The following is a 72,089-nucleotide window of genomic DNA, read 5'->3' as shown; positions in this document are numbered from 1 at the left end:
TGGATCCTTGAGGAATTGCCACACTGTCTTCCAGATGGTTAAACTAACTTACACTCCCAATAGTTTAAAAGCATTCCTATTTCTCCACATCCTCTCCAGCATTTGTTGTTTCCTGACTTTTTAATGATCACCATTCTAACTGGCATGAGATGGTATCTCATTGTGGTTTTGATTTACATTTCTCTAGTGATCAGTGATGATCAGCTTTTTTTCATATGTTTATTGGCCACATAAATGTCTTCTTCTGAAAAATGTCTGTTCATATCCTTTGCCCACTTTTTGATGGGATTATTTGTTTTTTTCTTGTAAATTTGTTTAATTTTCTTGTAGATTCTGGACATCAGCCTTTGGCAGATGGATAGGTTGCAAAAATTTTCTCCCATTCTGTAAGTTGCCTGTTCACTCTGATGATAGTTTCTTTTGCTGTGCAGAAGCTCTTTAGTTTAATTAGATCCCATTTGTCAATTTTGGCTTTTGTTACCATTGCTTTTGATGTTTTAGCTTTGCCCATGCCTAAGCTCTGAATGGTATTGCCTAGGTTTTCTTCTAGGGTTTTTATGGTTTTACATCTTATGTTTAAATCTTTAAACCATCTTGAGTTAATTTTTATATAAGGTGTAAGGAAGGGATCCAGTTTCAGTTTTCTGCATATGGCTAACCAGTTTTCACAACACCATTTATTAAACAGGGAATCCTTTCCCCATTGCTTGTTTTTGTCAGGTTTGTCAAAGATCAGATGGTTGTAGATGTGTGGTGTTATTTCTGAAGCCTCTGTTTGGTTCCATTGGTCTATATATCTGTTTTGGTACCAGTACCATGCTGTTTTGGTTACTGTAGCCTTGTATTATAGTTGGAAGTCAGGTAGCATGATGCCTCCAGCTTTGTTCTTTTTGCTTAGGATTGTCTTGGTTATACGGGCTGTTTTTTGGTTCCATATGAAATTTGAAGTAGTTTTTTCAAATTATGTGAAGAAAGTCAATGGTAGCTTGATGGGAATACCATTGAATCTATAAATTACTTTGGGCAGTGTGGCCATTTTCAAGATATTGATTCTTCCTATCCATGAGCATTGAATGTTCTTCCATTTGTTTGTGTCCTCTTTTATTTACTTGAACAGTGGTTTGTAGTTCTCAGTTGAAGAGGTCCTTCACATCCCTTCTAAGTTGTACTTGTAAGTATTTTGTTCTCTTTGTAGCAATTGTGAAGGGGATTTGCTCATGATTTGGCTCTCTGTTTGTCTATTGTTGGTGTATAGGAATGCTTGTAATTTTTGCACATTGATTTTGTATCCTGAGACTTTGCTGAAGTTGCTTATCAGCTTAAGGAGTTTTGGGGCTGAGACGATGGGGTTTTCTAAATATACAATCATGTCATCTGCAAACAGAGACAATTTGATTTCCTCTCTTCCTATTTGAGTACGTTTTATTTCTTTCTCTTGCCTGATTGCCCTGGCCAGAACTTCCAATACTATGTTGAATAGGAGTGATGAGAGAGGGCATTCTTGTCTTGTGCCAGTTTTCAAAGGGAATGCTTCCAGCTTTTGCCCATTCAGTATGATATTGGCTGTGAGCTTGTCATAAATAGCTCTTATTATTTTGAGATACGTCCCATCAATACCTAGTTTATTGAGTATTTTTAGCATGAAGGGGCATTGAATTTTATCAAAGGTGTTTTCTGCATCTATTGAGATAATCATGTGCCTTCTGTCATTGGTTCTATTTATGTGATGGATTATGTTTATTGATTTGCATATGTTGAAGCAGACTTGCATCCCAAGGATGAAGCCAACTTGATTGTGGTGGATAAGCTTTTTAATGTGCTGCTGGATTCAGTTTGCCAGTATTTTATTGAGTATTTTCACATCAATATTCATCAGGGATATTGGCCTGAAATTTCCTTTTTTGTTGTGTCTCTGCCAGGCGTTGGTATCAGGATGATGCTGACCTCATAAAATGAGTTAGGGAGTAGTCTCTTTTTTTTCTACTTTTTGGAATACTTTTAGAAGGAATGGTACCAGCTCCTCTTCGTACATCTGGTAGAATTTGGCTGTGATTCTGCCTGGTCCTGGACTGTTTTTGGTTTGTAGGCTATTAATTACTGCCTCAATTTCAGAACTTGTTATTCGTCTATTCAGGGATTCAAATTCTTCCTGGTTTAGTCTTGGGAGGTTGTATGTGTCCTGGAATTTTTCCATTTCGTCTAGATTTTCTAGTTTATTTGCATAGAGATGTTTATAATATTCTCTGATGGTAGTTTGTATTTCTGTGGGATCAGTAGTGATATCCCCTTTATCATTTTTTATTGTGCCTATTTGATTCTTCTTTCTTTTCTTCTTTATTAGTCTGGCTAGCAGTCTATCTATTTTGTTAATCTTTTTAAAAAACCAGCTCCTGAATTCATTTGATTTTTTTGAAGGGTTTTTTGTGTCTCTATCTCCTTCAGTTCTGTTCTGATCTTAGTTATTTCTTGTCTTTTGCTAGCTTTTGAATTTGTTTGCTCTTACTCCTCTAGTACTTTTAATTTTCATGTTAGGGTGTCGATTTTAGATCTTCCCCGCTTTCTCTTGTGGGCATTTAGTGCTATCAATTTCCCTCTAAACACTGCTTTAGCTGTGTCCCAGAGATTCTGTTATGTTGTGTCCTTGTTCTCATTGGTTTCAAAGAACTTATTTATTTCTCTCTTAATTTTGTTATTTACCCAGTAGTCATTCAGGAGTAGGTTGTTCAGTTTCCATGTAGTCGTGCAATTTTGAGTGAATTTCTTAATCCTGAGTTCTAATTTGATTGCACTGTGGTCTGAGAGACTGTTTGTTATGATTTCCATTCTTTTGCATTTACTGAGGAGTGTTTTACTTCCAATTATGTGGTTAGTTTTAGAATAAGTGTTATGTGGTGCTGAGAAGAATGTATATTCTGTTGATTTGAGGTGGGGAGTTCTGTAGATGTCTATTATGTCCACTTGGTCCAGAGCTGATTTGAAGTCCTGAATATATCCTTGTTAATATTCTGTCTCATTGATCTGTCTACTATTGACAGGGGTGTTAAAGTCTCCCACTATTATTGTGTAGGAGTCTAAGTCTATTTTTAGGCCTCCAAGAACTTGCTTTATGAATCTGGGTGCTCCTGTATTGGGTGCATATATATTTAGGATAGTTAGCTCTTCTTGTTGCATTGATCCCTTTACCATTATGCAATGTCCTTCTTTGTCTTTTTTTATCTTTGTTGGTTTAAAGTCTTTTTGTCAGGGACTAGGATTGCAACCCCTGCTTTATTTTGCTTTCCATTTGGTTGGTAAATCTACCTCCATCCCTTTATTTTGAGCCTATGTGTGTCTTTGCACATGAGATGGGTCTCCTGAATACAGCACACTGATGAGTTTTGACTCTTTTTCCAATTTGCCAGTCTGTGCCTTTTAATTGGGGCATTTAGCCATTTACATTTAAGGTTAATATTGTTATTTGTGAATTTGATCCTGTCATTATGTTGCTAGTTGGTTATTTTGCCCATTAGTTGATGCAGTTTCTTCATATTGTTGATGGTCTTTACATTTTGGTTTGTTTTTGCAATGGCTGGTACCAGTTTTTCCTTTCCATATTTAGTTCTTCCTTCAGGAGCTCTTGTAAGGCAGGCCTAGTGGTGACAAAATATTTCATCATTTGCTTGTCTGTAAAGGATTTTATTTCTCCTTCACTTATGAAGCTTAGTTTGGCTTGATATGAAATTCTGGGTTGAAAATTCTTTTCTTTAAGAATGTTGAATATTGGCCCCTACTCTCTTCTGGCTTATAGGGTTTCTGCAGAGAGATCCACTGTTAGTCTAACAATACTCTCCAGTATTGTTAGTCTGATGGGCTTCCTTTTATGGGTAACCCGACCTTTCTCTTGGCTGCCCTTAACATTTTTTCCTTTATTTCAACCTTGGTGAATCTGAAGATTATGTGTCTTGGGGTTGCTCTTCTTGTTTTATGAAGCTGGGTGCTCCTGTATTGTATTTTGTAGTGTTCTCTGTATTTCCTGAATTTGAATGTTGGCCTTTCTTGATAGGGTGTGGGAGTTCTCCTGGATAATATACTGACGTGTGTTTTCCAGCTTGGTTTCATTCTCCCCGTCACCTTCAGGTACACCAGTCAAACCTAGGTTTGGTCTTTTTACATAGTCCCATACTTCTTGGAGGATTTGTTCATTCCTTTTCATTCTTTTCTCTCTAATCTTGTCTTCACACTTTATTTCATTAAGTTGACCTTCAGTCTCTGATACCCTTTCTTCCACTTGATCGATTTGGCTATTGATACTCATGTATGCTTCATGAAGTTCTCGTGCTGTGTTTTTCAGCTCCATCAGGTCATTTGTGTTCTTCTCTAAACTGGTTATTTTCGTTAACAGTCTAACCTTTTTCAACGTTCTTAGCTTCCTTGCATTGGGTTAGAACATGCTCCTTTAGCTTGGAGGAGTTTGTTATTACCCACCTTCTGAAGCCTACTTCTGTCAATTCGTCAAACTCATTTTCCATCTAGTTTTGATCCCTTGCTGGTGAGGAGTTGTGATCTTTTGGAGGAGAAGAGGTGTTCTGGTTTTTGGAACATTCAGCCTTTTTGCACTGGTTTTTTGCTCATCTTTGTGGATTTATCTGCCTTTGGTTTTTGCTGTTGGTGACCTTCAGATGGAGTTTTTACATGGTTGTCCTTTTGTTAGTGTTGATGCTATTTCTTTCTTTTGTTAGTTTTCCTTCTAACATTCAGGCCCCTCTTGTGCATGTCTGCTGGGGTTTGCTGGGTTCACTCCAGATGCTGTTTGCCTAGGTATCACCAGCTGAGGCCGCAGAACAGCAAAGATTTCTGCCTGCTCCTTCCTCTGGAAGCTTCATCCTGGAGGGCACCTGCCAGATGCCAGCCAGATCTCTCCTGTATGAGGTGTCTGTCAACCCCTGTTGGGAGGTATTTCCCCATCAGGAGGCATGGGGGTCAGGGACGCACTTGAGGAGGCAGTCTGTCCCTTAGCAGAGCTCAAGTGCTATGCTGGGAGATCTGCTGCTCTCTTCAGAGCCAGCAGGCAAGAACATTTAAGTCTGCTGAGGCCGTGCCCACAGCTGCCCCTTCTCTCAGGTGCTCTCGGAGTTCTATCTATAAGCCCCTGACTGGGGCTGCTGCCTTTCTTTCAGAGATGCCCGGCCCAGAGAGGAGGAATCTCAAGAGGTAGCCTGGCTACAGCAGCTTTGAGGTGCTGCTGTGGGCTCTGCCCAGTCTGAACTTCCCATAGGCTTTGTTTACACTGTGAGGGGAAAAGCCTCCTACTCTAGCATCAGTAATGGCGAACACCCTTCCCCCCACCAAACTGAAGCATCCCAGGTCAACTTCAGACTGCTGTGCTGCCAGTGACAATTTCAAGCCAGTGGATCTTAGCTTGCTGGGCTCCACGGAGGTGGGATCTGCTGAACAAGACCACTTAGCTTCCTGGCTTCAGCCCCTTTTCCAGGGAAGTGAATGGATCTGTCTTGCTGGCATTCCAGGCACCACTGGTGTACGAAAAAAACGTCTTGCAGCTAGCTCATTGTCAGCCCAAATGGGCACCCAGTTTTGTGCTTGAAACCCAGGGCCTTTGTGGTGCAGGAACCAATGGAATCCCCTGGTCTGCAGGTTGCAAAGACTGTGGGAAAAGCGTAGTATCTGGGCCAGAATGCACCATCCCTCAAAGCAGGGTCCCCCATGGCTTCCCTTGGCTAGAGGAGGGAGCTCCCCAACCCCTTGCGCTTCTCGGGTGAGGTGACACCCACACCCCCTGCCCCCATGCCCCACTTCTGCTTGTCCTCCATGGGCTGCACCCACTGTCTAACCAGTCCCAATGAGATGAACCAGGTACCTCAACTGGAAATGCAGAAGTCACACGCCTTCTGCCTTGGTCTCACTAGGAGCTGCAGACTGCAGCTGTTCCTATTAGGCCATTTTGCCCAGGAAAAAAAAGCATTTACATCCATTTCAAATGTAATTTCTAAATTACTATTTTTAGTTGTATAATTTGTCAAAAATTGAGCAACTCAAAGATACCTTCTAGACATCTTTCTCTTTGGCAAGTAATTATTAGTAAGTAACACTACATTTGGTATTTTGTAGACATAAACTTTTATTGAATTATTAAAGCCTTATGAATTTATATTGTATAATTTTTAGTCATTATTTTAGATGTGCTTGTACTAATTTTTACTAAAAGTATTAAATAACATTAATTATCTATTTTCCCAATTTCCCACCATATCCTCACTCCTTACCAGGAAATGCTAAAAGTATATTTTGACAAGTATTTGTCCTTAAAATTGTATTCTTATTGGTGTGTTAAAGATCTTGTCTTGCTAAAGGATACTATTATAGATTACTGCTAGCTAATTTATTCATCTATAATATTTCATTGTATACAATGTCCTGATTAATGTCTTGTGGAACTATATTTTTTAAGCAATATATGGAAAATATTATTTGCATTGTTGTAACTCAAGACAATATAATTTGAAAAGCAAATTAATACGATGTTATCTGCTAGGTTTCTTTTAGCTGTAAGCTTTATAGTTCTATAACATAAACACTAAGGTGTTGGCAAAGGTTGATAAAAGTATGTAGGAAGTTTAGGAAAATTTTGTATTCATTTTTCAGTAAATCGGTTGGTGTATTTTTCAGTAATGCTAGAATATGTTAAGTTAAAATAAGACTTAACAATCATGGGAGCCACCCCCAGTCTTCTGCTGACCTCTGTAATCATGTCACATCTTTTCCCCTTGGGATTTCCATAATTATTTCCTAGAGAATTGAGGGTCCAATACCTTCAGCAAAAGTCGCCCACAGTGATCTCTCCCAAAGAAACTGCATTTTCCAGGGAAGAGCTGTCCTTATTGCATCACTTTTCTAGTATTCTCTCCAGGCATAATTAATTGGATGAACTATCAAAAATAGCATTCTGATAAATGAATTATTTTTAGGGTTGATAAAATTAGGAGTGAATTTTTTTCACAACCCAGAATATATAATAAATAAAATGATAATTTTTTTCTCAAGGTATTTACTATTTTTTTCTTATTTTTCTAACTCATTTACATTAATATAAGCAATCTATATATTTAATGATAAATATATATTGAAGTATATGTCTTCAGCATTGTTCAAGATATAAACTGCAGTTCTATTTCAAGTAGGCAATGACGAAGCTCATTTTTAAAACAATTGTCTCTTTCTTAGCCCATGGGATAATCTTTCTTAGCCCATGGGATAATTCTGAGATAATTCATTCTGCTGTTAAATGCTATCGAAGGACACTGGTCTCTATAATTTCTTGATGGCTTTTTCAATAACAAATTTAATGATTTTAAAATAATATCCCTTGAAAAATGTACTTTTTGCCTATTTTGGCATAAGATGCTTCTTATAATAGCATAAAAATGGACATGTGTTTTATAAGATAATATTTTAGAACAGATTTAGGTTTCAAATGTATTGCAGAATAAAGATAAATATTAACAATGTCTAAATGGATGATAGTTTCATTAATTAATAACATTTATATTGACTTTTTGTATTATAATGGTAAAGATTGCTAAGATGCCAAATATATCAGTTATGAATAACAAGAAAATATTTCGCCTCTCATTTATAATAAAATGTTTATCTGTTTTGAAATATATAAAACCATTATAAAGGCCAAGGTAAAATATCTTTCAAAAGTCACTTTTGGTTTTAAGAAAAGCAAGAAACAAATGAACAGAAAAATGGAAGTGATACATTACGAATGTGTTTTCAATTAGCTAAGAAAACAGATTACAATTTTTCCTTCTACCCTTCTACTTCCTATTGCTGAAGCTAAGTGATTTATTCTTAATATGATGAATTATTAAAGTTAAAAATAAATTGTATAGCTAGACATGGAACAACTGCTTGTGGAATTTGGTTTCTTCATTGGTTTTCTACATTATTTTTCAATTTTCTTCCTAATCCTCATATTGTCATCAACTTTCTAGTCACTGTTTTCTTTTGAATGTTTTACTGGTCCATAAAAATCAATCTTTATACCTGAGGTGTGGGTTCCTTTTTTTACCCTCTTCTCCAACATATATCAGTCTTCTCCACTCTCTATGTTACCTGTTTCTGTTAACAGGAACATTTATTTTTACCCTGTCACTACATTTGTGTATTTCAGAGTATAGCATAAGCTGCTATATAAGAAGTCCCTGACTTAGATGAGAAATGATTTTATTTCACTCTCATTTAGAAATCAGGAGGTGGGTGCTCCAGGATAGCAGGGAAGCTGTATTCCACATGATCATTCTTGCTAGAGAGAGAAGTTCTTCCTTTTCATGGTTGAGCATAGGTAACCATCACATTGGCTTTCTAAAAAGAAAAAGGGTGAAACTCTAGGCCAGAAAACTTTCTTTTAAGCAAGAGGCCAGAAAGAGCTGGACAATCACTTCCTCTCGTATTCTACTCTTTAGATCTTAGTCAAATGACCATACAATGCTGTGTACAAGAAAGGCCAGGAATTGGTCTTTGGCAGAGTGGCCATATGCTCAGGCAATTCACTATTATCATAAGTAAATGGAAAAAAACATTTTAAGGGCACGTTGCCAATCTGCTATATCAAATTAGCAAATTTTGAGTACCAAATGTTAATTCTTTTTTTATATAGCTATTAAATAATTTAAGTAACTTCTGTATAGGTTCTATTTGATATTTCTTATTCTTTCTAATTTTCTAGATTTTCTTAATGATCTTCAAGAATGTTGTAGACATTTCCTAACCTACTTGAATACTTAGAGCTGGTTAATTTTTCTACAGGATAACTTTGATATGTATTAACTATTTCAAGAATCATTACAAAATGCTCAGCAAGCCTTTATCTATTTTAAATGATCACATTTTTGGTGCCAATCCAATCCTTCTGCAATCCTGGTATCAGCCAAACTTCATACTTTTATCTTTTATTACTGCCAATCCATAACTTTCAACCCATACCTTATAGATTATCTTTATGACTTTAGTTCCATTGCTCTCTTTGCTTAGGATGTTTACTTTTATTTGTACTAATATGTTTTCAAAACCATAAAACACATGCTACTTTTTGTTTTTCACATTTCTATCCCCCCAAATAATAATTTATCTCTGCTTTCTAAAACTCCATAATATTTGTATACTATAGTTATTGCGCTGATTTGCCCCAACTTATAATAAAATCATTAAACAAAAATGTATCACCATACAGTAACTTCCATTTAAGAGATTAAAAAAATGTTTACGTATTTCTTTTTCTTTTTTTTTTTTTTTTTTTTTCAGCGAAGTCTCACTCTGTCGCCCAGGCTGGAGTGCAGTGGTGCAATCTTGGCTCACTGCAATCTTTGCCTCCCGAGTTTAAGTGATTCTGATTCTCTTGCCTCAGCCACTTGAGTAGCTGGAATTACAGGCACCTGCCACCATACCTGGCTAATCTTTGTATTTTCAGTAGAGACGGGGTTTCACCATGCTGGCCAGGCTGGTCTCGAACTCCTGACTTCAGGTGATCCACCCGCCCCGGCCTCCCAAAGTGCTGGGATTACAGGCCTGAGCCATGATGCCCAGCCATGTTTACATATTTCCTTTGGATAGGATAGAATAATTTGCTGCAATGTTCTTTTCATGAACAAATAGAAAAATTAGAAAAATAAATATAGACATCAAAGGAAAAAAAAAGAGAGGAATCACGTTTTTAGAGAGGTAGAACCATGGAATGCTTACCTGACAATTTGTAGCCACATTTTTTTTTCCTGAGAGTATTGGCTAATCTTGGTCACTTTCAAGAAGCTTGAAATATGGTTTTATGTGAGCAAATAGGAACTACTGTAGGAAAGCAAAATATTCGAGGCTTTTTGTTGATCTCATGGGCTAAAGCGAGAAGTAGCAAGTTTGAAACTTCAAATTCATAGTTATTTCCTCAACATATTTGCTCAATTCTGAAGCCATGTAGCTGGGAGATGTCAGATTTCACTTAAAACTTTTAAAAGGAGAGCAGAGTTTTCTAAAATTAGATTGAACTGAAGAGATAAAGATTTGCATCCAGAACTAGACAAAGAGCTGTGGCCTTGAAGGGCACACACACAATGCACCCAACCAACATCTTTGAAGGTCTAGGCACTTGGAAGAAGTCAACCTTGTGGGATGCTGATTTTCGTCAAAACCAGAATTCAGCATCTACTCAGCTAAATCCTGGAGGGATTTAGTTGAATTGAACCTATGTTGGTTATCATACAGAAGAAAAAGTGAGCTGTTTTTGAAGAATAATGATGTAGACTTCAGCCTCTGTAATAGATGTTATTTTGGTTTCAAACCCTCCTGAACAGGCTGATGTCCACATCTCTAACTGCTGATAGGGTTATTTGGTAATAGTTATTAAAAGAAAAACTTTAGACAAATTCAATTTAGATGACTTTATTTGAGCCAAGAATAATGTGTAAGTTGGGTAGCACCCTGAACCAGTAGAGATTCACAGAGGTCTACCCAGCAATGTAGACAGACAGTATTTGTAAACAGAAAGAAGTGACACACAGAAACCACTTGATTGGTTACAGTGTGGCAATTGCCTTATTTGGGCACGGTATGATAAGGCATTTGCCTTTTATGGACATGGTGTTATAAGTTGGTAACCTATGATTGGCTGAGACTTGGTTGCTCTGATTGGCTGAGACTCAGCTATCTATTACAACAATATAGTTTTAAGTTAGGTTGCATTATGTTTGCCTACTAAATTATATTGCAGTTTGCTACGTATGGAGTCAGTTTTAGGCACAATTTAATTAAATTTAACAATTGCCCTCTTTGGGTCAGTCTCTAATTGAGAGACTGACCTAAATCGTGGGCACGGATGCTGCTCTCTATTATCATCATAATGGATTTGTTTTGTCTCTGAATAAAATTCACAATTCTTGATAGCAGGTTAACTGAAATTTTTTTATGTCCTCTTCATGTTTTTGTTATTTTATCTGTAGTGAGAACAGATGACATATAATGATGGCTGCACAGGGACATTTAAGACTCTTGAGGGACAACAGTGTACCAGGAGGGCCATTATAATGGCTATTAGGAAGCCAATATCAACAGACTAAAATATACTCCTTAACAGGAGCCCCCATGAACTGAACTGATCAAAATCAACATACTAAAAATAAGCCAGAAGGGGAATCTACTTGTTTTTTTTTTTGTTTTTTTGGGTTTTTTTTGTTTTTTTTTTTTGAGAGGGAGTCTCGCTCTGTCACCCGGACTGGAGTGCAATGGCGTGATCTTGGCTCATTGCAACCTCAAGTAGCTTGTTTATTGATTTCTCACAACTAAGTTTTTACCGTATCAAACATATTCATCTAAGTAGATATCACACACACTCTCTCCTATTCAGCCAACAGATAGTCCAAAACAATCATGTTGTCTAAAACAACTTTTACAATAGAATTTAAAAATGCATGCTGGACTACTATAATCTTTGAAGTGGAATCAGTTATAGTAGCTATGTTTGATATGGATTTTTAATCATATTTTTATTTGCATTTATTCCAAGCTGAGAAAGGATAATTCTACTTAAACATGTCCATTTAGAGTGATTTATGCCTGCTGGCAAATCTTCTTTATTTTATAGTACCAATTAAGAAGCATAGACCAATTTTCATTTTCCAACTAGTTATGGAGTGACAATGATACCATTAGAATCCCTAATCCACACTTGCCTCTTATTTCCCATTTGTTGATATATGGAGTTGCTCACATGTGTTGTTGATATTTAAATCATACACACATAAAAATATATTCTAGATGGGATCAACAGAAAGTTCTCTGTGGGATGCTTTGGGGGTCAGCAATAGAAAAACACTAATAATATTTGTCTGTGATTCTCTTACTAAATCATTTCATGGTTAGAAAGAATTAAGGAATTAGGGTTATAAATTTGTCTCAAAATTATTAAATTATCTTACTGTTGGATTTCTTATTCAATTTTTTGGTATAATTTAACTGTAGAAGCTTTACTATAGGTTTTTGCTTGTTAAAGTTAAAGAAGAAATCTTAATATGTGACTCTAAATGCATAACCCTATAGAATATTGATTATGAAATTTTAACTTTTGCATTATCTTGCCATTTGTAAGCAGTAAACAAAACAAAACGAGAGAAAAGAGGAAAGGGAACAAATGTTTCATGGTGACAGAGAAAGAAAGCCTTTATTTAATATCTTGGGAAAACCTTCTACATCTAGGATGTCATCTTCCAAAGAAAAAACTTTTCCTTGTTAGCTTTACCTTGAAGTCTCCAATGGCTGTATAGTCCCAAGAGTCTGGAAGCATTCTTCTAAGTTGATAGATATGGATCTAAGACTTAAGGCCCTGAGGTTTTGTTCCAGAAAAAACTTGATATTGTCTCTCCAAGAGAGTTCAAGGGCAGTCTTTCTCTGGTGTCTTTTCATAAAAACTCAATGTCCAGGTTCTATAGAATAAGGTCTAGTTGTCATCAGTTGGTGGATCATGAAAGGACTTATTTTACCTAGTGAAAATACACTTTGTCATAATGCATCAGAAGCTTTGCAATATTGAGTCATGTCAGAGTTTACAGGAGCAGGAGAGCATATGTTTCTATTATTAGTGGCATAGGCCTTGCAGTAACTATTTTCACAGGGGTTTAATCTATGTTTTCCAGTGAAAGTGGATCTGATTGCCATCGATTGGTAATTTATTTGACCAAGGCAATCCAATTGATTTTCTTAGCTTTGCCTAATACCACCATGCTTGTAATACCTTATTTATCTGTTTTACAAATTTTCCAGTGAAATGAGTACTTCTATTGCTAGAGATTTCTTTAGAAACATCCATCTGTAAGTGTTCAAGTGATCCATCCAGTGCTGGAAATGTATCACCTGAGGTTTTTATTGTCTTGACAGTATTATGGAATTTATGAATCAAACATTGGCTATAAACCGCCTTAGGAATTTTAGAACAGTCATTTTACTACTTTATATTTATGATTTGTACAATTTTATCTAATCCATGATGAGTCATAGAGCACAGGGCTTTCAAAAATGAAAGCTTTAAGGACTTAGGAAGGACCAAGCAGCCATCTAGGCTTTCCTTGAGTCTATGCTTAACAAGGGATTTATATCTCTTAAATACCAATTTTGTTTCCCAAATTCAGGTGCATCACTTTTTATTAAATAGGTTATTATGGAAAAATTGACTTCAATTAATCCTGTGGAGTTCATTCAAATTGCAAATCTTAACAATTTCAGTATTGGCTGGCATAGCATGAAAATATGCCAAAGAATTTTCTTGGTATCTAGTCAATGTTTGTACTGTTGATGATGGGTTATCAGTTTTATAAAACCAGTTTCTTCACTAGAGTTCAGGGAATTTCTACTAGTCCAATTGTCTCATCAGATTTCTAGGAATTTCATACTATAGAAGACATATTGGTAAGACATCCATACAAAAATAACTCAATACATTTTTTTCTTTCTTTTTGAGACAGGGTCTCACTCTGTTGACCAGGTTACAGTGCAGTGGTGTGATCTCAGCTCACTGTAGCCTGGACCTCCTAGGCTCAAGTAATCCTTCCGCCTCAGTCTCCCAAGTAGGTGGGACTACAGGCATGCACCACCATGCCCAGTGAACTTTTATGTTGTTAGAGAGACTGAGTTTTGTCATGTTGCCCAGGCTGGTCTCGAATTCCTGAGTTCAAGCCATCTGCCTGCCTTGGCCTCCCAAAGTGTTGGGATTACAGACATGAACCACGGTGCTAGGCCATAAATCAAGGGATATTTAGCATTCCTTATTATTTAACAATGACTTTTAAGTAATTTAACAAAACAAATAAGCCTAATTAGTTTAATATCCCTCATTTTGTAAGAAAATATATCTGTTGGCTGGGTGCAGTGGCTCACATCTGTAACCCTAGCACTTTGGGAGGCTGAGGCAGGTGGAGTGCCTGAGCTCAGGAGTTTGAGACCAGCCTGGGCAACACGGTAAAACCCTGTCTCTACTAAAATACAAAAAAAAAAAAAAAAAAATTAGCCAGGTGTGGAGGTGTGCACCTGTAGTCCCAGCTACTTGGGAGGCTGAGGAAGGAGACTTGCTAGAACCTGGAAAGCAGAGGTTGCAGTGAGCCGAGATTGTGCCACTGCACTCCAGCCTGGGCGACAGAGCGAGACTCTGTCTCAAAAAAAAAAAAAAAAAATCTATGTATCTGTCTATGTATGTATGTATGTATGTATGTATGTATGTATGTATGTATGTTTGTATGTGTCTGTCTGTCTGTCTGTCTCTGTCTATCTATCTAGATATTCTTTGAGATGCTCCAAAGACTCATTTGTAAAATCCCAGTTAATTCAATGTAAAAATAAAAATAAAAATATAATTTTGATTTTGATTTGGGAAACATCAAAAAATATCAAGGGTTTAAAACATTTCATCAAAATAGTATCACAGGCCACTGTGAAGAATAGTCATTTATTTAACAAGACTGGCAATTTAAAGACTTCAAGGGAAAATACAGAAAGATACACAGAGGTAGAAAAACCTTAGACTTAAAATAGATATAACCCAGTTTTCTTAAGTGATGGAAAAACCCCTAAAAAAGACAACATAAAGCACAGGAAATTATGATGGTAAAACACAGAATCTTTTTTTCCTAGACCAGCTACAAAAGGTAAAGAAAACTCACAATTTTCTGTTAAGAATAGACCAGTAGCCCAAGAAAGTTGTGTTGTTTTAACATAGTGGGCCAAATTTTAGTTTTCTATCAGTGTTCCTTTTATATTAATGCTCAATTATTGGAAAAACTTTAAATAATTCTCTTCTAATCTTAGCCAGCTTCATCACACATAAAATTTATTTTACAAGATTTATACTCCACAAACCTTCTCCAATTTTCTTATCCATTCCATTTTTCATCCTACCATTTTATTTTTTATTTTGAAACAACCAATTATTCTACTTTAGTACAAGCATTACTCTTTTTTCTTAACAAAACATCTTCATACGTTATATATTTTTCTTTTTTTTAAAGTTTTTCTTTTTTTAAAAATTTTATTATTATTATACTTTAAGTTTTAGGGTACATGTGCACAATGTGCAGGTTAGTTACGTATGTATCCATGTGCCATGCTGGTGTGCTGCACCCACTAACTCGTCATCTACCATTAGGTATATCTCCCAATGCTATCCCTCACCCCTCCCCCCACCCCACAACAGTCCCCAGAGTGTGATGTTCCCCTTCCTGTGTCCATGTGTTCTCATTGTTCAATTCCCACCTATGAGTGAGAACATGCAGTGTTTGGTTTTTTGTCCTTGTGATAGTTTACTGAGAATGATGATTTCCAATTTCATCCATGTCCCTACAAAGGACACGAACTCATCATTTTTTATGGCTGCATAGTATTCCATGGTGTGTATGTGCCACATTTTCTTAATCCAGTCTATCATTGTTGGACATTTGGGTTGGTTCCAAGTCTTTGCTATTGTGAATAATGCCACAATAAACATACGTGTGCATGTGTCTTTATAGCAGCATGATTTATAGTCCTTTGGGTATATACCCAGTAATGGGATGGCTGGGTCAAATGGTATTTCTAGTTCTAGATCCCTGAGGAATCGCCACCCTGACTTCCACAATGGTTGAACTAGTTTACAGTCCCACCAACAGTGTAAAAGTGTTCCTATTTCTCCACATCCTCTCCAGCACCTGTTGTTTCCTGACTTTTTAATGATTGCCATTCTAACTGGTGTGAGATGGTATCTCATTGTGGTTTTGATTTGCATTTCTCTGATGGCCAGTGATGATCAGCATTTTTTCATGTGTCTGTTGGCTGTATAAATGTCTTCTTTTGAGAAGTGTCTGTTCATATCCTTTGCCCACTTTTTGATGGGGTTGTTTGTTTTTTTCTTGTAAATTTGTTTGAGTTCATTGTAGATTCCGGATATTAGCCCTTTGTCAGATGAGTAGGTTGCGAAAATTTTCTCCCATTTTGTAGGTTGCCTGTTCACTCTGATGGTAGTTTGTTTTGCTGTGCAGAAGCTCTTTAGTTTAATTAGATCCCATTTGTCAATTTTGTCGTTTGTTGCCATTGCTTTTGGTGTTTTAGACATGAAGTCCTTGCCCATGCCTATGTCCTGAATGGTAATGCCTAGGTTTTCTTCTAGCATTTTTATGGTTTTAGGTCTAACGTATAAGTATTTAATCCATCTTGAATTAATTTTTGTATAAGGTGTAAGGAAAGGATCCAGTTTCAGCTTTCTAGACATGGCTAGCCAGTTTTCCCAGCACCATTTATTAAATAGGGAATCCCTTCCCCATTGCTTGTTTTTCTCAGGTTTGTCAAAGATCAGATAGTTGTAGATATGTGGCATTATTTCTGAGGGCTCTGTTCTGTTCCATTGATCTATATCTCTGTTTTGGTACCAGTACCATGCTGTTTTGGTTACTGTAGCCTTGTAGTATCGTTTGAAGTCAGGTAGCGTGATGCCACCAGCTTTGTTCTTTTGGCTTAGGATTGACTTGGCGATGCAGGCTCTTTTTTGGTTCCATATGAACTTTAAAGTAGTTTTTTCCAATTCTATGAAGAAAGTCATTGGTAGCTTGATGGGGATGGCATTGAATCTGTAAATTACCTTGGGCAGTATGGCCATTTTCATGATATTGATTCTTCCTACCCATGAGCATGGAATGTTCTTCCATTTGTTTGTATCCTCTTTTATTTCATTGAGCAGTGGTTTGTAGTTCTCCTTGAAGAGGTCCTTCACGTCCCTTGTAAGTTGGATTCCTAGGTATTTTATTCTCTTTGAAGCAATTGTGAATGGGAGTTCACTCATGATTTGGCTCTCTGTTTGTCTGTTATTGGTGTATAAGAATGCTTGTGATTTTTGTACATTGATTTTGTATCCTGAGACTTTGCTGAAGTTGCTTATCAGCTTAAGGAGATTTTGGGCTGAGACAATGGGGTTTTCTAGATATACAATCATGTCATCTGCGAACAGGGGCAATTTGACTTCCTCTTTTCCTAATTGAATACCCTTTATTTCCTTCTTACCAAAAATATATCTTACCTTCCTTTTATAGTTTCATATGAAGCTTTTGCCTTACTATTTCTAATAATTTTAATTACATATATTAATCAGAAGTCTTAGATAGCTCATAGTGATCTTAATTTCCAGTGAACACTAGGAAGCAAGCAATTGTGAGTTGCACACTGGCAGTCTGTACTTTGGCAAATCTATGAATCATAATATCTAAAAGCATATCCTTTCTTTTAGTATAATTTGTCAGTGTGGCACAGAACATGTCTACCAACAATTTCATATATATTTAATCTGTCAATATTAAGAAACTTTAGAAAAGGAAAAAGTTTATCTCTATCAACTTAGGTTTTTGCTTTTGTTTTTGTTTGGGTGAGCTTGAGAATTAAATTGTTATTTGTACAGACTTCTCTCAGTCTCAAGAATGTTAAAACCTTCCGGGTTCAGAAGGACATCTTTTACATAAAAATTATATCTTACATATACTTAAATCACTTGTTTTTAACAATCATGTTTGGAATGCTTATGAAAATGGTATAGTAAACAAGTAGCAATCATGTTTAACTTTTTTGTTTAGTTGATGAATTTTGTGATATAGAAATAACATATTTTACCAGTAAACAAAGGTAGGAAAAGCCATGATTATGTATTATATTTAATGCTGACAACTCTGGAGATATGTCTGCTTTAATCAAACCATCAATATTCTTATTTATCAAACATTACCCAAATGGCATTAACTTGAAAAGCATTTAGGTTAGTTTTTCTTTTTCTGAAGGGATACTTAATTTATATAAGTGATTATTTTTCTCTAAGCCAATTAAATACAGCTGTTTACAATTTAATTTTGGCAATGTGGTAAGATAAGAGAGAAACCAAACATATAACATATATATATTACACACACAGATATACATAAACACATCCTATACACAAATTTGTCTTATTTCTTAAGGCAGAAACAGGTCTTACAGCTTTCATTCTAAAATTTTAGCCATGGGCCAGACACAACACTATCAAGTTCACAAATTTATTAAGGAAAATCTGGTCAAATTCTGTTTCCCCAAGGAAAAAAGATTACCTACTCAAATGGCCAAAACCTTTAACTAATTTTTGAGCGAGAAAGAGAGAGAAAAAAAAGAGAAGAAAAAAAATTATTTGCCAGTTTCTAAACAGTTGTTTTTCTTTTGCTCTCTCATCTTCTGATGTTGTCTCCCAGAAATTTGCATTTCCAAGGGGATGGTTCTTAGGTAAGACCAGGTAGAAAATTTATGTCTCATAGGCACAGAGCTGAGACTTCAGACCTAAATACCATTATTGGCTTAAACCAGTAAAGAAGGGTATTGATAAAGGCCCAGTTAAGGCAAGATCCTGAGGAAGAGTGCCTTTAACAAAGACAAGAGTTGCTATATATTTTTAAACAAATTCCTTTGCCATTGTAAATGTTTCTAGTAATTTGGGTGTAAAGGGGACACCCTTGACAAATGAAGATTTCCTTTATAGATGTAAATTTCTTTTACAAAAGGGTCTCAAAATAACCAGCTGAAAATAAATAGCTCTTATGACAGAAAGTCATATTTTGGAGACTAATTTGGTTAGACTGACAATTTCCTAACTCAGCTGTGTCTTTTAACTAGAATACTGAGCGAGTGGAACTACTGAATCCTAGGAAGAATATTTTCTATGCCTAGACCCAGCGTGGACACTGCTAATGTTGTCTTATTGTCAGAGACTGGTTTATCTTTTTTGTTTTCTTTTTTTCAAGATTGAATGACAGGCTAATTTGTCCCCCTCTCCCCCACCTCAAGGAGTTTGGGGGTATAGCAAATATAATTACAAGAAAGGTGAACAGAATTGGCAGAACATATAGTCAAAAGAGGTTTGAGCAGAAGGGTTTCTGCTGACTGAGTGGTGCTTATGAGAGAAGTAGGATGAAATAGAGAAAGTAGAGAGGATTCTTATAAATGTTTTCCAAAAAATACTCTCAATTGGAAAGATTCTGAAATGGAGACATTTTGGACTTTATTGAAAACCCTAACCAAAGAAATATTATTTTATCTCTCTGACAGACTGGTTGATTATTGTCCTGGGAGTTAAGTGGGACCTCTCTAGTCGGGGAAACATTCCAGGCCAAAGGGAGTGAGTCCGTTAGAACTGCTGGTGCAAAAGTGGATAATTTATTTTCCAATGATTGTACTGTTAGCAATAAAGGGAGATATATAGGAAAACAGAATTTTTAAATTTGAGATTCACTGTTTGGGTTTAAAATACATAGGAAGGAGTCTCCTTGATGCCTGTAGCTGTTGTAGCTATAAAGACCTGTGCCTATTTGCCTTTTGTAAAGAGTTTCCTCACTGTGGCCGCTGTAACTCTATTATCCTTGGTAACTCTAACTTACCTTTGGTAAAGTTCACCCATTTCCCCAGAAAACACAGTTTCTGGATCCACAGTTCTCATACATAAAATTGACTGGAGATCCAGATGAAAGCGTTCTAGTCTTCTTGGATTGAGGGACTAAGAATATACTCAGGATGCAGTTTGTTTACATGCTAAGTCATGTTGCAGTTTGCCATGTATAGAGGCTGCTTTAGACTAAATTTAATTAAACTTAATATAGTTAACAGAAATCCTACTTTTCCAAATGATTTTCCTTGACTCAACGATTCCTTTTCTGGAAAGTTATGCCTGTCACTCAATCTTGAAAAAAAGAAAAAAAAAAAGTCTCTGACAATAAGATCATCTGAGAAGTCAGATGATCAAATATGGCCAAGGCTAATGATTGTCTTAAAATACAAAAGGCAATCCTGTTGCTTTAGAGTTAGGGTTCAACACTTTGGTACAAGGCATACTTCTTAGACCTTCTGCTATGGATCAAGACAAGATTAGAATTAGTGGAGCCACATTTTCGCTCTGCGATTTCATTTCCTATCCCACTTCATAGCTATCTATATAAGATGTATTTTTTGATAAGCACTCTGTCTTGGAATTTATTTCTAGAACACCCATTCTAAGAGACTCCAAAACTATTTTTAAAGTGTGCTGGATTCATTTAAAAATTTCCAAGCATTCAAGACATAGTACAATATAAATCAAATCCAAGAGAAAAAAATGAAATAGATATAATCCAGATATTAAAGTTAATAGACAGAAACTTAAATTTATTTATTAAAAATGGAATAAATCTGGAATAAAATAAATGAATGAAATAATTTTCAAAACTATAATTTATTTTAAAAAACATTAAAGGTTAACTTCCAGAATCGTGACTAATAAAATAATTAAAGAGCAGATGATGAAGTTACTAAACTTAAAGATAGGTCAAAAGAAAATATGCAAAATCAATTGCTATGCTATGGGTTAAATTGTGATTCCCCAAAGATATGTGTTGAAGCCCTAACCCCCAGTACCTCAGAATGGGACCTTGTTTGGACACAAAATTATTGGCAGATATAATTGGTTAAGATGGGGTCATTCTGGAGTAGGGTGGGCTCTTAATTGAATGTAAGTGAATTTTTATATGAAGAGAAGAGAAACCCAGAGGAAAGGCAGCGACATGAAGACAGAAATATGAGGAGAATACCATGTGAAGATAGGAACTAAGATCGGAAGGATGCATCGACAAGCCAGTTGCCAGCTGGCACCAGAAGCTAAAAGAGATACATGGAACAAAGCTCTCAGAGAGAACCCATTCTTCTGACATCCTGATTTTGGACTTCTAGACTTTAGACTGTGAGATAATATCTTCCGTTTTATTAAGCCACCCAGTTTGTGGAAATGTGTTATAGCAACCCTCAGAAACTAAAAACATGGGGATTTCTTTAAAGGAAATTAAATAAAAGAGAATAAAAGACCTGGAATACTATAAAATAATCTCTCACACATGTAACTGGAATCTCAAGAGCAGAGGTTAAAGGATTTCACACAAATTGTATCTGAGGAGATAGTAGTTGAGAATTTTCAAAAATTGATGTTAGAAATTAACTAGCATCTCAAAGATTCAAATGTTCTGTAATTTCTAAGTGATATAAATTCAGAGAAAATAGTATAACAAAACTCCTGGAAATCAGAAACAAACAATAAATCTTAAATTCAAAGAGAATGAACAAAATATAAGTTAAAAGAAATGCTGAAACCAAAGGACAATCAGAAGACAACTTTAAAATTAGGAAAGTATGGCCAGGTGCGGTGGCTCACGCCTGTAATCCCAGCACTTTGGGAGGCTGAGGCAGGCAGATCACAAGATCAAGAGATCGAGACCGTCCTGACCAACATGGTGAAACCCTGTCTCTACTAAAAATACAAAAATTAGCTGGGCGTGGTGGTGTGTGCCTATAGTCCCAGCTACTCGGGAGGCTGAGGCAAGAGAATCGCTTGAACCCGGGAGAAAGGTTGCAGTGAGCCAAGATCACGACACTGCACTCTAGCCTGGTGACAGAGCAAGACTCTGTCTCAAAAAAAAAAAAAAAATTATGAAAGTACTAAATGCCAGTCCAGTATTGCATAGACAGTTAAAATAACCTTTTAAAATGGCAGAAAGGAAACATTTATTTCCATGTAAAAGGTAAAGGCCATGGCTAGTCAATGATCCTGTGGAAAAAACAACAATGAAAAGCTGGGAAAATCACACACAAAAATACCTTGTGAAGGTGTTAGAAAGTAATGAGGACTAAATAAATAAAAATTCCAGAGAGGACTAAACTCTTCAGAGGCATATTGGTGATTGACAGACATTTTTCCTGCAGGTATTTGCTCATTTCATATGGAGGCTAAGTTTTGAACAGTCAGAGGAAGTTTGTTCTCTGAAAAGGAAGGAGAAAACCTGCCAGCAGTCTTGTGAGGTTAGAATTACAAACTAGACAGTTAAAGAGCCTCAAACACACAGTCAAATTTCCCCAGTGGGACTTTGCTGAATTCTGGGGTTGCATAGGACACTGAACCATTAGGCCAAATACATCTCAGTTACAGTAACATTTTAAGTCTTCAGTGACTAGGGTATAAAAAGAATTGTGGCCTGACTCAAAGTCACCTCCAATGTTTGCCTTAAATCCTTAGCTACAACTTGAATTTACATCAGGCAGAAGTTGAAAAGCCCTAAAGTTCTGACATGTTTAGAGCTTGGGAGTCATCACCCCCATTTACAACAAGAAAAAAAAGCTGTACCAACTAAAAACCAACAACCTCTCACCCCAAAGGGGGAAAAACAAAAGGAGGAGACACATGAAGAGAGAATCTCAGTTTACTGAGAACAGAAGTTGCTGGTAGCAACAGTGCTTGCTGTTAGCAACACTTAAATGGTAACTAACTAATTACAGGAGTTTGAACATAGACTAATTTGAAAGATAAAATCTCTTAGAGTCTAGGTTTGGTGAGGAATGAGGAGATAATACACTTTTGTAAATTTTATCTTTAAGAGCCCTACTAGGTAATCAGGGTAAAGATCAGAGAATTATCTTGTGCTTCCATCAGGGGAAGGAAAGAAGTAGCCATTTTGAAGTATGCCCAGATCATTCAGAATTGTATTGAGCAAACTTTCTAAATTCACATTTTTTCTAACCATGTTTTTCTGCCTTCAACATTTTGGTGTCTTTAGTTTAAAATGTGACTCCTGTGAAGACCATACAGACTGGTATGTGTTTTTTAATCTACTCTGAAAGATGATATAAGGCAATACAAAGGACGTACTGAGGGATATTTTTATCTAAAATTAATGTAAGAAAGTTGGGACTTCAATTCAAAGTTATTGGTTTACCTTTATTTTAATGGTTCTGGACTCAGCCAAAAACTTATTTACAACATTTGGATTTATATGAAATTAAAAATATGTTGATAATAATTTCTGGATGTGATTTAGTAGTATTTTTTTTCATATATAAACTTATCATCAACTATTTTTTACATTTCCATATGCATTATTTAGCTTCTGTAAAGCCTTCTCAATCTTCTAAAGAAAACCCAGGCTATGATTCTGTCCGTGCCTCCATTTCACTCCCTATTGGGAGAAATATTTTGTGACTAAGCTCAATTATATGAAGGTATGCAATAAGTTATTGTTCTCTGCTATTCTCCATTATGAATGGTTGTTGCATAAGGAAAACATTTTTTACATATTATATAAAAATAACCATCTTACTATTAAATAAATCTCTGTCACATATTCTGTTACAAAAGCACTGCTATACATGCTGCTAAACCTTTTTATATTATCTTAAAATAATTTACATAAACCATCAATAGTGGATTAATTTGGTCAGAGAAAATGTATTGCTTACATTTACCTATTAATTTATTTTCATTTTAGACTAGTGCATATTCCCTTAATTTATTCTTAGATTAGTACATAATTTTTAAATATTTAATTCAATATGGTAGCATATTCTGACATTCTTTACATCTACATAGCTTGATTTGATTTAATTCTGTAAACTAGTTCATCAAATATTTATACTAATTTATAAGTATATTTATACTTATATGAAGTAATATATATTTTAAGTTAAAATGTATTTAAATTTAAATGTGATGTCTGAGAGACAGGTTTAACTTGTCATATAAATATGAAAAATATTATTTCTCTTTAGTAAAATACTAGGGTCTAACAGAAACAGCAGCCATTTATTTAGGGATACAACTTAAACTCTTTTACTTATTGATTCAATAAGAAATGCTTGTCTGTTAGTTTTTCTATTAAAGTATATTTTTATTTAACTTGTTAGGCTATATTATTGTTGAATTGAATCCAGAACACCGAGGACAAAATGTAATGTTCAACACATTTGGTATTTCTGGAAATTGGAGATAGCAGAAATATATCTTACAATGTGAAGACAAGGAGACTGATCAGCTTGAGGTCTTTCTCTTCCCAAACTGGATATGCTATTTTTAGTTAAGTTACTGAATTCCAAAGTAAAAATCTTCCTAACTTCTCAAGCAGTATAGATCTGCAAGTAGGTATGTCTTATTTAATTAAATTTAAACTGTGTTCTTTCAGTTGAGGATTCTCACAACAAACAGAGAATAGTTTTTCTGTATCAACATCACTAAACCTACAAAATGTGAAACAGTGATATGTAAGTGATATATATATATTTGCATTTCATCCAAAGACACTGAAAAGATAGAAACATGCTTATATTGCATACTAAGAAAAGTAGTTATATTAGAGAAAGAATTTTAAAGAACAAAATTACCATGGAAACATATATCAGTGATATTATCTTTTTGAGAAACTGCTTTTCCCCTTAACACTTCCTTTTTCATCTGTTGGAAACTTATCTCATCTCTGGAACCACCTGCCCCTTTTAGGATCAAGCTTGAAATATCTCACAGTAGTGTTTGTGTTGGAGAGCATGCAGATTTTAAAGAGGAAAAATTCCAAACCTAGAGAATGAGTCTATTCAAGATGCTCAGGCACAGCATGCCATCTGAGGATATATGAGAAGAGGAATATAGTTTCTCAAGAAAAGGCAGTCTCTGAAGTAGCAATGGATTGATCCAAAACTGAGTTCAGAGTAGAGTGTCAGAGGGAGAGGAGCAAGAAACATTCTGAAAATGAAAGGAGTTCAACATTCTGTTTGCTAATGAGGAGATCAGAGCCTGAAGTCAAGAGCATGGTCTTTGTAAACATCCTCTACTCTATCAGTGATTTAATTTTGCAAAAACAATGAATTTATTAGCTTAAATTTCCTCATCAATGAAAAGGAGCTATACATGCTGACTTTTTCTTGTATATTGACTTGTTAGTCACTATACAAATTGCAGGATTTCTGTTATTGTCCCTTTTAATATTTGCACAGTTTCATGTTTAGTCCCATGATAATTAGTGAGATTTTGAAAAAAGTTGTTGAGAAATGTAAAGTAAACCTAAAGTAATGGGATTACTTTTGTTTCTTAAAGTAATATACCAGATGATTTGTGTGTGTACATGTATGTGAATGTACATAGAATAATACAGAGAATGAGAGAGAGAGAGAATAAAATGGTTTATCAGCCGGTTGTCTACTTCAATCAATACAATACTTTTTATTGAAAATATTTCAGGAAACCTTCATGGAAATGTTCACAAATGTTTTGGTATGGGCTTTGGGTTGAAAATTAACCCCCAAAGAGATGTGCTCAAGTTTCAATTCTTGGAACCCATGTAAATGACCTCATTTGGAATGAAAATTTAAAAAATCTTTCTAGATGTAATTAAGTATCTTCAGATGAGACCATCCTGGATTTAGGATTTATTATCCTAAATCCTATGATAAATACCCTTGTAAGAAAAGACAGAGAGACATTTGAGACATAGACATAGAGAAAAGAAGTTCAGAGACTGAAATTAAGTTGCCACAAGTCAAGGAACGCCTAAAGCCACCAGAAGCTTTAGGAAGGCACCACCATGCCTGGCTAATTTTTGTATTTTTAGTAGAGCAGGTTTCGTCATGTTGACCAGGCTGGTCTCCAACTCCTGACCTCATGATCCACCCGCCTTGGCCTCTCAAAGGGCTGGGATTACAGGCATGAGCCACCACGCCCGGCCATATATGTTTATTTTTAAAGAATTCCCTATCCTCAAGGTTTGAATACCTACTAAGGCTATTCAAAACAAATGTGTAACAGATTTTTAAACCTAGGATAAAATAATCATGCCAAAGAAAACTCTGAACAACAAAAGCATTGTTAAAGCACATACAAATAAAGATAAATCATTAAAAGTATGTTTAACTAAAAAACTATCATATTTTTATATGTTAGATATTATTTCACAGTCATTTTATTTTGTTTGTAAATTTATTCATTCATAAGGACTTTATTGAAAGCTACATTGCCAACAAAATTGGGAATGAAATGGAAAACAGTAAATTTCTCTCCAGTTGTGACAGGGAGAATGGAAAAAAAAAATCATATGGGAGGATTGCATCATCATTTGAAGAAAGAAAAGCAGAGACAACCCAGATGGTGCCAGGAGAGACAAGATTCTTTGGCCAAATTGATAGCTGATTAGTAATGGGAAGTTAAAAATGTGTACCAGTGAATATGACACACAATTTATCATTTATCCAATGTTATTTTCATAAGTAAATTAAGAATAAATTATAAGTATCTGTTAATAGCAAAGACTAACCAGGCGCCTTTATAATTCCTAATGAAAATTTATTTCAAATATTAGCTTTCTATAATCAATGAATACCTGTTGAAAATTCCCCTTAACGTTTCAGTGCCCAAATACTCAGTCTTAAGCAATTGTATTTAGAATAGTGTTGCTTAAAGTATGCGGTGGAAAAACACAAACAAAACCAACAGATAAACAGGAATAAATGATTAAGATGCAGATTGCTCACCTCAATACAGGTCAGGTGAATCAAGAACTATTTAGGACCACTGCCACCTAAATAAGGTTTGTGATCTCACTGTGTTGCAGGCTATAAAGACTACATTTCCTGTACTTCTAGAAATGCAGGGACACAGGAAGAATTCAGAGGGAGGTGATATTAAACATGTTCATTTAATAATGAGTAGGAGTCCATGAGGTGAAAAATGCTCCATGCCGCTATCTTTCTGTAAAGAACAAGAATTCTTTACTGAATTATAGATTTTACAATACGATAATGATAATTTTGTATTGTGATACAAATGATTTATAGGAAGAAATATATAAACATGGGTGCTCCTATGAAATCACAGTAATGATAATTTTGTATTGTCAAATCTATAATTGCTTGGATCTAAGTTTATAGTACTAAGAAAAATAGACTAAATTCAGACTGTGAAAGTACTTATTAGCCATTTTAAGAATTCTGGAATTTACTCCTTAAAGAACACCAACATGGCACATGTATACATATGTAACAAACCTGCACGTTGTGCACATGCACCCTAGAACTTAAAATATAATAAAAAAAAGAAAATACATTCTGATCCATAACTGTTCTAGAAATACAAAATAAATATGAGTTCCTATTAAAAACAACAACAAAAATCATTTTTAATTGAGTTGGTTTTGGGCTATTAAGAGGGATCTGTTGGAGTTTTCTGCCTTCAATTTTAGGTTGTATTAACTTTATCTTTTGGAATTTTGATTGAGTTGAAATAAACAGGAGGGTAGTGATGGCATGATGCAGCCCATCATGGCCATTGCCATGATGCCAGCTGCAGTGGGGGAGGCATGGCTGAGGCTTTGCACTCCACAGAGCTGGCAGGGTCAGGAACAGGCAGGGGCACTACCCCATTTTGAGTTGGAGGGGTGGGAGCCCTGCCCTCCCGGGAGCAGCTGCAGCCACCCAGCCATGGCTGCAGACCTAGGAATCCCTGTATTCTTGGGGACCCTGGAAGTCCCCCTTATCCCACAGGCTCAGAAGTGCCTGCTCCTGCTGCCTGGATTCTCCTTGCTCATTGTGCCTGTTCCAATTTTGTAGCAAAGTTGAAGTCTAGCCCAGACACTGTCACAACCCAGCCAGGTGTGTACATAGATGGGGCAGTGCTGACATGCCAGGACACTGCTGCCTTAGCCTCCTCCAGACTTTGGGCACCAAGGAGCACAGAAGGAAGGCTGAGGATGGGCTGAGGGCAGCTCAGTGTGGGCCTGCAGGTGTCCCTCAGCATGAACAGCCTGGGCACCATGGATGGCAGGTTGATGATGGCAGGAGGCAGACAGGTTCCTGGGCAGAAAGGGGTGGGTCCCCATTGAAGCCCCACCTTCAAGCCAGGGATGACTTGAAGCCTGGGCCGGGGCTGCCAGTTCTACAGACCAGAGTGAGAACTTATGGTGCTTTTTCTTAGACCAACCCTGACCACCCATGGAACAATCAGCATGCATTTTTCTCCTCTCTGAAGCCCATAAAAACCCCAGACTCAGCCAGACTTGGACAGATAAGGGGAAGACCTGCCTGAGGATAGTAGCTACCCACTCCAGGTCACCTCTCCACTGAGGGTTGCCCAGACATCAGGGTTACCTGCCTGCAGAAGGGAGGTACCCAGTTTGGGTCTCCTGAGAGCTGCTCTGCCACTCAATGAAGTTCCTCTCCACCTTGCTCACTCTCCAGTTGTCTGCATACCTCACTCTTCCTCTGCATGAGACAAGAACACAGGACCTGCCGAAAGGTAGGAATAAAAGAGCTGTAACATAGAAACAGGGCTGAAACACCCCTGCTTGCCACATTGCAAGTGATGAGAAGTAGAGAAGATCTGCATCCCTTTGGGGAACCCAGACCTAGGGGATCCCTGAGCCAGGGCTATGACACCTTTTTTGGGGTTCAGCAGTTTCTGGCATCTCCAAGCTTCTGGGTGCCACTGTGTTCCCCTCTTCCAGACATGGGTGCCTACAGTGGAAGCCACGAGCACTACATTTGGTCCAGCAACAGCCTCACACAGAACTGGACCCTGTGCCGATGGCTGGAGCCTCTCGTCCCACAGCAGCAGCCAGTGTGCATGGCTGTGTGCTGTGGCTGGACCCTGTGCTCGCTCACCCACACACCCCTTGCCACTCTGCAACTGGCTTGCAGGTGGTAGATGTGTGATCTGTGCTGGTAGTGCAAGTAGAGCACAGTCTGCTGGGCTGAGTAGGCAGAACAAGCCCAGCAGGTGCAAGCAGTATTCAGGCAGAATGCACCACCAGCCACAGAGGTTTCTTACTGGCAAAGCAACACCCTAAGGATCCTGTGACAGTAGGTCCAAGAACAAAGCAAAGAAGGCTCCTTAAGATAATTCATATATTAAGAACATAGCTGTTCCTATGAAATTTACCCATCAATGGAAGAGTTAGAATTAAAATATGTGATAACAGGGAACATTAAACATCAAATAAACTTCAAATAGCCGATTTTGGACTTCAAAATTCTGAGGTGTTCTTTGCTCATGTTAGCGGTTTCTGATCTAGAAAAGAAATTTTGTCCAAGCATGGCTCTTACAGAGGAATGGTGATAGGAGCTTAAGTGTAGCTACTCTGAACCCTTTACTGTGAGGCAGCTGCTAGCTATGATGTGTATCTTCACTTTAATACTATTACTATATTGCATCTTTTTCCTATAATAAACTTCAGATTTTTAAGCATTGTCATGTTGTATCTAGTGAATCTTCTTTAACGATTGAAACTGTCTGACATCACTGAAGGCAAATATGAATTTTTTTAAAATGTTACCTTTCAAAATCACATTATTTCTATCTGTGTCAATTTTATTTTGGGCTTCAGACTATAAATTTATAATGTTACATTTACCGAAAGGACAAAAATGTGTTTTCTTTGAAAATTAATAAAAATTTTGTAATAAACTTCAAGTTGTGTATTTTTGTATATTTTGGTGAGAATTTACGTAATTTGGCAAGACTTTTATGTATTTTTGGCACATTTCTGTATTTTTGACATATTTACAAAGTTTTTTTATGAACATTATGTCTTAATAATAACAGCAACAAATGCTGAATCAATATCTATCATATTTTTACTAAAAAGTAGACTGAGTGATTCCATAGTACAAATTAAAAATCTACGGAGAAACTTTTGGGATCATATTAAAACCTAGATTAATATCATGTTGCTAATTGGAATACTGTTGTAAAGGACATCTCACATAATATATATTTGGTTTAAAAACACATCTTAGTCTGAACACCTTCAACATTTAATGAAAAATGTAAAACCATTGTTAAAAATAATAAAAGATAGCAAGCTGGACTGAGTTCAATTCATCTCTTTCTTTGATGGCTATAAATAAGGAAATTATTTGTTTTACCTTTATACTTAACAAATCCCATTAAGGAATGCATATTCCATTTTTATCTTTTAAATTCAGATGTTGTATATTGACACGTTTATATTAAGCATTTTGGACCTGTGTCTCTCCAGCTTTTTTCAAGTGAAAACAGTTTTAGCTCACTCTCAATATTTTTGATAACACAATGCCAAATATTTCATTAAAACATATGCTGGATGATATATATCATTCTGCAAAGTCATATTGAGTTACTTCTAATACTGCAAAAGTTTGTGTGTGGGGGTATATGTGTAGCCTATATGTTTGAGAGAGGAAAATAAAGACTGTTTTATTTTCTAATAATGTATTACATAGTACTTCATAGCTATTATAATTTAAAGGTGGAGTATAATGGTTGAGAAATTAAATAAGTCAAATTCTATTTGTCCTTCTCTTACTCCCTGTGTTTTAGAACAACTTAATTTTCCTAAAAATTCATTCAAATGAAATAAATGTAATTTTACTTACAAATAGTAAGTATCACTTATTTTTAACATTTTCTGAGTTACGTGTGATGCTTTGCAATGTGTGTACCTATACATATGTTTTCGCCTTTGGATAATTTAGTGATGAAATCAACAATAAAGTAAGATTTTTGTAATTAAGGATGCATATGTACTACAAAAATATCATATGACTTCTCTAGCAATAAAAAAGAAATGTCATACCAAATCAAAGAGCAGCATTATATAGAAACTGAAAATGAATTAAATATATGGATTCTTCTTTGCTGGAAGTAAATCAACAGGTGTTTTATCTTTATGTTTAGAAATAATCATAAAAATAAAAGTGTGTCAGCAGCTAAAGATGAATATGTGAATCTTATGAAAAGTAGCTGAATTTAATTTTAGGTAATTTATTTAGATTCATAAAATACAAAACCCTATTACACATAGTTTTCATATGTGTACTTCACTTGGCATTCTTACCGATATATGAGATGTGACCATTTTAGCAACATGGAGTTAGAAATGTGTGCCTCTTGACCTTGTAAATTACTAATTATCATTAAATTGGCCTTAATCAACTCGAGTGTAATCGAAGTAGCATGGTTCTCTGTGTAGGTGAACAGTTTATTGAGTGCTTATTTTGCTATATCAAGCTGAAAATGTTAAATGATAAGTACTTCCTAAATCAATATGGAGCATGTCTCATTTATCAATAGCGAGACTTTTCAAATTGCATTGTTGATTTTTTTTGTGAGAGTACTGCTAACCATTCATGGGCTAATGACCCACTAAAAAATCAAAAACATACGGATTTTGAGCACTTTGATAGACAGGTGCTGGTAAAGGTGAGTCTAATCTTTTCAAAGACTGATTGTATTTTAAAAACTGATTAAACATAAATTTTAGTGTGATTTAACATCTAATTTCAAATATACAATAGTCAGAATTTCATAATGAAGTCATTTTGTTAGTATTTCTACAATTTTAGTAAAAATTCAGTATTGGGGCCTCACCTATTAAATATTTCAGTATGCAGAATTTGCCGACATTTTTATTTTAATCTATATCAGTTTAATTGGGAATTGAAATAAATGTTTTTCATTTTATTATCTTCCATATGTTCAAAGATGCTTTTACCCACTGAAGTTTCATATACTATATAATCACCAATGAAGGTATAAAATATTATAATTATTTGAAATTAAATTGTTCTAAGTAAAAATATTCTTAGATTTTTAGAAGACTTACTGACATGTAATTCATAATCTACAATTCATATATTTAAAATGCACAGTTGAATATTTTTCTTTTATTGAAGTGTGAATTCATAGTTGTTCGATCACCACCAAAATCTGATTTTAGAACACACATTTCCTTCCCAGAAAAAGAGAAGCTGCATTCCCAATAGCAATCACATCCTTCTTCCCACCTAACCTACCAATATCCACCACCCCTCTTTTCAACTCTGGGAAAACAGTAATCTACTTGTGGGTTTGCCTCTGCTGGATGTATTTCATCTAAGGAAATCATAGAGTATATGGTCTTTTGTGACTGTCTTATTACATTTAGCATAATTGTTTCAAGGTGCATTCATGTTGTAGCATGTATTGCTACTTTATTCCTTTTTATTCAGGCGTCATTTTTATTATATGGACATACCACTTTTTAAATAAATTCATCAGAAATAAACAATTGGGTCATGTGAGGTTTTTGAACTAAAGGGAGAAATAGACAACTCCACAGTAATGGTAGGAGTCTTCCATGGCCCACTTGCACTTATGGCTAGAACAAACAGTCAGAATAACAATAAGTGAAGAGAGGACTTCATCACCACTATAGATCAATATAAATACAAATTAATATGAATAAGGAAGTTATGAATTTTTGTGTACATGTTTCTGCATGGTTGTATGCTTTTATTATCTTGTTTATTTACCTGGAGTAGAATTGCTGGTAACTCGAGGTCTAACATTTGGAGGAACTGCCAGACTGTTTGCCAAGGCAGTTGCACTATTTTATATTACCACCAGTTATGCATGAGGTTTCCATACTGGCCAAATTTTAACTTTTTTTCATAATAAAATTAGCTAAGCAATGCAAATGCTTGATCATTAAACTATCACAAATTTTCATGATAAATAAAACCATATAGTTTTCATAATGATTAAATATATTATTATAGGTTTGCACAGTTTATCTTATTGATAGATATGAAGTGTTTGAAGAAGACTAAGAATACATGCAAATAGCTGCATTCATTTTGTCCACAAATACTATGCAAGAAAGTAAACGTATACATATTTTGATTTTGAAAAAGTGACAAGTTACCCTAAATATGTACATATATTACAAAATAATGAGGCTTTTATTTCCTGTTGTGTCAGTGAAATCGTGATATCTCTTTATTCACATATAAATATTTTATAGCAGGTGCTATGACTTTTTATTTTAGGTCTCAATTTCTTTGCCAATTAAAATGAGCGAAAATAAATTTATGTAAGTTTTGTTAAATTCTAAGGATTATAGAATAACTGATAAAATTACATAAGACTTAGGGGCAATGTTGAAAGCAACAAAGTGCCATTAAATAAAAAACACAGAAATAACCAAACATAACTTTCAAAGTTTATTTCGTACTTTGATGTTTTCTTCAAAAATAATTTTATAACATTTTTTATTTCAATAAGCTATGTTGTTTTTTCTATTTTTTTAAGGTGTTAGTCTCAAAATTTACAAGAGTAGAATCTCATGCTCTGTGATATTATACTAGAGTATTTCATATATCACAGATCCTTGTTAAATATTGTTTGCCTGTCAATCTCTTTTAATGTGTAGAGAAGAATGGACGTTTTAGTTAAAATACAGAGTGAGGATTAAAGCAATATGTTACAGAAAATGTTTCAGTTCACCTGTGTATTCAACCATGAATCCATTATTTGTATTATATGTGGGACCATAATTACTAAAATAATAAATTACCTTATAATACTGTTTATATATAAATAGATACAACAAATCATTAAAAAATTTTATTTCTAAGGCTATTATCAACAATGATGTAATAATTTACTTCATTTTATATTAATATGCGTTGTGTGCTGCTTTTGATGCACATTTTTCTTTTAGCACTTGAATTTTGTATGTAAAGAGTAATTTAACCCTAATTTCACATAAATATTGATCATACTTTAATGTCACATTTTACATAGCTCCTGAAATGTGTGCACTGAATAATTTGGTAAGTAAATGTATATATACACATACAAACATGTAGACATTATATTCAGCATCAAAATTTCTAGTGTTTTAATGATTGGTATAATACTATTTGAAATGTTATAAACTATCATTCACAATACCACAATGGGAGTAATGTTTTTTCAAATATATATGTAAACATTCATGATATTTAGAAGTGTTAAGTTTAATTATTATATTATAATTTGAACTATTTTTATATTTTCTTAGGTCAAAATTTTACAAACAAGAGAGACTCAGCCTAAATTTCTAATTGAATGTCTTTCAAAGATTATCTAGAGCCTTATGGAAGATGTTTTTGACTATTGAGTGCCACTATGGATATAAAAGACCAATAAGGTGTTAGATTTATGACAGCCATGAATGCTACAGGAGACAAATAAAGTTAACCCAATAAGCTTTAAACTTTAATCTCTTTTATGATGAAGAAGAGGAAGAGGAAGAAGAAGAAGAAAAAAAGGAGAAGAAGAAGGAGAAGAAGAAGGAGGAGGAGGAGGAGAAGGAGAAGGAGGGAAGTAGGAGGAGGAGGAAGGGGAAGGGGAAGGAGAAGGACAAGGGGGAGGAGAAGGAGAAGGAGGAGGAGGAGAAGGAGGAGGAGGAGAAGGAGAGGAGGAGGAGGAGGAAGAAGAAGAAGAAGGAAAAGGAGAAGGATGACTATGTTAGTCTATTCTCACACTGTCACACTGCTCTAAAGATATTACCCAAGACTGGGCAATTTATAAAAGAAAGAAGTTTAGTTGACTTACAGTCCCACATGGTTTGGGAGGCCCCAGAAAATTTACAAACGTGGCACATCTTACATGGCAGCAGGAGAGAGTGAGAGTGTAATGGGAACAGCCTCTTATAAACACATCAGATTTCATGAGTACTCACTCACTATCATAAGAACAGCATAGGAGAAACCACTCCCATGGTCCAAGTACTTTCCACCAGGTCCCTCCCTCAGCAACTGAGGATTACAATTCAGATTACAATTACAGATGAGATTTGGGTGGGAACACAGAGCCAAGCCATATCATTCTGCCTCTGGCCTCTCCCAAATCTCATGTCCTCACATTTCAAAACACAATTAAGCCTTCCCAACAGTACCCCAAAGTGTCTTAATTCATTTCAGCATTAACTCAAAAGTCCAGGTCTAAGGTCTCATCTGACACAAATCTCTTCCACCTATGAGCCTGTAAAATAAAAATAAAAAAAAAAACAAGTCAGTTACATCCAAGATATGATGGGGATACAGGCCTTGGATAAATGCTTCCATTCCAAATGGGATACAGTGGTCAAAACAAAGGGCTACAGGCTCCATGCAGCCTGAAAGCCGGAAGGGCAGTCATTACATTGTAAAGCTCAAAAATAATCTCTTTTGACTTCATGTCTCACATCCAGGGTGTGCTGATGGAAATGATGGGCTTCCACAGCCTTCCGCAGCTCCGCCCCTGTGGCTTGCAGGGTTCAGCCCCTGCAGCTGCTTTCATGGGCTGACATTGACTGCCTGCAGCTTTTCCAGGCACATGGTGAAAGCTGTCAGTGAATCTACCATTCTGGGGTCTGGAGGACAGTGGCCCTCTTCTCACAGCTGCACTAGGAAATGCCCCAGTGGGGACTCTGTGTGGGGGCTCTAACCCCACATTTCCCTTCCACACTGCCTTAGCAGAGGTTCTCAATTAGGGCTCAACCCCTGAAGCAAACCCTTACCTGAACATCCAGGCGTTTCCATACATCCTCTGAAATCTAGGCAAAGGATCCCTAACCTCAATTCTTGACTTCTGTGCATCCACAGGCTCAACACCACATGAAAGCCACCAAGGCTTGGTTCTTGCAACCTCTGAAGCAATGGCCTGAGATGTACCTTGGCCTCTTTTAGCCATGGCTGGAGCTGGAGTGGCTGGAATGCAGGGCACCACGTCCTGAGGCTGCGCACAGCAGCGGGGATCTGGGCTTGGCCCATGACACCATTTTTTCCCTTCTAGGCCTCCAGGTCTGTGATAGGAGGGACTGCCATGAAGATCTCTGGCATGCCCTGGAGACATTTTCTCCATTGTCTTGGTGATTAACATTCAACTCCTAGTTACTTATGCAAATTTAGTCAGCTGGCTTGAATTTCTCCCCAGAAAATGGGTTTTTCTTTTCTACCACATCATCAGCCTCTGCAAATTTTTCAAACTTTTATGCTCTGCCACCTCTTGTATGCTGCTTAGAAATTTCTTCCACCAGATATCCTAAATTATCTCTCTCAAGTTCAGAGTTCCACAGATCTCCAGGGTAAGAGCAAAATGCCACCAATCTTTTTGCTAAAGCATAGCAATAAAGACCTCCAGGTCTCAGTAAGTTTCTTGTCACCATCTGAGACCACCTCAGCCTGGACTTCATTGTCCACCTCATTATCAGCATTTTGGTTAAAGCCATTCAACAGTCTCTAGGAAGTTCAAAACTTTCCCACTTCTTTCTGTCTTCTTCTGAGCCCTCCAAACTATTCCAACCTCTGCCCGTTACCCATTTCCAAAGTTGCTTCCACATTTTCAAGTATCTTTATAGCAGTACTCCACTCTACCAGTACAAATTTACTGTATGTGTTCTTACCCACACTGCTATAAAGATACTACCCGAGACTGGGTAATTTATAAGAAGAAAAAGGTTTAATTGGCTCACAGTTCTGCATGACTGGAAAGGGTTTAGGAAACTCAGAATCATGGCAGAAGGTGAAGGGCACACAAGACACATTTTACATGGCAACAGGAAAGAGTGAGAGTAGAGAGGGATGAGCCCCTTATAAAACCATTGATTTCATGAGAACTTACTTACTATCATGAGAACAGAATGGGGGAACCATCCCCATGATCCAGACACCTCCCAGCAGGTCCCTTCCTCAACACCTGGGGATTACAATGCAGATTACAATTCGAAATGAGATTTGGGTGGGGACACAGAGCCAAACCATATCAAAGACTACTACAGAATTTCTTATTTTGAAAATTATAAAATATATGGAATTTGAAAGGTACCCTCTGATTTTAACCTATCTAAAATTCTAGTGATAAAAGTTAATAGCCCATAAATATGTGAGTTAAAATAGCATTCCAGAATGTTTATGCATATGTGAAATCTAACTTATGTCGATATAATATCCAAATAATAGATGTGCTTTGCTATAAAATGTGTACTGATGCTGTATATTTAAATGATTAGTAATATTTAACATTATCTGAAAGTTCTCCTAGTCACTCTTTAATAAATGCATTCACTCTGTGTATAGATGGCATACACATCTACTTGTAGCACTTAGAAGACTGTTCATTTTTAATAAATTATTACCTAGTATGCTATTATTTATATATATTTATTTATAGCTTATTATTATATTTCTACTAAGAGTTTTTTTTTTTTAATAAATCAGAGTTTGTTAGCTAGACCTCCATTTTTACCTCCAGGTTTTGTCATTGTCTTTCTAATAGCATGTGAAATCCAGGAAAGTGAACATAAACTTCTCACTTCAACAGGTGATTAAAGCAGAAGGGCCAACAGAAATAGCCCATTTCTCCAACTCTTCAGATACACTAATATCTCCTAACTTGCTCAGCACAACATGCACACATTTTATGAATGAAACAAAGTGTTCTCAAAGGGTGGATAGAAACAACAACTTCCTACTGGTCTCTGGTAAGTTTGGTAAAAGAATTCCACTCTTCTTTGTTTTCTGGCCAGTGGTGTGTCAGCCAGTTTGGCAGTTGTCCATAATAAAAAATATAAGATTTATGATGCCATTTGGCAGCCATTTCCTGGGGTCAGTGGAAAATGCAGAAAATTTATGTTAGGTGTACATGAAATGCATGTGTTCCAGTATTTATATAGACAGCAGTCTGAATGCCTCTGCTACATTGATTTATGACATGGTTTGACTGTATCCCTGCCGAAATCTCACCTTGAATTGTAATAATCCCCATGTGTCATGGTGGAACCAGGTGGAGATAATTAAATCTTAGGGACAGTTTTCCCCACAGTCTTCTCATGGTAGTAAGTCTCATGAGATCTGATGGTTTTATAAATGGGAGTTCCGCTGTACAAGGTCTCTTGCCTGTTGCCGTGTTAGATATGCCTTTGCTTCTCTTTCACCTTCTGCCATGATTGTGAGGCCTCCCTAGCCATGTGCAACTGTGAGTCAAATAAACCTCTTTTCTTTATAAATTACCCAGTCTTGGGTATGTCTTTATTAGCAGCGTGAGTACAGACTAATAGAGTTTACTAATCTTTTTTTGTTTTCTGACATTGATATTTTAACTTTTTATTGTTTGATCACTTTTATTTTGTAATTAACCATTGTTATCAGTGACCTGATAAAGAGAAACATGCATATGTATTCCAAAATTAAGAACTAAATTTTCACTGTTCAAGAAACTTGGCAAACATGTAACTTGTACAACATGTTTGCCAATATTTGCCTGTACCTTTGATATCACTTGTGTCAGAAAATGGTAAGATGAAAATCAGAAGATGTGGATGTACTGAAGAAGTCTCAATCTCTACTTTAAAAGATAGTGGTTATTTTGAGAGGACTACGCCCCAAAATGATGATGTCATGGGACAGCTTGCTATTGTAATTCATGCCTCAGAAGCAGATTAAGTATGCTAGTTATGATTATGATACATTCAAAAATAAAAATAGTGCTTGGGACCCAGATTATACTGTTTCTTAGAAAATAAAACTGTATTTTAAATCTAGGAGCACATGTGCAGGAATAAAAAAAAATCACTGCTTCTTTTGGAATCCATCATTCTCTTACTGACTTCAAGGATGTGTGAACATTCTGAAGCATGCCCTTACTTTCTTCTTTAATTTCCAACTTGCATACCTTTCATGTCAGATGTCCTATGCTTACTGTCAATATCTTTTATTAATCTATCCCAGAAAGTTAAAAAAAAAAAAAAGACAGCAAAGTGGATGACAATCAGGGTTAGAATAGTTGAATGAGGACATTTTACATTTCTAAATTCCTTTTCTTTATACCTCACAACATCCCTGGCCCAAGAGTTAATGAATTTCTTATTTTTTTAACCATTAGGGCAATCTGATTAATGATATTGTTGAAGAAAGTATAAACTACTGTTAGAATTAGGTTTGGTTTAATGTTTTTCATATTGAAGATTAAAATTTTTACTTTTTTTGTAAAGATTGCCATTGATTTTGTCATTATTGAATCCTTCATCTTGAGTTTTAATAGAATGATAATTGCTTTAAGACATTTGGTTTATATTGTGTAATGCAGTATTGCTATAGCAACTAATTGGTAATTTGATAATAATGGCGATGGTTGTAAAAACATTTTCATTATCTTTGATTATATTGCATAGTGTGTTTCTTTTAATTTATAAATATAAGAAAACAAGGCTAATATAGTAGGTGAGTAAAAAAGAGGAAGAAGAAGGTAAAATAAATTTGGGGTAACTGGTCAATTATGGAAGACAGAAAAGAGAATTCCAGAAAATATATAGAAGCATTTAATTATGGTTCTTAAAAACATTATCTTTAAGGAAATTGGCTGTAATATTAGTAATATTATTAGTCTTCTTGGGTGGCTATAATATAAGACTACAGACTATGAGTGTTAAACAACAAAAATTTATTCTCTCACAGTTCTAAAAATGAAAAGTCCAAGATTAAGGTGCCAGCCGGACTGGTTTCTGGTGAGGCTTCTTCTCCTATCTTGTAGACAGCAGCTTCTTCTTATGTCCTCACATGGCCTTTCCTCTGAAAATGCAGAAAGAAAGAGAGCTCTGTGATGTCTCTTTCCCTTAAACACTAGCCCTGTCGGTTTGAGACCTCACCCTTATAAACTCATTTACCTTTAATTACATTTAAAGACCCTGTCTCCAAATACAGTCACATGGGGGTTAGGGCTTCAACATACAAATTTGGGAGAACACAATTTAGTACCAAAAAATGATGGAAAAATAATTTTTAAAGAAAGATGACTCATATAATATTATTTAAGGAAAAGTAAATCTAACTGGGAAAATGATGGCTGAGATTCTTCCTGGTCATGACCTCGACGTGAAGGCATTAGAAAAGCACAATTCGCTCACTGAACAGTCAGAAAAGCTGTTTACAATATCTATAGGTTAGGCTGTGTGGAAGGGAAAAAAATAACCAGGAATTATAAAAATATCAATAATTTAAATATCAAAATATAGTTATTAATTTGTATTGGTACTTATATTATTTACAGATTGAATTTTAAATTACCAGTGAAGAATTTTTACTGTGTAATTTGTTCTTTGAAAATTATTTTTATTTGCAGAGACAGAAATGACCCATGATATACCTACCAGTGCTATACAAAACTAATATATTTGATACAAAAACTATTAGAGAAAAATTTCAACTTGGATACTTATTAATGCCTATGATTTTTTACTTAAATAATATATATATATAACTCCATAAGAGTTTATGTTCAGATTTTGCCAATTAATAGGATAATTGTTAATAGACTTCATACCCACACACAACTGAAAGTTACAGTAATATCCCTTTTTAAAGTGTGACTGAAACAGTATGCAGTAGTTTTATAGCTATTTTAGTTGTTTCAACAATAGTCTATACTTTTCCCAACTATCATTAATCAGATTAATCAGATGGTAAAAAAAATCAGAAATTCATTAACTTTTAGGCCAAGGATGTTGTCAGATATAAAGACAAGGAATTTAAAAATGTAAAATGTCCTCATTTAACAAGAGGAAAATAATGATCTGAATTTCTTTCAAATAAGATGAAAGGAGGAGTTCACAAAGGTGAATCTAATATGAATGACTCCCATGCTAGTTGAAACTAATTAAACAGGAAGAATCAAACATATTCCTTATTCTTGATTTATTTTGGTAAAATTATTTTAATTGTTTTGCTTTCACTAATTGCTAAAATACAAATAAAAAGGTAGAAGTTATCTTTTATAAGTTTGAAATGAATATCTCTTTTCCTTTCCTAGTTAGTGTCCTCAATTTCTTGTGCTGGCTTGATGTTCCTAAGAACTACAGATTCTTTCCAATATTAGGCAATATATTACTTGCTGTTTTCAGGAAAAATGTAGGTAGGAGTTATCCTTCTGTTATAAGTCAGAATGCAAGTAATTCAACTTGAACATGTATAGCTCCTCACTCACAGATTATGTTAATACTTTATCTGCTCTGTGTTCTTTTTCTGCTTCTCCCATCCAATCACCATTCCTTTTTGCTTAATCTTTCAATACCAGAAGGTAGTCATTACCCCAAACTATGTGGTTATTGCAAAAATAAGTTCAGTTAGAAATATTGTGGACCTAGCATGAAAATCATATAAATATAACGTTTTTAAGAAACCATTTTTTTATAAGTTGACATATACAAAGGACTGGCTTCTCCAGGGATGACTGATATAATTAAAGTAAATTAATTCCCACAGGCAGAGTAAAATTCCTGAGTATTTGATTAAATAAAATGTCTACTATTGTACTTCATTGGTAGAAATAGACTTTACAATGCTTAAAGTAGGTCTACATTAAGAGAAGCCAACAGGACTTGTGAGACTTACGTATTACGTTAGTACCAACACTCCTTTTTATTATTTCTTTGGTACAGTGAAAACTCAATGTCATCTAAGAAATACTCATCAGTAATTTTGTGACCAAATGATAATTCACAAAAATATTACATATACTATATATGTGTGTGTGTGTGTAAAAATGTCAGACTGTTTGACTAATGATGAATGAAAGAGAATCTAACATGAATGTGGACTGTTGAAAAGAGTACAATATTAGGAAATCTCTAATTCTATTAAGTTCAAATCAATACTGAAAACTAGAACAACTTTGTTTCTAGCTCCATTTCACCTTTCAGGGTCACCAGCTTCAAGGCAACCAGTGAGCGCTTGTCCTCCCCTGCACACATAATGACTTTTGGTGAGTTGACAATTTCATCCTGAAAGAGTAAGCTGATCATTTCTTACAATGGTTCATCCATGGCATATTATTAGAGGATATATGAAACCAAAAAATCTTCAAATCCAGAGGGACCAATTTCTAGTGAGAAAATTTCAGGAAACATCATGGGGTAGGAATGACTCCATATCCTTCACTAGGCACTCACATACTCAAAGTATTTGTAAAGTTAGAGCTAGTTTAGCTGTGTTCCCAAAAATTCTGCAATAGTATTAGTACAAAACAGCTAACATTTATTGAGCAGTTACAATTACCATTATTAGGTCTAGTCATTTTATTTCCATTAATTCATTACTCCTCAAAATAACCCTGTGATATGGGCATTGTTGCGCTATATGCTAAGATTACAAATCTAAGAGTGGCACATTTAGGAGTAAAACACAGGCATGGTGCTGGTTATTCAACCTGAATACTTATAGGTCTTTTAAGTACAGCTTATACTAATATCTTAGTTGCTCTGGTTTCAAAGCTGCTGGTCTTCACTGCTATTTATTATGATGTCCAAATACATATATAAAATGTGTTTTTATAATATGTAATCATACATGTTTTAACAAATGAAGGGCATGTATCAAACTTTTTAAAATATATTTTCTAAATTGTATTACAATTCTAGTTTTTACTAAAAGTGTATGGAGATACCACTTGGAATAAACAATTATACTCATCTCATTGCTGCTAAATGTAAATTTGATTAACAGAAAGCTTTCTATTCTGGCTAATAACAAGTAAATTAGAGAGTCATTATTGATATAGGAGTAACAAAAGAACTCAATAAATCTATGCATTTTTCATTGTGTCTACAATTTTGAGGCTCATCAGATAAGAAAATAGCAGGAGAGACTGGTTTCTTCCTCCTTTATCAATACCAAAGTAAACTGGAATTTAAAGTAACTGTGACACTTGAAACAGAATTGAATGGTAGGTAATCAATTTTAGCCTATTGGGAGGACAAAAAGTTATCTCAAATAGATGGAGGAATAACTATAGTTTACTTGATATGCTTTGGATATTTGTCCTTCCCAAATCGCATGTTGAAATGTAATCCTCAGTTTTTGAGGTGAGACTGGGTAGGAGGTAGGCTGACGAACCACACATGGTTTGGTGCTGTCCTCATAAGAGTGAGTGAGTTCCCATGACATCTAGTTGTTTAAAAGTGTGATACCTCCTTCCCCTCTTGCTCCTGCTATTGCTTTGTGACATGCCTGCTTCTGCTTCACTTTGTGCCATAAGAAAAAGCTCCTTGAGACCTCCCCAGAAGCTGATTAGATGTCAGCACCATGCTTCCTACACAGCTAGAAGAACTGTGAGCCAATAAAACCTCTTTTCTTTATAAATTACCCAGTCTGAGGTCTTTCTTTATAGCAATGCAAAAACAGTCTGATAGAAAATTCATACTGAGGAGAGGGGCATTGCTATAAATATACCTGAAAATGTGGAAAAGTATTTGGAAGTGTGTAACAGGCAGAGTTTGGAAGAGTTTGGAAGGTTCAGAAGAACACAGGAGAATAAGGGAAAGTTTGGAATTTCATAGAGACTGGATAAATGGTTGTTACAAAAATGTGGATAGTGATGTGGGTTGTAAAGTCCATGCTACTGAGGTAACAGACAGAAATTAAAAAAAAAATATTGGGAACTGAAGCAAAGGTCACTAACATGATTTGGCTGTGTCCCCATCCAAATCTCACCTTGAATTCCCATGTGTTGTGAGAAGGGCCTGGTGGGAGGTGATCAAATCATGGAGACAGGTCTTTCCCATGCTGTTCTCATGATAGGAAAAATGTCTCATGAGGTCTGATGGTTTTAAAAAGGGCAGTTTCCCTGTACAACCTCTCTTCTCTTGTTTGCTGTCATGTGAGAAATGCCTTTCCCCTTCTATCATGATTGTGAGGCCTCCCCAGCCAGGTGGAACTGTAAGTCTGATAAACCTTTTTGTTTTGTAAATTACCCATTCTCAGGTATATCTTTATCAGAAGTGTGAAAATGATCTAATACAATAAAATGTTACCAGGAGTTGGGTGGTGCAGAAAAGATACCTGAAAATGAGGAAGCAGCTTTGGAACTGGGTGACAGGCAGAGGTTGGAATAGTTTGTAGGGCTCAGAAGACAGGAAAATGTGGGAAAGTTTGGAATTCCCTAGAGACTTGTTGAATGGCTTTGAACAAAATGCTGATAATAATATGGACAATCAAATCCAGGCTGAGGTGGTCTCAGATGGAGATGAGGAACTTGTTGAGGACTGGAACAAAGGTGACTCTTATTATGTTTTAGCAAAGACAATGGTGGCATTTTGCCCCGGCCCTAGAGATTTGTGGAACTTTGAACTTGAGAGAAATGATTTAGGTTATCTGGCAGAATAAATTTCTAAGCAGGAATGCATTCAAGAGTTGACTTGGGTGCTGTTAAAGGCATTCAGGTTTTTAAGGAAAATGGAGCATAAAAGTTATAATAATTTGCAGTCTGACAATGTGATAGAAAAGGAAATCCCATTTTCTGTGGAGAAAGCCAAGCTGGCTGCAGAAATTTGCATAAGTAATGAGGAGCCAAATGCTAATCTCCAAAATAATGGGGAAAACGTCTCCAGGGCATGTCAGAGGTCATCATGGCAGCCGCTCCCACGACAGGACCAGAAGCCTAGGAGGAAAAGATGGTTCCATAGGCTGGGCTCAGGGCTCCCTTGCTCTGTGCAGCCTAGGGACTTGATGCCCTGCTTTCCAGTTGCTCTAGCCATGGCTGAATCGGTCCAACATAGAGTTTGTGCTGTGGCTTCTGAGGGTGCAAGCCCCAAGCCTTGGCAGGTTCCACATGGTATTGAACCTGCGAGTGCACAGAAACCAAGAATTGAGGTTTGAGAACTTCCACCTAGATGTCATAGGCTGGATACCAAGGCAGAAGTTTACTACAGTGGTGGGGCCCTCATGGAGAACCTCTGCTAGGGCAGTTGAGAAGGGAAATATGGGGTCGGAGCCCCCACACACAGTCTCTATTGGGACACCACCTAGTGTAGTTGTGAGAAAAGGGCCACCATCCTCCAGACCCCAAAATGGTAGATCCACTGACAGCTTGCATTGTATGCCTGGAAAACCCTCAGATACTCAATGTCAGACTGTGAAAGCTGTGGAGGTGGGCTATATCCTGCAAAGCAACAGGGGCAGAACTGCCCAAGGCTGTGGGAGCCCACCTCTTACATCAACGTGAGCTGGATGTGAGACACAGAGTTAAAGAGATTATTTTGAAGCTTTAAGACATGACTGCCCCGCTGGATTTAGGCCTTGCATGACACCTGCAGCCCCTTTGTTTTGGCCAATTTCTCCCACTTGGAATGGCTCCATTTACCCAATGCCTATATCCTCATTGTATCCAGGAAGTAACTAATTTGTTTTGATTTTACAGGCACGTAAGTGGAAGGAACTTGCCCTGTCTTGGATGAGACTTTGGACTGTGGACTTCTGAGTTAATGCTGAAATGTGTTAAGACTTTGGGAGACTCTTGGGAAGGCATGATTTGTTTTGAAATGTGAAGACATTAGATTTGGGAGGAGCCATGGGTGGAATAATACGATTTGGCTGTTCCTCCCAAATCTCACCTTGAATTCTGACATGTTGTGGGAGGGACCTGGTGGGAGGTGATTTAATCATGAGGCAGGTCTTTCCCATGCTGGTCTCATGATAGTGAATAAGTCTTACGAGACTGATGATGGTTTTAAAATGGGGAGTTTCCCTGCACAAGCTCTATTCTCTTGTCTGCCGCCATGTCAGACAGGCCTTTTACCTTCTGCCATGAGTAAGAGGCCTCCCCAGCCACGTTGAATTGTAAGTCTGATAAACCTCTTTCTTTTGTAAATTGCCCAGTCTCAGGTATATTTTTATCAGCAGCATGAAAACAGACTAATACAGTCACCCTCATAAGTTAGCAAATTACTTAGCTGCCTCATCTTCATGCCCTGGGGATCTGTGGAAGCTTTACCTTAAGAGTGATGACTTAGGGTATCTAGTGTAAGAAATTTCTAAGCAGCACAGAATTCAAGGTGTGGCCTGGCTTCTTCAAACCAGCATACTCTCAGATGCAGGAATGAATAAATTACTTAAAATTGGAAGTTATATTAATATTAATATTTACCAGGGAGGCAGAGGGTGAAAGTTTGGAAAATTTACAGCCTAGTCCTGTGGCAAAGAAAAGAGAAACTTTTTAGGAGAGGGATCCAAGCAGTCTACAGAACAACCACTTGTTAAAGAGATTTGCATGTGTAAAAGGGAGCAACTGCTTATAGCCAAGACAATGGGAAAAAGTCTGGAAGGCATTTCAGAGATCTAATAGGCAGCACCTCTCATCACAGGCCCAGAGGCCTAGGAAGACTAAATGGTTTCAGGGGAGAGGCCCAGGGCCCCACTGCCCTGCTCAGCCTTAGGACATACTCCCCCGATCCTGATTGCTCCAGCCACAACTCAAAGGGGCCCCAGGACAACTCAAGTCACTATTCCAGAGGATGCAAGCTGTAAGCATTGATGGCTTCCATGTGGAGTTAAGCCTGGGAACATCCAAAGTGCAAGAGTGAAGGAGGCTTGGCAGTCTCTGCCTAGATTTCAGAGAATGTAAGAGAACACCTGGCTGCTCATGAAGAAGCCTTCTACTGGGGTGAAACTCTCACAGAGTACCTCTACTAGGTCAGTGCCAAGGGGAAATGTAGGGTTAGAGTTTCCACACAGAAACTCTACTGGGGCATTGGATTCCTAATGGCTCAGTCCTGTCCTCAAGATAGTGAGTTCTCATGAGATCTGGTTGATTAAAAGTGTGTGACACCTCTCCCCCTGACTACTGGTCTTACCATGTGATATGACTGTTCCTGCTTCACCTTCAACAATGAGTAAAAGCTCCCTGAGTCCTCCCAGAAGCCAAGCAGGTGCCAGTGCCACATTTCCTGTATAGCCTACAGAACTGTGAGTCAATTAAGCCTATTTTCTTTATAAATATCCCAGTCTCAGGTACTTCCTTATAGCAATGTAAGAACAACCTAACATACCACACTGGTAATTTTCAGTTTATTCAACAGTGTTTTTCTTTAATACTAATATCTGTATCAGAAATATGTCATAATCATCTAAATTGTATGCTAATAAAATTAACATTTATTTTTACTTTGCATTTGTTTTCATGCACTTATTATCAATAACTAGAAAAAGACATTTACAATAAACAGTTTGGGTGTAGTATTAGAAGTCTAATCATTCAATAATTCTTAAAGATATTTAGAAGTCTGCTTCATTGTTACTGAAGATATCACTAAAACTGTATTATTGTTGGCCAAACATGGCTGAAAGTCCAAAAAGAGTAGATCATTTGTTGTGCTTTTGAAAGAAATTGAATGTGACATTTTGCTGGACTATAATAATACTCATAATAAAAAAATACATTAGCTGTGTTCTATACATACATTATTAATTATCTGTTGATAGTCAATAATATTCTATATAATGTTAACTATAGTTTTATTTACCAGTTCAATAAAGAACAACCTCTTTTACTATACTGTTAATTATAGTCTCTATAATGTTAGCTATATTTTATTTACCATTTTCTACACTTAAGTTACACTGAAGTAAAAGTCTTATTGCATTTTTATTTTTATTTTTTAATTTATTTAATTAATTTTTTTGGGAGACAGAATCTCACTTCATCATCTGTGCTGGAGTGCAGTGGTGCAATCTTGGCTCACTGCAACCTCTGCCTCCTTGGTTCAAGTGATTCTCGAGCCTCAGCCTCCCAAGTAACTGGGATTACAGGCATGCGCCACTAAGCCCAGCTAATTTTTGTATTTTTAGTAGAGATGGCTTCCCCGCATTGGCTGGGCTGGTCTTGAACTCCTGGCCTCAAGTGATCCATCCTCCTCGGCCACCCAAAGCACTGGAATTACAGGCATGAGCCTCTGCACCTGGCTGCATTTTTTTTATTTTCAGCTTTCATTCATCAGGATATAGGAAGTGATATCTGTTTTATAGGGATAATACCACATCAGCTGAAGAGCTACTTATTACAGAAAAAATGATTGTACCTTTTCAAAACTTAAAGAAATTTGTAGTCAACATTTTGAAGGAAGGTCAGCATGACATTAAATAACAAAATTTGTAGTTTCATTGATTTGTTTATTTTTATTTAATTGAATGATTTACATGTTGTTTAGATGCTAAACAGATAAAGTTTAAGATCTTATATTTAATTTGAAATAGAATGCATTGTGTAATTTCATTGTAAACCTGGAATTTATAAATCATAGCTCCTATGTTTTTAAAATAATTTATTTACTGATGTTCAAAGGACAGAACTGTACACAATGTGCTGTGAAATTTGCTCCAATATTTTCTTTCTCAATTTGAATAAAGCAATCTTCTGAAGGTGCTATGAAAACATAATGACTAGTGTTACATTTTATAATATAGTTTGTAATTTTGCATTAGCTCATATACTGAAGTTTAAATGACAATTATCAGAGAATGTATTAAGTATACAATCATTATTGGGATCTAAGTTCTTTTTGCTTGGATGTTAGGTTAGCAGTCTCCAAAATTAATAAATATGTCATTTATTAGTGCAAGGTGTATTTTTATTAAATTGCTACAGACTTTTGTATGTTTTGTGTGTTGGTTTTACACATAAGACTAACTATTCAAATGGATTTTTCTCCAGAACACTTGTATCACATATCCATTTATTTCTCTTTATCATGTTTTCTGTGGTCAAAGTTTACTTTTTGAGAAGTTTTTGCCTTATAGACATAAGATTAAGGAAGTTTACAACTTGATGACAATTGCATGCTTGCTAAATTAGTTGCATAATTGTTTTGCACAGGAAATTGTATGTGCAAATACTTTGATTAGATTCACATTCTTCTGGCTAAGTTCTCAAAATATATCATTGAAAAAGACATTTACATTTAAATGTACCCCTGCTACAGCTACAAGTTAAATCCCAATTTAGCCTTGTCAACAATAATTAAGTTTATATATATATACAAAAGACTGAACTGATGGAATGACAATCAGGTATGATGTATATGACTTTGAATTTGATGTTAGTTAATGCTTTTTGAATAGGCAGATAATTGTAAGTTACAGATTGAAGGCTTAGGAACTTGATTGCTGTTATATAAAAAGTTATAAATTGAGTTTCTCAAGTTTGTAATGAAAAGCTATATTTGATTAGTATGTGAATAAAATGAAAAAGTTGAGGAGAGAAAGAAAATGATAAATGATGCAGAATGAAGAGGGTGTTGTGAACAATATGTGAACAATATATGATAATACTCTTGGTGGTTTATTTAATGTTTGTAAATTACTATAAATAATTTTAAAATTTATACATTTTTGGATTCATATATCAGCAAACCTAAAGACCTAAAACTTATTCATAAAATTAATGAATACTCATAAAAAGCATATTTAATAGTGTACTTTTGTCTATGTGTTGCACATAAAAGAATATGAAAATAAACGACTATAAGTAAATAAAAGTCTTTTCTAAAAGTTCAGTCAAAAACAGATCACTAAAGTGACTAAACATTTGACACAAGTGGCTTTCTCAAATTTTTGGCCAAAATGTGTAGTCACATTTTTAGCCTATTTACGTAGATAAGAGAAACAAATATTGAAGAAACAAATACAAATGATGCCAAAACAGATACTACTGAAAGAATTTTTTGAAATTTGGGTTATGTTTAAGTCTATCTGGGCTGCGTTAACCAAATACATACACACATTGACTTATAAACAGTAGAATTTATTTCTTATGGTTCTAGAGACAGAGAAGTTCAAGATTAAGTTGTAGGAAGATTCAGAATGTGGTAAGAACCCACATTCTACAGAGGACTTTCTTTTCACTGTACCCTTACATTGTAGAAGAGGCAAAATCTCTCTGAGTGTCTTTCATAAGGGCACTAATCCCATGTGTAAAGGCTCCACCCTAATGACCTTATTTACCTCCCAAAGGCCCCCCTCCCTATGCCATCATCTTGAGGGTCAGGATTTCAACATACGGATTTAGGCAGTGGGTAGTGCAAACATCCAAACCATAGCTGGATGAGTTCTTTGGATATATTTTAGAAATTTGGGTGTACTTTTTTCCCCATGCTCCTGCTTAGATTTTATATAAGTTTGTTGGTTACTATTCGGTTTGTTTTTGAATCAAGTACTTATGTTTCAGTGATTTGATATATGCCAGAGGAAATGAGACTGAGTTGGGAAGGACTGATAACTGTGGCAAAGCCAAGAAAGCATTCAGGCTTAAAATAACTTTTTTCTGTATGATGACTACAGTTATCTAAGTCAAGGTTCAGGGAACTCAGCTAAAGTAAGCACTTGGGATGTTAAAATAGTTTAGTGATTTAGAGTAAAAAATATAATGCCAAAGATTAGAAGAGAATTTATGAACTATTTTTAGCTCTTAACTCTATATAGTATTCCACATAGAGTCAGTTGTGTAATTATGTGGACTATATTTGGAAACTGACTTCAATCTTGTGCTAAAATTATAAACAAAGATGGAGTATATATATTACCTTTTATGATTAGGATTCAAATTATTCCTTTAGCCTCAGTATTTCATGAATAATTCATTTTGATATTTGGCTATAAGAATGTTCCTGTGATCACAGTTATTTTAGGTGACTGTTCTTATTGCCTTCATAGTTCTCACTATCTTTTATGTGACTTTTAAATTTTTACTTTAAAAGCTTTTGTGTTTCTTTTTGGTACAAGCAATACTTTAAAATATATATAATTATAATTCTGGGTAGAATTATTTTTCCTTCCATCTTACTTTTCAAATTTAAAGAAAAAATCTTTCAACCTATATGTTTACCGAATAAAATTACAAATTAAGATTAAAAAAGTGAAGATTTGTTCAAACATAGAAAGATACAGAAAGTCTGCATAAATGCAAAAATTCTTAGTGTATTTGTGCAATATACCCTAAAGATACAGAAAATAAAATAGAGAAAGTATAAAATTACTCAGAAAATCAAGGTGGCAAGCCTGATCATATGGTTTGGCTGTGCCTCTGGTTTGGCTGTGTCCCTGGTTTGGCTGTGTCCCCACCCAAATCTCATCCTGAATTGTAGTTCCCATAATCCCAGCGTGTCATGGGAGGTACCTGGTGGGAGGTAATTGAATCATGGGGGTGGTTCCCCCATGCTACTTTTGAGACAATGAGTAAGTTCTCACAAGATCTGATGGTTTTATAAGGTGCTTCCTCCTTCACTCAGTTCTCATTCTCTCTCTTGCCACCCTGTGAAGAGGTGCCTTCCACCACGATTGTAAGTTTCCTGAGGCCTCCACAGCCATGCAGAACTGTGAGTCAATTAAACCTCTCTTCTTTATAAATTACCCAGTCTTGGGTATTTCTTCACAGCAGTGTGAGAGTGGACTAATACAGTAAATTGGTACCATAGAGAGTGGGGTGCTGCTGTAAAGACGCCTGAAAATGTGGAAGAGACTTTGGAACTGGGTAACAGGCAGAGGTTGGAGCAGTTTTGAGGGCTCAGAAGAAGATAGGAAAATGTGGGAAAGTTTGGAACTTTCTAGAGACTTGGAGGGCTTAGAAGACAGGAAGATGTGGGAAAGTTTGGAACTTCTTAGAGACTTGTTGAATGGCTTTAAACAAAATGCTGATAGTGATAAGGACAATAGAGTCTAGGCTAAGGTGGTCTCAGATGGGGATATAGAACTTGTTGGGAACTGAAATAAAGGTCACTCTTGCTATGGAAAGAGACTGGCAGCATTTTTCCCCTGCTCTAGTGATCTGTGGAACTTTGAACTAGAGACAGATGATTTAGGGTATCTGGGGGAAGAAATTTATCAGTGGCAAAGCATTCAAGAGGAAGCAGAGCATAAAAGTTTGAAAAATTTGCAGCCTGAAGCTGCAGTAGGAAAGAAAAACCTATTTTCTGTGGAGAAATTGAAGCCAGCTGCAGAAATTTGCATAAGTAATGAGGAGCCAAATGTAATCTCCAAGACAATGGGAAAAATGTCTCCAGGGCATGTCAGAGAGGCAGCCCCTCTCATGTCAGGCCTGGAGGCCTAGGAGAAAAAAGTGGTTTCCTGGGCCAGGTCCAGGGCCCCACTGCTGTGTGTAGCCTCTGAGCTTGGTGTCCTGCATCCCAGTCACTCTAGCTCCAACTGTGGCTAAAAGAGGCTAAGGTACAGTTTGGGCCTTGGCTTTAGAGGGTGCAAGCCCCAGGCCTTAGCAGCTTCCACGTGATGTTGAGCCTGCAGGTGTGCAGAAGTTAAGAATTGAGATTTGGTACCTCTACCTAGATTTCAGAGGAAGTGTGGAAATGTCTGCATGCCCAGGCAGATGTTTGCTGAGGGGTGGAGCCCTCATGGAAAACCTCTGTTAGGGTGGTGCAGAAGGGAAATGAGGGGTCAGAGCCCCTACACAGAGTCCTCACTGAAGCACTGCCTAGTGAAGCTTTGAGAAGAGGGCCACCATCCTCTAGACCCCAGTGGTAGATTCATGGACAGCTTGCTCTGTGCATCTGAAAAAGCCTCAGACAATCAATGCCAGCCTATGAAGGCAGCCAGGAGGGAGGCTGTACTGGGCAAAGCCACAGGAGTGAAGCTGTCCAAGGTCATGGGGTCCCACCTCTTGTATAAGCGTGACCTTGATATGAGACATGGAGTCAAAGAGATCATTTCGGAAATTTAAGATTTGACCATCCCACTGGATTTTGGATTTGCATGGGGCCTGTTGGCCCTTTGTTTTGGCCAATTTCTCCTCCTTGAAGCAGGTTTATTTGCCCAATGCCTGTACCCCCATTGTATCTAGGAAGTAACTAACTTGGTTTTGATTTTTGCAGGCTCATAGGCAGAAGGAACTTGCCTTGTCTTAGATGAGACCTTGGACTTGGACTTTTGGGTTAATGTAGGAATGAGGTGAGACTTTGGGGGACTGTTGGGAAGGCATGTTTGTGTTTTGAAATGTGAGTACATGAGACTTGGGAGGGGCCAGGGGCAGAATGATATGGTTTGGCTGTGTCCTTATCCAAATCTTATCTTGAATTGTGGTTCCCATAATCCACACGTCATGGAAGGGGCTCAGTCTGGGATAATTGAATCATGATGGTGTTTTCCTTCATGCTATTATTGTGATAGTAAGTAAGTTGTCACGAGATTTGATGGTTTTATTAGGGGTTTCCCCCTTCACTTGGTTCTCATTCTTTCTCCTGCCACCCTGTGAAGAGGTGCTTTCTGCCATAATTGTAAGTTTCCTGAGGCCTCCCCAGACATGGGGAACTATGAGCCAATTAAAACTCTTTTCTTTACAAGTTACGCAGTCTTGGGTATTTCTTCACAGCACCGCGAGAACAGACTAATAAATGAGAGCTGTAAATGTAGGTTTCATTGAAAGAAGCGCAGCAGAATTGGAAGTATGGTGTCCATGGTGAACAGCAGAATGGAGACTTTGGAAGTGGACCTCTGTCAAGAAGGGGCATTCCTAGATAACAAAGGATAACAAAGGATGATTGAGAAATTACAACATTTGAAAAAAATATTAATAGCAAATAGGAAAAGTTCAGATTTTTGAAATACTCTTAGAAACTGAAATTTGAGTGGCATGGGAGTAAGTCTTCATTTCCAAGCAAAACCAAGACAGGATGAGAGCAAAAGAAGAATAAACAGAGAGAAAGTAGAAACGTAATAAGGAAAATAATGTATATTGTGTGAATAAAGTATACAATGGTGCCTTAAGAAAATTAAGCCAGAAAATGAAGCCAGAAAATAAAGCCCTCCCAGAATAAAGGGATAAAACCTGGAGAGGAAAATAAGCAGAATATAATGTAGATAAAGAGTAAAGAATAGTTACCTGAGTACATGAATATATATTTTTCAAGTAAAAAGTATGACAATAATAATATATAATTGAAGTGAAATTTCCTGAGAAAAATGAAAACAAATGAATGCAAATTTAAAATCTTAAGTATTGTCGTGGAAAAAGTCTTTTTTTTTTCCTGTTGTTCCAAAATCAAATCAAGTAAATCCTAAAATAAAGTTTTAAAAAATGATAAAATATTAACTATTTCTGTAAAATTTACAATGTAAAACTCAGCAAATGCATATAAGAAGGTTACTTTGTTTTGATTACCACCTGTAACACGAATTTTCTGAATATGATAGGAGTCTAGAATAACAATTCAAAAGAAAACTGCATACAGGCAGTTGGTATTAAATGTGAAACTCAATCCTCAAACTTAGGATATGTTAACATAACCAACATAGGTACTATATTTATTCATTAAATTATCAAATATTAATGTTATGCATACAAATCAGCATATTCATGTCATACTGGTGAGCTTATAAATTGAGATATTTATTGTGAGTAATTTTCAATATAGTACAAAGTCAAAATATTACAATCATTATTTTATTAGAAAAAAGAGAAAGTTGAGACAAATTAGTTTTTAGGATGTGTATTACCCAATTGTTCAAAAAATAATGGAAATAACAATAAATATGAATATTTTGTAAGTTGGTAAAATTCTAAAATGTTTTAGCTTTGAATTGAAATGTGTTCCCCCAAAATTCACATGCTGAGGTCCTAACCACAATGCGATGGTATTTAAACATGTGAACTTTTGGAGGTAATTAGGTTTAGATGAGGTCATGAGGTATTAGTGCCTTTATAAGACGATAGACCAGAGAGCTTGCTCTCTTTCATCCTACCGTGTAAGAACTCACCAAAAAGGTGGACCTCTGTAATCAGGAAGAGAACCTTTACAAAAAAATGTATTGGGGCCCAGTACAGTGGCTTATGTCTATAATCCCAGTGCTTTGCTAGGCCTAGGCAGGGAAATTGCTTGAGGTCAGGAATTTGAGACCAGCTTGGGCAACAAAGTGAGATCCTGTCTCTACAAAAAATTTAAAAAATAAAAAATAAAAATAAGTTAACTGGTCATGGTGGTACAAACCTGTAGTCCTAACTACTTGTGAGGCTGAGGCAGGAGGTTGGTCTGAGTTAAAGGTTACAGTGAGCTGTGATTCTGCCACTCTCTGGCCTGGATAAGAGAGTGACACCCTGTCTCTAAAATAATAAAATAAATAAATTGGCTGCAACCTTGACCTTTGATTTCTCAACCACCAGAACTGTGGGGAAATAAATTCCTGTTGCTTAATCCACTCAGCCTATGGTACTTTGTTATGGCAGCCTGAGTTTACCTAGAGAGTTTTTTGGTGAAATAGCCTACTAATGTATATATGCATTAATATAATATGCCTTATGCCCTGCATTTTCTTCTATAGAGTAACTTCTCCTTCCCTTCATTTTACCAAGAAGAGACAGTATATTTTGTGGTCAATGGCCAACTCAATTTAAGCTGAAATGTACTGTGACTTTGAGAAAAACACAGGCCACTAATCACACTCTCCATTTGCTGAAAATGACTTCATTTGTAATGTATCATCTTTAAAGAAAAATTAAAATTTGTAGTTGTCTTTTTAAAACAATATTTGACACCATAATAAAAATGAAGATATTTCATTATTTTTATTAAGCAATAATTGATAATCTGCTAGTCATATTATTTTATATCTTAAAGTCAATGAATGAATATTAATAAATAAACTGAGGATTTAGAGTTTCTTAATATTATATTGTTATAATTTCCTGATTGTTACCTAGTCTGACTAAATAATTTATTTGGTAATCTATATAGATTAAGCTAGTATTATATACTGATAATCTTGTGCACACCTCTGATAAGTTCCTTTGGATTTATTTCTAAATGTACAAATCAAATGTTCTAATGCTCCAAATCAAAAAAGAATGATTTAAGAACATATACAGTATTAAAAGAATATTAGTTCTTTATTTTGTTTTTACACGAATGACAAAATCTGGTCTTTTTCAATAAATATGATGTTGGGTATTGACTTCAGCTAGTTATGAAAGAATATGTTACTGACTAGAAATAATTAATACTAATGAAGTGTTGTCAAACGTTATAAATCTCTATAGTGATCTTAAATGTGTTAGTAAAAATGCATTTTATGAAAAAACTATAATGAAATAGTCAAATGGTAATAGTTGGTGGGTTTTGACCTATAATTTTTTTACTTATCTTTAAACTGCCTTACAGTTCCTACAATTTTGACAATCAAACCACACTGATATTCTATTTTGAAATAGATGTCTAAAATAATTATCAAACTAATATGATTAATATTATTGATCCTTAAACTTCTAAATTAAATACTGCCTCAACCCCTTTTGGATCTCCCTTTGGGGCCTGATACATTCAGCTTGAATTCAGGAAAAGTGGGTATTTAATATGTAAGATATTTAATATATAGAAAGAATAGAAAATTTATTATTTGAAGTTAAAATTAGAATATTTCTCAGGTATTTAATTTATTGAAAATTGAAATAAGGAACATCGTTTCCAGAGATGTACAGAGAAAAAAAAATCTATTTCATGAGGCACCTTCATAATGGAAGTTCAGTTTTAAAGACGGAATGAACAATCACTCAGCTTCAGTATTTGTTACCTACTCTTCAAAATATTGAAATCTACACAGTTGGGATGTTTTTTAATTTACACTAAAATATTAATGAGAATTTCCAGTTTCCAATTCTGCATGCAAGGAGCTTGAAAGTCATCACATCATCGTAAGAACCAATAAAAATGTGAATAAAATGAAAAATTAGCAACTCTTCTTAGATCAATAAGAGAAGACAGAAAGGTAATCAAAGAGAAATACACAATAATGGAGCAGACACCCTCATGGGAACAAATATAGGGCAGAAAAATCTGAACTCCAGTTGATGAACTGCTGGAGACTAGGTGTGGACTAGTCTGAGAGTTGAAAACACCAGGGGGACAAGGAGGGATCCCCATGCTTTTGTCAGCATTACCTCTAGGAAATACACTGGATCCTCACAGTAAATATCAGAGAAATAGACCCTCATGCTTCTGGCAGAGGGAGGGAAAAAGGAACCATTTTGAAATACGTCACAGCACTTTACTCTTAACAAGGTCTGCCCTCAGGAAAAACTAGCTTAACATGCTGAGGTTTTATCAGAGCCTAATTGATCTAAGGGGAGGGCAACAACCAACTGCAGATAGCTCTAGCCCTCCACTTGGAAGAAGAACACCCAACTCCAGCTCACTCTAGTCATCCCACCCCAAATAAGGGAAGGGGGAAAAAACGGAGAAACACTTATGAAGTACAAAATCCAAAGACCTAGGCTTACTGAAATTTGAAAATGAATGATAGGAATGTAGATCATTCCCCATTTTATAATCAAAGGCCTATTTATAGCAGTTCCTTTTGTCTACTACCTTGTATCTGGTAATCAAGAAAAAAATTACAAGGCATACTGAAAGCCCAAAACATGGCTTAAAAGGAGAGAGCAAGCCTATGATCTGAACTTTTGTATTTCTTCCCATATTTGTATGTTGAAAGCTAATCTCCCATGTGAGGGTGTTAGAAGATGGGCAGTTATGAGGTGATGAAGGCTCTGCCCTCATGAATCAGATTAGCACTTTAATGAAAGAAGCCTAAGATAGATTGCTCAACTCCTCCACTATGTGAAGACACAGCAAGAAGATACCATCTAAGAATCAGAAAGCTGTCCCTGACCAGACACTGAATCTTTCAGTTTCTTTATCTTGGACTTCCCAGCCTTCAAAACTATGAGAAATAAATTTTTGTTGTTTATAAGTTATATACATTATGATATGTTATTATAGCATCCCAAACACACTAAAACAGCAAGTCTTAGAATCAGATTTAGCAGGGATATTGGAATTATAAGGCGGGGAATTTAACATAACTATTATTAATACTAAAAATACTCTAATGGATAAATAGGCAACATGCAAGAGCAAATAAGCACTGTAAGCAGGGAGATGGAAATCTTAAGAAAGAGGCAAAAAGAAATGCTAGAGTTCAATAACACTGTAACAGAAATGAAAAATGCCTTTTGCTATATGGTTTGATTTCCTCCTCTAAAGCTCATGTTAAAATTTAATTGACATTGTAACAATATTAAGGGAAGGGACTTTTAAGAGATTATTAGTCTTTATAGCAGCATGATTTATAATCCTTTGGGGGGAGAGGGGAGGGACAGCATTAGGAGATATACCTAATGCTAAATGACGAGTTAATGGGTGCAGCACACCAACATGGCACATGTATACTTATGTAACAAACCTGCACTTTGTGCACATGTACCCTAAAACTTAAAGTATAATAATAATAAAATAAAATAAAAAGAGATGATTAGTCAAAGAAGGCTCTCTCCTCATGGATGGGATCAATGCCAGTATAAAAGGGCAAGTTAGGCCCCCTTTTTCCTCTTTCCCTTCTGACTTATGCCATGTATCACACAGTAAGAAGGCCCTTGCCAGAGGCAGGCACTTTGATCTTGGACTTCTCAGCCTCCAGAACTCTGAGAAAAGCTTCTGTTTATTATAAAGTAACTAGTCAGGCTGGGTGCAGTGGCTCACGCCTGTAATCCCAGCACTTTGGGAGGCTGAGGTGGTTGGATCATTTGAGGTCAGGAGTTCAAGACCAGCCTGACCAACATGGTGAAACCCCGTCTCCACTAAATTCAAAAATTAGCTGGGCATGGTGGCAGGTGCCTGTAATCTCAGCTACTTGGGAAGCTGAGGCAGGAGAACTGCTTGAACCCAGGAGGTGGAGGTTGCAGTGAGCCAAGATAGCACCACTGCACTCCAGCCTGGGTGAGGGAGTGAGACTCCATCTCAAATAAATAAAGTAACCAGTCAGAGATGTTCGGTTATAGTAGTAAAAAAGAACTAAGACAACTTTGATGGGTTCATTAGGAGACTGATGTGGCTGAGGAAAGAATTTCTGAGCTTGAGGATATATTGCTAGAAACTTTCAAAACAGAATTGCAAAGAAAACACAGATTAAAAAAGAAAAAGAATAGCATATCCAAGAACCTGGGACAACTACAAAAGTTGAAAATTATTTGAAATGGGAATACCCGAAGGAGAGGAAAGAAAGAAACAGAAGAAATATCTGAGATAATAATGAATGAAAGTTTCTCCAAATTAATGTCAGACACCAAAAGACAGGTACAAGAAACTCAGAGGATACCAAGCAGAATAAATAAAAAAATAAGTTTAAAGAATCTTACACCTGGCATGTTCTGAAGCTGCAGATCGAAGAAAGTAGCCAGGAGTGGGAGATGGTGGTAGATAACTTAAGTATAGAGGAGCAAAGATGAGAATTCCATTGAACTTATTCTCAGAAACCATGCAATCAAGAAGACAGTAGAGTGAAATATTTAAACTGATTAGAAAAACAAAGAAAACTATCAACCTGGAATTCTGTACCCTGTGAAATTATTTTTCAAATGTGAAGGATAAATAAAACTTTTTCAGACAATCATTTAGAAAAGTTGTTGTCAGGAGATCTACCCTTCAAGGAACGTTAAGTTAATTTTTTTATAAAGAAGGAAAATAATATAGATTAGAAACTCAGACCTGCATAAAGCAAGAAAGATATTAAAAGGAATAAGTGAACTTAAAATAAAAGATTTTTTATTCTTAATGGGTCTAATAAGCAACAGTTTGTTCAAAATAATTGTATCCACAATGTATTTAAATATATATGCATATATATATATGCATATATATATATATATATATATATAATATGTGTGCTTGAATAGAAGTGGAATAAATGACAGAAATGATACAAGACACTAGAGGAAAAACTTAGGATTATTTTGTTATTATAGGACACACACAGCACCTATGAGGCAGTATAGTGTTATATAAAAGTAGAATTGAATTAGTTGTAAAAATGGCAACTCTAGGGCCACCACACACACGCACACAAACAAAAACACACCATATCAAACATTGTGAGTTTTAGTAAAACTAGTGCTTAGAGGAAAATTTCTAGCATTGAATGCATATGTTAAAAAAGATGAACTAAAATCAATCATCTAAGCTTCCACCTGAGGTAAATGAAAAAAATAAATAAATAAATAAATTCCAAAGTAAGCAGAAGTCAAGAAATAATAATTATTTTAAAAATAGAGAAGAAGTCAGTAATATTGGACACAGGAAATCAGTAGGGAAATATTAGAGAAACCAAAAGCTCATTCTTGGAAAAGATTAACAAAATCAATAAGTCTCTAAGCAGGCTAACTAAGATAAAAAAGAAAGGACACAATTTTTAATATCAAAAATAAAAGAGGGACATCACTATAGATCTTATGAATATTAAAAGGATAACCAATAAATACTATAAATAACTTTTCTGCACACAAATTTGATAATGTTGATGAAATAGACCAATTATTTGAGAGAAAGAATCTGCAAAAACTCATGCAAACAATTGACATTCATAAAAGGCCTATATATATGTTAAAGATATTGAATCAATAATTAATAATCTTCCAAAAGAGAAAGCATAAATCCCAGATGAGTCCAATAGTGAATTCTAACAAACATTTAAGGAAGAAATTATTCTAATTCTCTATAATCTATTTGAGAAGATAGAAGCAGAGGGAATACTTCTTAGCTCATTCTATGAAGTCCACATCACCCAAATACCAAAACCAGACAAAGAAATTACAAGAAAAAAAATTACAGATTAATATCTCTCATGACCATAAATGCTAAAATCAAAATATTGGCACATCAATCCCAAAAATGTATAAAGAGAATTATACACCATTACCAAGTAAATTTTTTTTCCAGGTTTGTAAGACTGGTTCAACATTCAAAAGTTGATTAATATGATTCATCACATAAAAAAGTAAAATGAGAAAACAATACAATCATATCACTAGATTCAGAGAAAGCATTTGACACAATCCACCATCTGTTCATCATAAAAACTCTTAGAAAATTAGGAATAGAGAAGAATTTTCTAAACTTGATAAAAATATCTACAAAAAATTTACATTAACAGCATACTCAACTGTGAGAACTTAAGGCTCTTTCATTAAGCTCAGGAACAAGGTGAGTTTGTTCTTTGTCCCAACTCTTTTTCAATATTGTACTTGAAATTCTAGCTAATACAATAACAAGAAAAATAAAATAAAAATGTACAATTTTGGAAGAAAGAAATTAAACTATCCTTGTTTGCAGATGACAGTATCATCTATATAGAAATCCCAAAGAATTGACAAAAATTAATGAAACTAATAAGAGATTATAGCAATCTTAAAGGATACAAGGTTAATATATAGAAAACAACTGCTTTTCTTAAACCAACAATGTACACAAAGAATGTGAAATTGAAAGCACAATGTCATTTACACTGGCACACCAAAAAATGAAATAGTTGGGTATAACTCTAACAAAATATATAGAAGATTCATATGAAGAAAATGACAAAACTCTGATGAAACAAATTAAAGAAGGATAATAGACATATAGCTCATGGTTATATTTAGTAAAACTCAATATTATCAAGATGTCATTTCTCCCCAACTTGATCTATAGATGCAATACAATGCCATATAAAATCCCAGCAAATTATTTTATAAATATTCAGAAATTTATTTCAAAGTTTATATGGAGAGGCAAAAGACCCAGAATAGCTAACACAATATTGAAGGAGAACAAAATTGGAGGACTGACATTACTTGACTTCAAGACTCACTATAAAACTACAATAATCAAGACTATGTGGTAATGGAAAAAAGAAACAAATTTATCAATTCAACATAATAAAGATCCCAGAAATATACCAGCACAAATATAGTCAATTAATACTTGAGAAAGGAGCAATGACAATTTAATGCAGAAAAGACAGTCTTTTAAACAAATGGTACTGGAACATCTGGATACCCACAAGCAAAAAATGAATCTAGAAACAGACCTCACACCCTTTACAAAAATTAACTCAAAATGTATCCCAGACCTAAATGTGAAATGCAAAACTATAAAACTCCTAGAAGATGAAATAGGAGAAAATTTAGATAAGTTTGGGTTTACTGACGACTTTTTAGATACAAGACCAAAGGCATGATCCATGAAAAAAATAATTGATATGCTGGACTTCATTAAAATTAAACATTTCTGCTATGTGAAAGGCATTCCCAAGAGGAAAAAATAACGAGCCACAGACAGTGAGAAAATATTTGCAAAAGACATATCAGATAAAGAACTATTATCCAAAATAAATGAAGAATTCTTAAAACTTATTTTAAAAAACTATCAAAAAAATGGACCAAATAATTTAACAAATACCTTACCAAAGAAAATATACAAATGGCAAGTAGGCATATGAAAATATGTTACATATCAGGGGAATCCAAATTATAACAGGGTAATCCAAATTATAACAAGAATATAACGGGAATCCAAATTATAACAAGAAAGATATCCCACTACCCACATATGAGAATGGCCAAATTTCAGGACCCTGACAGCACCAAAGCTCGTGACGGCATAGATCAACAAAAACTCTCATTCATTGCTACTCGGAATGCAAAATTACACAACCACTTTGGAAGACAGGCTAGTGATTTCTTACATAACTAAACATTATCTTACTATACAACCCTGTAATTGCATTTCTTGGCATTTACCCTAAGGAGCTGAGAAGGTATGTCCACAAAAAAACGGGCACATGGGATTTTAAAGCAGCTTTATTCATAACTGCCATAACTTGGAAGCAATCAAGATGTCTTTCTGTAGGTGAATGGATAAATAAACTGGTACATCTAGACAATAGAATATTATTCATCACTAAAATAAAGGAGCTATCAAGCCATAAAAAAACATGGTGAAAACCTAGATGCATATCACTGAGTTAAAGATACCAATAGAAAAACGTCTACATACTGTGTGATTCCAACTATATAATATTCTGGAAAAGGTAAAATTATGAAGACAATAAAAAGTTCAGTATTGCCATAGGTTGGGGGATAGGAGAGTGGGAGATATGAATAGGCAGAATATAAAGGATTTTCAGGGGAGTGAAAATACTCTGTATGATACTATAATTGTTTATGCATGCCATTATGATTTTTTCCAAACTCATAGAATGTACATCAAGAGTAAACCCTAATGTAAACTGCAGAATTTGAATGATGATGTGTCAATATAGATTCATCTATTGTAAAGAGTATATCACTCTGTTGGGAGATACTGATAATGCTGGTATTTGTGCATATATTGTGGGCAAAGGGTGTGTGGGAAATCTCTGTATATTCCTGTCTATTTTGTCATGATCCCCAATTTGCTCTAAAAATGAAAGTCATTAAAAAATTTGTCTGTATTAAAATGGTTGTAAATTCACCTAATCCTATTTAGTATTCCTGTAATTTGAGAAAAATAAAATGTTATTAAAAAGTTTTTAAATTAGACTTTTAATGTGATAAGATAAAGCATAATTCATGTTATCTTAGTATACATAAACTTACTACTGAATAATTATAAATATATCATAATTATAAACATATTATAAAATTTTAGGATATTTAAATGTATTATATATAATGTTGTGTTCCCCAAAATACGTATTTCAGTGCTTTTGGTATTATCTCTTTTCCTCTTCTCTTCTCTTTCTTTTGGAAGTAATGTTTGCTCATACTTTTCTAATGTATAAACTTTTAAGACTATTGAATAAACCCCGTTGTGTAAATCAACCATGATGTGACTATTTATTTTACACAGTTATATTCTTCACTGTAACTATCTCATATGTTCCACATAGTAGGTGCTCAATAGCTATTGATTAAATGTAGATAATTTGGGATCTATAAATTATGTACAACTCTATTTCATGCTTCCCATTTGAATAAAACAGATTAGGATATATTTCAAACAAGGCAGGTCAATTCCTTTTGTTCATTTGTAATCTAGTTGAAGTTAATAGACCCAATAAGTCACTTTCCGGGAGTAAGTTACTCAGTAGAGAAGACATCTTAACTCTTTCAGTACAAAGTAGAACCATTTTGTGTTTTGGAGATTGAGTTACTACCACAAGTCACTTAGACACTGGTGATCACAAGTTTTATTAAGAAAGCTTAAGACACTGAACTGACACTTAAATAAACCATATTTCACGTTAATATACCTTTTAACCCATTTACCATTCAGGGACAAAAAAAAAAAGGTCAGTTCACTGCCAGAGCTCACTTAATTTTACATAAACAAACTCTTTGAGGCTGAAGTAAATCTGACTAATTTTTTAATGTGAAAATAAAATATAAAAACTGTCCTTGGAGTTATTTCTAAACAGCACTTGTCTCTAATCATAATGAAAAAGAAATGTAGGCCAGCACGGTGGCTCATGCCTGTAACTGAACACTTTGGGAGGCCAAGTTGGGTAGATCACTTGAGGTCAGGAGTTTGAGACCAGCCTGGCCAAGGTGGTGAAACCCCGTCTCTACTGGAAACACAAAAAATTAGCCAGGCATGGTAGTGGGCACCTGTAATCCCAGCTACTAGGAAGGCTGAGGCAGGAGAATTGCTTGAACCTGGGAGGTGGAGGTTGCAGCTAGCTGAGATCGTGCCATTGCACTCCAGCCTGGGCAACAAGAGTGAAACACGGTCTCAAAGAAAAAGAAAAAAGAAAAAAGAAAAAGAAAAAGAAAAGTATATAATGTTATATTAGGATTGGAAGCAAGACTATTTTCAGGGCAAACGGGAAATGGGTTAAGAGGAAATAAAAGTGCGAATATTTTACCAGTAGCACAATATTGAGAAAAATCTATCAATTGTAGAAAAAAAATTTATTTGTTCAATAATTATTCTCACTATTTTTTAGAATATATGCATTGGTTCAAAGATAAGCAAGAGATATGCAAAATTGCTTTGTTTATCGTTTAAAGAAAATATGGCCTATTAATGCTGTTAAGACAGAAAACTAGAATATGATAGTTGATGCCTTTTTACCCCTACTCTCCCCCACACACAAAGGGGAGAGCACTCAATTGCATAGCAGTTAAGACACTATTGGGGTGTATTTTTTTTAAATAAGGGGAAAAATAATAATTTACTCTTTTGTCCTCAAAAATCTGTCAATTTTAACCACCCCTATGTATCAGATGCTTTTCAAGGTTGAGTGTACAGCAAATAACAAAAGAGACAAATATTCCTGCCCTTCAGAAACTTGTAGTCTAATGAGGGAGACACATAATAAACAAGATGAATTAGAAAATGTGTACTAATTAAATAATCATAAATGTTAAGAATAAAAAATAAAGCAAGGAAAGAAAATCTGTGTTGGGAGTATGTTCAAAGAAGGCTTTATGAGATGGCAACATTTGAGTAAGACATGAAGAAAGTGAGGATGTGAGCCATATAGATGGATGTAGGACAAGTATTATTAGCAGAGGTAACAAGTACAAAATCCTCAAGGCAAAAGCAGGCCTGGCGTGCTTTCAAGTTGCAAGATGGAGCCTAATGTATTTAGACACAGTGAGCATGGGAAATTATTATACATGTGATTATGGTCAGGGAAGTTAATGGGACTTTAGAGATCATTTAAGAATATATAGTTTCAGTCTATTTTTAGCAGTTATAATGGAATACCTGAGACTGGATAATTTATAAACAATGAAAATTTATTCCACACAATTCTGGAGGCCACGGAAGTCCAAGATCAAGGCACCAGCAAGCCTATTTCTGGTGAGAATCTGGTTTCTGCTTCCAAGATGGCACCTCGAATGTTGCCACCTCCAGAAGGCAAGAATACTTGTGACTTCACATGGCAGAAGGCTGAAGGACAAAAGAACGATTAATTCCTTCTGTCAATTCCTTTTATAAAGGCACCTAGTCTTGTTGGTGAGGGGAAGAATCCTTGTGACCTCTTAAAGATTCCACATCTTAATACTATCACATTGACCATTTAAGTTTCAACATCTGAATTTGGAAAGGGACACATTCAAACGTTAGAACATATATATATATATATATATATTTATATATTAATTGGGTTATGTGATGTGATTGTGTCGTCTGGCAGGTCTAAAGTTTGTCAGCAGCTCAGAAGGCTGGAAATTGAAGAAGAAATTGTTAGATAAATAGACCAAAAGTGGCCACTGTATACTGGCCCTTAACTTGTTTAGCTCTCCACAGAAGACAGGGATGTTACCCCAAAGCCCTGAGACTTCAAAAGGCTATCTACCACCATTCTATCAAACCACTTGCTTCAGGGGCAGTGGGTAATATGGCAACACCAGTGCATTGCATGATCACAGGTCCATTGGACATTTCATTTGCTGTGAAATGAATTTCTTTATCAGTAGCAATGCTCTATGAATACCATGTCAGTAGATAAGGCATTTTGTATGTAAACAAATGGTAGGTTTGGCAGAGGCACTGCGTATAGGGAAGGCAAATCCATACCCGTAGTAAGTGTCCATTACATTAAGAACAAAACATCTCTATTTCCTTGATGGAAGAAATCCAATATAATCAGCTTGCAAACCAGGTAGTTGTCTGATTACCCCAGGAAATAGTGCCGTATCAGGAATTTAGTGTTCATTATTGTTGCTGGCAGATTGGGTACTGGGCAGTGGCTATAGCCAGGCCAGACTTGGTGAGTAGAAGGCCATGTTGCTGAGCTCATCTACAACCTCCATCCCTGCAGTCATTTGAATTGCAATCATGAAGTATTGATGTTTTAATTTTAGAGTACATCTTGAAATCATTATACATTATTAGAATATTATGCTAAATGCCTAAGAAAATTTGGAATTTTCCATTTGGGAGAAATTTAGTTGTGGTTATACTTGCTAGTATTATTTCCCCTAAATTAAATTATCATAATAACTAAATAATGTAAATAACTATAAAGGATAATTACTATAGTGCATATAACAACTAATTATTTTTTAAAATTTAATGCTAAATAGATACAAGTTTTCAGTAAGTTGTTTATTCAGACTGCTAGAAATACTTTATGAAATACTTTAATAAATAAATGCATACATAGCTTTAGAACATATATGATCAAGGTTGCTTTTTTGTTATTGACAAATCTACTTCATTCTCTGCAAATATTTTCAGTATTGAACAAACTGTTCATGTTCACTTCTAACAAGGATTTTGATTAATTAAATGAATTATTTAGTTAAAGGAACAATGTCTGCTTTCTGCTGTAGACTTGAAAATTATATAGTTGTATATTTTCAGTTCCTCCACATCCTAGCTAATGCTTGGTATGGCCAGTCTTTTAAATTTTAGCCATCTTCGTAATGCGGGGATATGTAAGAGTCTTATTTTTAATTTGCCTACCGTCTAATGATATTGGGTATCTTTTCATGTACTTAAGTTGCAATGCATATGTATTCTTTGGTGGAATATCTGTTCAAACCTTTGGTTTACTTTTTTAGTAAGATATTGTTTGTTGAGTTTTTAAAAAATCAACATTTTTTTAAATCCAACAATTTAGTTATTTCAACAATAAGGGCTATTCAGATCATATAATCTTGCCAGTGGACTCTTTCCACATGTAAAATTTTATTGTCACACAGACAAGTGGATTCCTGCTTTCATCCTACAACAACAGAGTTGAGAAGTTGCAAGAGAGATTTAAATCTGCGAAGCCTAAAATATTTATAATATGATCCTTTATAGAGATAGTTTTTGAATTCCTGATTTACCTATTCAATTGCTATAAATCAAATCTTCCTATTATAGCATCCCTTTTTGTCAATATTTTATTGCTGCATCTTTTAAAAACAGAAGATTGCTGGATTAGGGTCATATTTTAATCTGCTTTTACAAATCTACTTTTCAGGGGATAATTTATATCATTTACATATTTTAGGATTGATTATGCATATATTTGAGTACACTTTTACCAACATTTTTTTTGTCATTGTCTTGCTCTTATTTTCCCATTATCTATTGCCTTCTTTTAATTGAATGAAGTTTTATTGTCCCATTTTTTTTTTTCCCACTAATCTAAGATACAGTTTATTTTTGTTCTTCTGGAGCACATCCTTGATAAGTTAACATGTAATATTAAATTAACAAAGTTAAAATTTTTTATTATGATCTTTATTAGCCAGCCCCAAAATATAAGGTCTTTCAAGTATTAAATTTCTGTTTTACCTTCCTCACTTCACGTGCAACTGTTTTCCATTACAGTCATGCACTACATAATGATATTTTGGTCAGCAATGGACAGCACAGACAACAATGGTTCCATAAGATGATAATTGCAGTACTTCATTGTAATAATATAAATTCATATTATGAATATGAATATTAATTTGTAAATAATTTATAAATATAATATAAATTCCTATTATATAACATTTATGTAATATACATATTGTATATGTTTATATTACAGTAATATACAGTATATAATAAAATCTATAAATTTATATTTTAGTAAAATATATAGACAATTTATTTGTATATTTATAATTAATTTAACAATTTAATTTATAATATAAATTTATATTATATTATTTATATTAACATAAAATTATCAAGTAAAAATAATTACAGTATTTTTTACTATAACTTTTCCATGCTTAGATATGTATAGATACACAAATACCATTGTGTTACAATTGCTTATCGTATTCAATATAGTGACATGTTGTACAAGTTTGCAGCCTAGAAGCCTTAAGCTATAGTACAGCTCCTAGGTGTATAGTAGACTATATCATCTAGGTTTGTCTAAGTACATTTCATGATATGCATACAATGATGAAATCACCTAACAGCATATTTCTCAGAATGTATCCTCATTGTGAAGTGACACGTGAGTGTACTTTTAGTATGGCATTATGATAAAAAATATAATGGGATTATTGCCAAGAAGGTAGATTTAAAACATTGAATTGTATTTCTTCACTGTAGAGCGTAGCTGGAACATTTTCTCTGTGGATTTCATTTGAATTTGAAGAAATATTTCAGATTGGTGTCCCAAGTGAACATATGTATAATTTATTTGGCTTGTAAAACGGTCTAAGTGCATTCAATTGAATTATCTTTTCAGTATTTAAAATAGCACCCCACAAGACCCATTATGGAGAGTTCTATTAGTTTCTATTATATAGCAACCACTTTTAAAACAAATCTGATGGTAATTTACATTTCAGTTATACCATTGTATTGAATCTGATTGATTACACAGACCTATATGTAAGGTAGTCGTTATGTAGACAAAAGAAAAAATGTATGTAGAGTTAAAATTATTTGCTAGTTTTTAATGAGACTCTATTATCCAAGACAGATTCAAATCTAAATATAAAATTACTAAAAATAACTTCTTTCCTTCATCTGAATTTCTGAACGTAATAGTTCATAACAGATTCTGAATTTTTATAGGATAAAATATGTAAGCCCCAAAATAAGCATTTTATATTCTGCCGCTTAAACCATCACTTAACTGAAGGTTATTGATTTTCAATGTCAAACCTCACTATGAATCACAAGAAGTAGTGTCTGAGTTAAGAAACACACATATACAAACACACATGTGCACATACGAGTAAAGACTCTATTATGTGCCTTTGAGGAACAGAAACAAGGAACAAGCTTAAAACAAGAAAATGTAGAAACTTGTAGTCAGCTTTTTCTTTGTTGTTTGAGTTTAAGAGTTTTTATCATCTCAAAGTGTTTCCCATGAGAAACAGATATTTAAAATCAAAAGTTCCACAAACAGAAAATGAAAGTAAAATGATTAAATGCTGAACAAAATAATATAAATAAATTTAAGCATCCTGTCACTAGAATGTCTAATAATAGAACCATTTTATGTAGCATTCTAGAAATTTCTGTTTTTCTGAAATGTTTTCTCCTATATATTAGTTTTGAAATAACGCAAAACAATAATCAAAAAAGCTTCTCTGAAAAGATTAATGAATGAGTACAAGATAAAAGGAAGATTACTAATAAAAAATAAAATATATTTTTATACTACTAAAATCAGAAAGATTATAAGAAAATACTGCAGGTAATTATTGAGCATGGCTTTTAAAACGTAGAGAAAATAAGTAATTTCTAAGCAAACATATATCATTAAAATTAACCTCCAAAAAAAGCAGATGCTTCAACAACAGAGTAGCACAGAAAAGACTTGAAAGGCAATTGAAGGTACTTTACTGAAATAAAGACACCAAGACTACATTGTTTGAAACTGAGAAAATGTTAATTTATTAATATTTTTCTCCAAAATATTTGAACTATTTTAGAATATATTAAAATAAAAACTCCAATTTATTTTATACATTAGCATTACACTAATTTCAAAACCACAAAAAGAGAGCGATATATATGTGAGTGTGTTCAATTTCCTCATTTCCGAAAACATATTTTAGCCTCTTTTCATAATACATATTCTGTAGTGCTGTTTCAACTATACTGTTAAATGCTGTTTGAACAATACTCATTAATTGATAAACTATACACACCAAAAATCTAATATAATATTCTAACTGTAAGATAGAGAATAAAGGTAATTAATTGACAATAATATATTTCAACATATAAAGAACCAGTGAAAGCTTCACCATTCAGATTCAGATATCTATGCCTAAATGAAGAATTGCCATAAATATACAGTTAGAGGCCAGACGCGGTGGTTCATGTCTGTAATCTCAGCACTTTGGGAGACCAAGGGAGGTGGATCACTTGAGACCAGGAGGTCGTTGCCTGGCCAACATGGCAAAACCCTGTCTCTACTAAAAATACAAAAATTAGCCAAGTGTGATGGCATGCACCTGTGATCCCAGTACTTGGGAGGCAGAGGCACAAGAATCACTTGAATCTGAGAGGTGAAGGTTACAGTGAGCTGAGATTGCACCATTGAACTCGAGCTTGGACAACAACAGAGCAAGACTCTGTCTCAAAAAAAAAAAAAAGTAGTTACAAATGTAGGGTAATAGAGTTGAGTTGGACTATTTACTCAAAACCCGTTTTTGATGTTTCTGTTATGAAGGGATTTTAGGAAATAATCAGGAACTTTTAGTTTGAACTAAATAAGTTACAATATCTCTTCAAGTCTTTCAAAAATCAGTTTATTTAATAATTCACCACAAAGAAAATACTATATGAGGCTCTCAGCCACAATTAGATATGCACAAATGCTGAGAAAACCTTGCATCATGTATTATGAAAGCATTACACTATAGCCAAGTAAAGTATTTTATTAATGTGTTAAAGTATAATTTGAATAATTTCAAAAGCCATTCCTAGTAAAAAATTGTACATTAAATTAAACAAAAAGATTTATCAAATGATAAACTGTCTGCAATATCGGCAAAAAGCATGATTATAAACAGTGAGATTCCTAAATTATTTTCAAGATTATAGAGAATAGTCATTAATCTATAATATCTTCATTGTTTATAATACTGAAATCGACATTCAATATTGTAAGAATTCCAGATGATAAGTTCCTGAGCATTTAGAAAGATAATAAAGTTACATGTTAACCAATAAGACTATTCTCTACATACTAATGATGTAAAAAATTCAATAGAAATTAAAAAATAAACCTATTGGAATTAATAAAGCAATTAGATAAACTGGTTAGAGGGTTCTATATTTGATTTTCTACAAAATAAAAATAGCTTCTTGGCCAGAGAATATGCTAGCTATATCTACAGCTTTTATTATGAAATATTTTAGACAATGATCCCATAATCTTATAGGTTATGAAATCTCTGACAATAAGGACATTCTTAGAAATGGAAACACTACTACTTCAGAAGTCTGAATGTTTAAAAAATGTCTACTTTGAAGTTTTTAAAAGAACGAATGAACTGGAAAGACAAAACACTGGAATTTCCTCTTAGCACCTGCAAATTTTGAAAAGATCCAAGAAAATATTCTTCAAATGTTGTCTATAAGAGTTTAAAGCATATCTCTAAGAGATTTAAATTACTTCTGTACCAGGTGGTAGAGAATAATTTTATTTTGTCTTTATCAGAGATACAAACTTGAAGATTAGAAAAAGAATTTACATATAATCTGATTCAAGTGCTTCTGGCTACAGGAAAAAATTCAATACAAATAAAATACTATATATGTGTATATATTTTATGTTTGATAATTTGGTTCATTCTATATAGATTTATTTTATTTTATTTTATTTTTATTTTTTAGACAGTGTCTCACTCTGGTCACCAGGCTGGAGTGCAGTGGTGTAATCACGGCTCACTGCAACCTTTGCCTCCCAGGTTCAAGCAATTCTCATGCCTCAGCTTCCGTAATAGCTGAAATTACAGGTGTGCGTCACTAGCCCTGGCTAATTTTTGTACTTTTAGTTGTGACAGGATTTCTCCGTGTTGGCCAGGCTGGTCTCGAACTCCTGGCCTCAAGAGATCTGTCTGCCTCAACTTCCCAAACTGCTGGGATTACAGGCATGAGCCACTGCACCTGGAATATACAGATACATTTTAAATTAAAATGCTCAAGGGTCATGGAGCTCTCTGTAAATTTAGAATGTATTTTAAAGTAAATTTTCTACCTTTACCAGAATTTAATAGAGCTTCCTATTCCTTGTGATTACTTTGGACACTACCCATACACTAAAATATTGCAACTCCAATTTTTACCTTGAGCTGTAGCTCCTCATTTCCAACATTAGTGTTTAAGTGTTTAACAGGCATCTCAAAGGCATTTTTCAACTGTAGCACTGAATGGTAACTGTTATGCAATGTCCACTCACCTTTTCCT

This window comes from Homo sapiens, chromosome 3 (assembly GCF_000001405.40).
Source record: "Homo sapiens chromosome 3, GRCh38.p14 Primary Assembly".
Taxonomy (NCBI): domain Eukaryota; kingdom Metazoa; phylum Chordata; class Mammalia; order Primates; family Hominidae; genus Homo; species Homo sapiens.
Note: the sequence above shows the minus strand (reverse complement) of the source record.